Source organism: Rousettus aegyptiacus, unplaced genomic scaffold (genome assembly GCF_014176215.1).
Source record: "Rousettus aegyptiacus isolate mRouAeg1 unplaced genomic scaffold, mRouAeg1.p scaffold_m13_p_2, whole genome shotgun sequence".
NCBI classification, from domain to species: Eukaryota; Metazoa; Chordata; class Mammalia; order Chiroptera; family Pteropodidae; genus Rousettus; species Rousettus aegyptiacus.
Genome location: NW_023416295.1, coordinates 127,472,487 through 127,544,575, shown reverse-complemented (window position 1 = coordinate 127,544,575; position 72,089 = coordinate 127,472,487). Strand labels below are relative to the sequence as shown.

General features: G+C 41.3%; 2 long non-coding RNA genes and 1 pseudogene across 2 annotated transcripts; 1 reads left to right on the top strand and 2 right to left on the bottom strand.

Annotated features, from left to right (window-relative positions):
* Positions 1-17,550: 17,550 nt before the first annotated feature.
* LOC118613652 lies at positions 17,551-18,816 on the bottom strand. The gene is made up of 3 exons (XR_004955614.1): positions 18,631-18,816; positions 18,152-18,232; positions 17,551-17,668 (listed from the first exon to the last, which is right to left on the bottom strand). It is a non-coding gene; the product is annotated as an uncharacterized LOC118613652 (long non-coding RNA).
* Positions 18,817-26,946: 8,130 nt separating this feature from the next.
* LOC118614050 lies at positions 26,947-27,065 on the top strand (annotated as a pseudogene).
* A 1,552-nt stretch (positions 27,066-28,617) lies between these two features.
* Positions 28,618-37,745, bottom strand: LOC107521089. Its single transcript, XR_001599503.2, has 3 exons — positions 37,544-37,745; positions 31,007-31,311; positions 28,618-29,255 (listed from the first exon to the last, which is right to left on the bottom strand). It is a non-coding gene; the product is annotated as an uncharacterized LOC107521089 (long non-coding RNA).
* Positions 37,746-72,089: the final 34,344 nt, after the last annotated feature.

Here is a 72,089-nt window from a genome sequence, read left to right as displayed (position 1 = left end):
GGAGGCCTTGGGGGCAACAGAAAATTGACCACCCACTGATTTCAGGAGAGTATACAAAGAATAGTGGTGAGAACCGTTACTTCATTTTCTTAGTCTGAAAATGGTGATAGCAATTTTTTTTTTTGTCTTTTATAAAGATTAAATGAGTAAATATGTGTAAAGCATTTGGAAATCTATTTCCACATGTCCTTTTTGGAAATATATTTTGTATTTGCTACTGCCATATAGTAGGAGCTATAAAAATCAGTGGGCTGTGTGATACGGTCACTTTCGGAGGTCATAAATGGCCAAATATCTGCAAAGTGGGAGTTTGCTCTGACGCATGGCTGGTCTCCTCTTCACCATTCCTTCAGTGCACCTGTGGCTGATCACAGACCGTAAGCTAACCCTTTAAGCCCGAAGGGTGAAACAAAGAGAAGACTGCCCTGTGTTGGGGGCTCTTCCTTTTAGATGTCTCCTCCCCACAAGTGGAGCAGGTTGGAGGGAATATTTTCCAGCCTACCTCTCCATTCCTTGGTTACTCTCCTCTGGGGAAAAAGTAAATGATCTTATGGGCGAGAGCCTGACTGTGGCTTCTCCAGCCCTGTGAATCAGGTCGGGGAGAGAGTAGGGGACGGGGAGAGAGTAGAAGGCCCATTTGGCCTGAGGTCTCCTATCCAGCTTTAACGCAGAGCCCTGCTTTTTAGGTTTACAGCACATCTGTCTAGCCATTAGTAAGGTAGATAAATTGCTTTGACTTCCATTAGGTAATGAGTCTCATGTCATTTTCTATATTGGTCTGAACTGGAGGGTCAGATGGATGAGTCAGGGCTTTAAATCCCTAAGACACTTCCATTTTCCTAATCTAATCTTGTCAGGAGTCTCCCCCTTCAACTCCTTTCTGAACTCCATAATCTTCCCCCATCTCCCCTCTGTCATTTTTTTAAGTTTTTTGTTGTTGTTGTTGTTGTTGTTTTTGCATTGCCTCAAGCAGTAGCTTGAGAAAGACCCATAATAGAACTTTCCATGTAGGTTGGTGGAGTTTTGAGTGTGTCCTTATACAGGAGAGGAGAGGTGCAAAAGCTAGGGAAAGTGAACAGTTGGCAACTTTGTAGACCAGGAAGAAGCAAAGGAAGGAAGGAGATTATTTTATCTGTTTTTAGCTCTGAACACATTTCCAGATTTTTCTGGGCCAGGACAGCACCAGCTCTGCATTGCAGTAGGTCAGTCACTGTTGATCTTCCGAGCACATCTTTTTCTATGTCCGGGAGTAGGACAATAGAGGTCAGAGAGTCTTTACTCTCACACAGAACACTTCTGACACTTCTGGTCACCAAATGTGTGGGATTTTCCTTTCACCAAGCAATTCTGCAATACCATATGTGTGTCCTCCAATTTCACACAATTCTGACATTATCTACCTGGAGATAGTGTCAGATCCCACAGGTTAAGGGCTTGGTTCCACAAGACTTACTTACTTACTCCCCACTTCAGTGCCAATCGCTACTAGGTCCCCAGATTACTCATGACTTGTGATTTGTCGTCAAATCGGAGGTTCCCACGACCACTTTCTTGGGTTCTATTACTTTACTAGAGTGGCTCACAGAACTCAGGGAAACACTTAAGTTCACCAGTTTATTAAAAGATACAATAAAGGATACAGGTACATAGCCAGGTGAAGAGATAGCTAGGGTGAGGTGTAGGAGGGCTCCAAGAGCAGTAGGAGCTTCTGTCCCTGTGGTATGTGGATGCGTTTGCCAACCTGGAAGCTCTCTGAACCCCTTACTGTTCAGATTTTCTGTAGACTTCCTCACGTAGGCACAATCAGTTATTAATTCCATTTCTAGCCCCTCTCCTCTCTCTAGAGATGTGGGGGGTGGCACTGCAAATTCCATGCTTTTATTCATGACCCCCGTCCGGGAGCCATCCAGGAGCCCACCCAGAGTCTCCTCAATGGAACAAAAGATGCTCTTATCACTTAGGAAATTACAAGGGTTTTAGGAGCTCTTTGCCAGGACCTGGGGGCAGAGATCAATGCACACATTTTCTATTATCTCATAGCTCCCTTCCTGCCATCCCATCTGCCCTTGAATGCACAGATTTCCCTCCATTCATAAGAGAGAAGATTTTTATTTTCTCAAGTTCTTCTTCCCCCATTATGTCCCATATGATTTATAGGGGAGCCTGGCCGGGGTTGGGGGGAGATTGGCACATATTAGGTAGACGACTCTGGCACTTAATACACACTTGGTGGACATTTGTTGAGTGGGTAAATGGAGTCATCCATCCTGAGGTGAAGCTGAGGTCTTGGCAGATGAGGGCGTAGATGAAGAAAGATGGCACAGGATGGGACCCTGGGAGCACAGAGTGCGCAGTCAGAAAATGTGCTGGGAAAGGAAGTGGGAGCTTGGAGAACCAGAAGAGTACAGCATCACGGAAGGTCAGTGAGGATAAAGTTTCTAGAAGGAGCAGTTGTGTCCAATTTTATAGAGAGACTGAAGGCAGTCAGGACTGGGAAATAGTCATGGGGTTCGTTGTCAGGAACTTTTGGGAAAGCAGCTGCAGCAGGCTGGTGTGTGAAGAGGCAGACTGTAGGCGGATGAGTGCACGGGAGTGAGGAAGCATGGAGGCAACAGATATCACCGAGACATAGGGGCAGCTTGAGGAGGGCCAAGATTTGAACAGGTTTGTAAGCTGAGGAGGAGGAGGAGGAGGAGAGGTTTAAAATAAAAAGGGTAGGGTAACCAAGGAAGAATCCTGGCCCTTGTAGAGCGGGGGCCTCTGGCCTTCTTTTCCGGCCCAACATTCGCTCGGGACTTTAGCACTCCCCCGGGACTTTAGCATTCCCCTGGGCTCAGGCCATGCAAGGGTGTGCTGGGCCCAGGCTCCATCTCCAGAATAACTGGGTGTGAGTTTCCCTCTTTCGTGGTGCTTGTTACCATGAAGAATTTTATTTTCATTTGTTATCATTTAATTAAAATTGATCTCCCTCGAGAGAATGGAACTTCCACGATGGCTGGGACTATATTTGTTTTGCTTGTCATTGTTTTTCCAGTACCTAGAAAGGTGCTGGCACATAGTAGGGATCAGGAATATATTAGCAGTGTGAATGAATCAAAGAAGGGCAGGTGGTCCTTCAGGCTATAGATAAAGCTCCCTATCAGCTCAGGAATGAAGGCACTGGGCAGTTATAGAAGTCCGACTACATGCCAGGCACTGTCTTGAGTTTGTTTATATGGAATATTTTATTTAATTCATGATGGTTATGCTGTATATGTTATTTATGAAACCAACAAGGTGATGTTCACAGAGGTGAGGTTACTTGTACAATGTCAAACATCTGGGTGGGTTTGAACCCCAGTTAGTCTAACTTGGAGTGGGCTAGATGGAGCAGCGGGACGCCCAAAGAGGCACCAGAGGAGAGAGGAGGTGGGGGAACATGGCTTGTTGGGCATGGGGGCGTCCCACTTAGAGTAAGGTCCTACCTGTAGACCACAGAGAACTCCGGGCTATGTCAACCCACCCTCAGCCAGGGGAGGGAAGAGCTCGGGGGCTGACAGTCATTCTCCAATGGCTTACTGCTGTTTTCTCCTTAAGCCAGAAATGAAGTGAAGGAAGTGTGGCTTGGGCTGCCTCCCACCTCCCCCTCTTTCCTGATTTCCTGCTTAGCAGCAACCTGGCCTCCTGCAGCCCAAGGGCACTAGGAACTGGCAGGTACAGAGGAGAACATTCACAGGGAGTCCTCAGCCCTCCAGGCGTATTTCCTAATACCCCAAATAATCCACAAATTTAGGCCTCCATAATTTCCAGACTAGGCTATTTCAGTAGTTTCTCATGGCTTTTCTGGCCTCCTGTCTGTCTGCACTACAGTCCATCCTCTGTGACAATTAATGCTGCAAGAATCTCCTGAAGTTCATGCCTCATCTCTGCCCAAGTCTTTAATGACCATCTATTACCCATAGGATAAAGTCCAGACTCCTTGGCCATGTGTCCAAGGCCCTCCATCTTTCAGACCTCATCTCTCGCCTCTGTGAATTAATTATTCCCTGCTCACTGTAGAATTTTATCTGTGTTCACACTGTTCCTCTGTCAGAAGTGCGCTTCCCTTCCGTCTGCCTGCTGTGTTCCTACATCATGATCCACATCAGATGTTGCCTTCTCCCCGGAGTGAACACAACCTTTTCACCATCTCACCTCCCTTGGTTAGTCATCTCACCTCTGAGGTCCCACAACACGTTGTTCACATTTTAATCTTTTCTCAAGCATTCCACTACTACTTATTGAGTGCTTGTCATTTTGCAAGTTTCGGGGATATAATGGTGAGAAAAATTGCCTGGCCCTAGTCTTGTGGCCTTTATTGTTCAGTATTAATCACATTTTATTTTAATTCTCTTTTTAGATCTACTGCTTCTGCTGGTCAATTACCAGTTGAGGACAGAGTCATAGTTTATTTATCTCTGTATTCCAATTTATTTAGCACAGATCTTAACACTTGGTAAGATCTTAACAGTCTGGTAAATTAAATGTGTCAATTTGCCTGTTCAAAGCTGGCCCCAGGGGATATGCTTACCCTAAGTGGGGAGGGAGGGACATCTGAGAGGGCTTCTTCAACACTTAAGTGTTCCAACAAGAATGTACGGAGTGTCTATTATATATCAGGAATAATATGGGCACCGGAACTTCAACACGAACAGACCTGGTCCCTGCTCTCCCAGGTCATTCGATAAATGCAAGTCACCCAGTTAAACGTGAAGTTCTGATAAGTAGTGAATGAACTCGTTTTTTAGTATAAATATGTCTTAAATATGGGACACACTTATACTAGAAAGTTGCTTATTGTTTATCTGATATATACATTTAACTGGGTGTGGGTGTTCTGTGTTTAGTTTGCTAAATGCCCCAGGGCTCTCCAGACCAGCCTCCAGACTCTGCCATCTGTCTTTCTGAGAGCCTGGTCTCCACTTGTGTGCTCAGCTCCCCACCTGCGCAGTGGAAGGATGGACTGATGAGGTGTCAAATGTCACGTCTACCATTTCCTTCTGAGGAGAGAGATTATAGTAGTTCTTTGCCTACAAGTGCTAGACTTTAGGTCAGATGACCCTGTTACTCTGGCCATTTCTATTTGGTGAGGAAGTCTGGGTCTTATCCAGAGGCAACCGTCAACAGGCTGGATATAGGAAGACCAGTCAGTGGCTTCTGAGGAGGCCCGGGTGAGAGATCTGTCCATTTCTGGTGCTTTGCATTAGGTAGTCCTTAACCAAATCGATGAGATCCTTCTTGGCGAATTTTGCATATGAGAGTTTTTACAACTCACTGGGGTGTGAAAACAGTAGATGCAGAAGAGAAGAGGAAGAAGCAGAGAGAGGCCAGAGAGATACATCAGGTCAATGCTCGTACATATAATGTAGGGAGGAGGCAAGAGAACTAAACGTGAAATCAAGCTATATTCAGAGACTGCAATGCGCTGATCGGCCCTACAGCCAGATCACAAGGAAATCTACAGAGTGAAGGAAGATTTCTGCTGGGATTACTAACAAACCATTTACCCATACCATGAAGAGAAAACAGGAAAACAGAGTCTTTAAGTTGGACCCTACACAAAATAAACACAATCATTCATTCTCTATGGCTAAAACCATGGGGAACCTATAGATCAAAGGCTGGGAATTGCCAGCAGGTCTTTTTTGCTACATACTCTTATCTTTTTACACTGTATGCTTATACAATCAAAGGAAAATGGGTAAACGAAGTCTTTAAACTGTAATTCATAGGGACTAAGAATGACATATAAACTGAGCACTTGGGGCTTGTCTATGCTTTTTGCTTTTTGTCTGTGTTTCTTGTGTTTGCTTTTTTGCCTTTGCTTTTTGTCTTTGCTTTTCCTTGTCTTTGCTTTTACAGTCTTGATCGTCTTCTCTGTCCTTCCCTAATAAACTTTCTTTCGACTCTAACTCTGGCGTGTGCATGGATTCTTTTCTATGCTCAGTCAAGGACCCTTTCTTTTGGTGTAGGACCACGCAGGGGAATTTGCCTTGAGGAGCTCTGGGTCTGAAGTTATGGCAAGGTGACTATCACCAGAGCAGCTGGGGGAGCTCATAGCCCAGCCACAGTTGTTCCCTGCATGGCACTCCACGAGGCCGCCGAGATGCTTTCCTGATCTTTCTTCCTTTCCTCTGTCACTTGATGAAAACTGAGACTTACAAACTTGAAAAAGCCTATTTAATTCAAAAAAACATGAGCTTTTAGTCAGGACACCTGCATTTGAGTGTCAATTCTGCCATTACCTCTCTGTCATTACCTCATAGCCTTCTTTGGGGCCCATTTTCCTCTTCAGCAAGGAGTAGGTCTGGGATGGAGCCCAGGAATCTTCATTTTAAAACCACTGTCCAGAGCAGTTCTGATGTGGAGATGAGATGATGAAGATCATACACCTTTCAGCTGACAGAATGGGTTCTAAGAAAAATCTCAAACTTTTTTTCTGGTAAAGATTTTGGGAAGTGAGGCAAGAGAGTCTCTTGTTTCGAGTGTATGTGTGTGTGTGTTTACTGTGGTGTCTGCTGCCCTAGATGGTGGTTTTAAAATGCAGATTCCTAGGCTCCATCCCAGACCTACTGAATGGAGAAGAAGAGAGGTTCCCAGCTAATTCTGGTACACATTGAAGTTTCAGACTATTCACCCTCATGTTATTACCCTTCTTGAAATGACAATCTCCAAAAAAGTTCTTACCTCTGAGTCAGATCCCGAGACAGGAATTCTAGAGGTCCTTGGACATCCCTCTCTACCCTTGCTCTCCTTGCTATGACAGAGGCGAGAGATGAGGTCTGAAAGATGGAGGGCCTTGGACTCATGGCCAAGGAGTCTGGACTTTATCCTACAGGTAATAGATGGTCATTAAAGACTTGGGCAGAGACGTGGCATGAACTTCAGGAGATTCCTGCAGCATTAATTATCATGGAGGATGGACTGTAGTGGAGATGAAGACCAAAGAGAGTGGGGAAAATTGTGGAAATGTTGGTGAGAAGGAATGAGATGCTCCAAATCTATATTTTTTTTCTAATAAAACAAGCATTTATGCTATGTCCCTTTGGTCTTCATCTCCCATTCACCATGTCGATATTATCTAGAATTTTTGTTCTATAGTGGTATAGATTTAGTTCTATGGTATTCTTTTTTATTTTCTTTAGTCTTTTAGACAATTATTTAATGATTTTCATTTTTCATATTTCCTGATACATCTTCTTAGATTGAACTATTCAATACCTCTTTCGAAATTGTTTTCTAAGTGGAAGCTTTTGTGGTGAAACTTCCAAAGTGTGATTTTATTTACCGGTATCATTTAAATGATAACATTATGTTTAAGAAACATGAATGTTGAATTTTCATCAAATTCTTTGCAGAATTTTTGGAATATAAACATATAATTTTCCTTCATTGATCACTGGTATGTATAATTATATTCATACATTTCTTACTATTGAAACCATTCCTTTGCTCCTGGTATGGGCTCAACTTACTGCTAGATTCCATTCCTAATATCTCATTTAGGATTTTGCCTCAGTGTTTGCAAATAAGAGAGGTTGATATATATTTTTCTTTTTCTTTTTTAGTAGACATGGATTTTTAAATCAATATTCTGCTTGCTTTGTTTTTGTATTTGTGAGGTTTCCTCCTTTCCTCGTGCTTTTGAACAGTTTAAATCGAACTGGGTTCCTTCAAGGGATGGTAGAATTCACTTGCAAAGTCCTCTGGACCTGGTGCTTTTTTGTGTGATAGCTCTTGATATTTTCTATTTATTTTATAGTAATTTGTCTGTTTATGTAGTTTAGCTCTTTAGGGGTCAGTATTCTAGGATATTTTTCCAGATAATTATCCAGTTTACTTAGGTTTAATCACTTTATTTGCACATATTGAAGCAAAATAATTCTTTAATTATTCGAGTTTCCTTTTCATTTTTCGTATGTGTCTTAGTCCGGTTTTTCTCACCCCCAACCCCACCTCTTTGTTATTGTTGTTGCTGCTGTTAAGTTAGATAGCGGTTTACCTATTTTTTCCCCAAAATAACTAGCCCTTGGATTTTTTAAAGTTTAGGTTCCATAATTTTCTCTTTTCCATTTAATTAATTTCTGATTTTCCTCGTATGAATTTCTTTTTTCTGCTTTCATTAGATTTAGTTTGTTCTTTAATTTTTTGAGTTGGTTGTTTAACTTATTTTTACTTTTTCTTTCTTTTCTTACTTTCTTTTACTTTATCTTTGTTAATATTTAAGGCTTTGGAATTTCCCATGAACACTGTTTTAGTTGTATCTCAAATTTTGATATGTAGTACTTTTATTATTGTTACATTCTAGATATTCAGTAATTCTGGTTTTATTTTCCTCTTTAATTCAACAATTGTTTAAGAGGGTTATTAATTCCCACATGGATGTGATTTTTTTGAGGGGGTTATCTAGTTCTGATCTTAATAACTAGTTTTATTGTTTGTGATTGAAGAAAGTCCACTGGCATTATTTCTACATTTTAGAGTTTATTAAAGCATTGGTTAAGAGTACAGATTCTGGAGCCAGACTCCCTTGGTTCAAATCTTGGTTTCGACCTTATTTATGACTTCTCTGCATCTCAAATTTCATCATAGGGTTGCTATAAGGACTAAAAAAATTAAAATTTGTAAAGTGCTTAGAATAGTGCCTGGCAGATTTAAAAGTTTTATGGAAGTCATTATTTATACTGTGGATGGTTGTCATTATATAATTTTTGATGCTTTTTGTATCATTTTTTGCAGTGAAGGAATATTCTCTTTCCAAGAGTAATTAATTGACTTTATCTTACTGTTTAAGTTACTTAGATACATACTCTATAGCCATACTTTCCTGATCTACTTAATCCTAATGGACTGAGGTGAGTTAGATTCTCTTCAATGACTAGTCCTGTATTTCCTAAAGTTTTGGTGCTCTTTTATAAGGAGCAGAAATATTCATGTCTGTTAAATTTTTTATTTTGAACTGGAACCTTTATTTGTATACTCTTCCTTGTTTCATTCAATGTGTCCTAACACATTGATAAAATAAATGTTATTCGATATTAAGATTAACATTCTGCTTTTTAAAATTTGCCCATGTGCTTTTGCCCATTTTTTGACTTTTGATCTTTCTGAGTTATTTTTCTTTTCTATTGAATTTCATGTAATTCCTACAAACCAGGATGTTCTCATCTTAACTTTGATATAACCATTAAAATCAGTAAATTATCATTTGATTCATTATTGATATCTTATTACCATCTAAAACACGGGCCCCATTTAGATGTTGCCAGTTGTCCCAATAATGTCCTTTGTTTTTTAAAATTTTTTTTGTTTTTTTAATATCCCTATGACAAAAGGATCCAATCCAAGATTATGCATAGTATTTGGTTGTCACGGTTCCTCAGTCTTTCCTTGATTTGCAGGGCATTTCCACTTTTGAAGATGACAGGCCAGTTGTTTAAGAGGGTTATAAATTCCCTAATTTGGGTTCATCTGATTTTTCCTTGTGACTAGTTTCAGGTTCTTCATTTTTGTGAGAAATATCAAGAAGTGACACTGCATGCTTCAAATTAAATTCTATCAGGCAGTATATAATTTTGATTTGTCCCACTTTTGTGATGTTAACTTTGATGACTGATTAAAGTGATGTCTGCCAGTTTTCTCTGTTGTGGAGTTATTCTTTCCTCTTTGTAATTAATAGATAGTTTATGGGAAAGTACTTTGAGACTATGAAAATATCCTGTTCCTCATTAAACTTTTACCGATTAGTTGTAGCACTAATTGAAGTTTCTTAGCTGAATTATTTATTTCTGTGATGGTTGCTAAATAGGTTTTCTAGTTCACTCATTCTTTCTACATTTGTTAGCTGCCATTCTGCTGTAAGGAATACATTTTTCACTTCCCTATTTATTTATTCATTTACTTTCATCATTATGGACTTATGACTTCCTATTGAGTCAATAAATTATAATCCTGCTACTATAATTATAATAATTATTATTATCATAATAATCTTTTGTAACATTTTTCTTTTACAATGAACTTGATTAGTCTGAGACAATTTTACAGAGATGGGATTAAATGAGCCTTCTGTCAGTTTTTTTTTAAATGTCTCCCTCATTCTTCAAGTATGTTTTTACTTTCTGGCGCAACCAAATATTCCAGGCTCGTCTTGTACTTTCGTTGCCCTAGTTCTTATATCAGCCATAGGCCCTCTGTTCCCTGAAGGGCATTTGAAATGAAGATAAAGGCTCTAGGTATACTCACTGTTCTTGGGATGTTGCTGCTTCCAGGCCCTTCCATTGGTCAAAGCTAGGGAATATATGTTCGCATGTCTGTATGTAGGTATGTATGTGTGTTCACAGAAATAAATAATACATTTAGATGTATTTCTACATCTGTTAATATATATTGAAAACCATAGGTTCTCACTGTTAACTCCAGTTCCAGTCCACACAGAAGTGCAGCTCAGTCACCTTGCATCGCGTGGATCCCCTCCTTACCCTGCTTGCGCTTTGACACCCCACGCCAGACCACTACTTCCTCCCACTGTAACCCTGGGCTGACACCCTTTTCATTTCTCATTAGTTCCAATACCCTGCTCCAGCTTTCCAGCAGTGCCCCACCCTCTGCCGGTGTGGAGGCTTACCTTGCTAGCTCTACCTACTGGCTTTTGCACTGAATTATTCAGAGAGAAAGGTAGGAATGCCAGCAAACAGTAAGGCAGACAATATGAATTAGTTAATTCATTACCGATATATCTTTTAATCCATTGTTTAGAGTTTAGTTTTGCCATCCAGTCTGAGAATACTGTGCATTTAATACATGAATTTATGTATTTTTATTTATTTTTATTGATGCGGGACAGGGCAAATTACCCCTGCACTGAGAGAGAAAGGATTCTTGACTGAGCACAAAAAAGAATTCAAGGACACGCCAGAGTTAGAGTCAAAAGGAAAGTTTATCAGAGAAGGGCTAACGCTCCACAGACAGAGCTCAGAGACAAACAGTGAAAGAGCCTCAGAGGGATAGAGACAATAGAAGGACGGAGAAAAGACCAAGACAGAAAAAGCAAAGACAAGAAACAAGGACAAAAAGCGTAGACAAAAAGCCCCTGAGTGTTTTGGGGATTCGGTTTATACATCAGTCTTAGTTTCTCTGAATTATAGTTTAAAGACTTTGTTTACCCATTTTCCTTTGATAGTATAGGCATACAGTGTGAAAGGTAAGAATATGCATGTAGTATGAAAGGCCTGCTGGCAATTCCCAGCCTTTGGTTTATAGGTTCCCCATGGTTTTAACCACAAAGAATGAGTGATTATGTTTATTTTGTGTAGGGCCCAACTTAAAGACTCTGTTTTTCTGTTTTCCCTTCATAGTACCGGTAAATGGTTTGTTAGTAATCCCAGCAGAAATCTTCCTTTGTTCTGTAGATTTCCTCATGGTCTGTCTATAGGGCTGAGCAGCACATTGCAGTCTCTGAATATAGTTTGATTTGACTTTTAGTTCTCTTGCCTCCTCCTTACATTAATATGAAAAGTGCGTTTGATACTAGGTTGATCTTCTTAATGCTATCTTTCCATTTTAACAATTTTTTATTATTTATGTTTTGCTATATGATCTGTGTTTCTTTTTTCTTTTTTTCTGTGTACTTCTTCTGATAATATAAAAGATGTATGGTTTTTTTATAGTCCTATCAGTTATTGTTATAATCATAACTTCAAAAGATGTACTCAATTCTTTATTATTTAGTGTTGATTTCCTCTACTAGCAATGATTAAAATAGTATAATTCTACCTTCTCCTTTCTCCCCTACTCTTTGCCATCTGATTTTCATGGATTATAGTATTAAGGCCTCTAGTTATTTCCTTTATTACCTTTATTGTAATACCTTACAAGTAATACCTTTATTACTTGACTTAGCAGGTGAAAATAGTTTTTGATACTTTGACTATAAAAATTGTGTAAGTCAGCCTGCTTATATTAACTCCCCCCCTCTCTTCTATCCCTATCATTAGCATTTTGATCTTTGGTTACATTTTCATAGTTTATAATTTACCTTCTCCTTTGCAGCCATAACTCCTCAGCAATTTTAGCTTTTGTCTTGCAGTAAAATGATTTAGCACTCACAACTAATCCTTTTACCTCATTTTCTCCATTTATCGCTGGGCTGGCTAGAGTTTATCAACTAATAGTTTTTTTGAAAAGAGTTCATAGGAATGAAGTTTCTTGAATTCTTGCATGCTGGAAATATTTATCTTTTGCCTTTAGCCTTGTAAAATAGTTTGGGTAAATATGAAATGTTTAGATCTCATTTTTCTTCTCCCAGAGTACTTTGTAAAGATTTTTCCACTGTCTTTTGGTGCTGAAGTCTGAAGTCAGCCTACATTTTTTTTTCTTGGTAGGTGTGCTGATAGTTTTGCTTGAAAATCCAGTGATTCTTTCTTTTTAAAAAAATTGTTTTAAATTAAAGTTGACATACAATATTATGTTAGTTTCAGGTGTACAACATAGTTATTAGAAATTTATGTACTTACAAAGTAATCACGGCAAGTCTAGGAACTATCATTGTGCATAGTTATTACAATATCATTGGCTATATTCTTTACATTACATTACATTCCCATGACTTATTGTACGACAGGAAGTTTGACTGTTTAATCATCTTACCTTTTCTAATGATTCTTTCTTTATCTTTGGTGATAAGAAACTTTATTAAGCCAGTTTTCAGCATTGATTTTTGAACCAGTTTTTTCTCCCAATCTATAGATTCAAGTTTTTATTATTAATTTTAGTTTTTAATTGTGGTCAAATATGCATAACATAGAATTTACTATCTAAACTATTTTTAAATGTGCAGTTCATTAGTGTTAAGTGCAATCACGTTGTAGCACAACCAATTGCCAGAACTTCATCATCTTGCAAAACCGAAAGTCTATACCAATTAAACTATAACTTTCTGTTTCTCCTTACCCCAAGCCAGGTTCAAATTTTCTTTTATTTTTAGGAAACGCAGTCTTCATTTCTGTTTTTCTTTTCTAGATGTTCGATTTTCTTCTTTAGGAGCAGTCGTTATACGGATGGTGGATCTAGTTATGAACAAGGTGTTCTTGATTTTGTTCCTTTGTGTATATTGTGTACCTTAGAGAAGTTGTGCTTTGCTAGCTCTGCCCATGATCTGTCATTGTGAGGCACTGTGCCAGCATACTCCCTCGATTTGTTCCAGTTTCACTGGACTGGCCAGAAATTCTTTACAGAAAGTGTTATTTGGGATTGTAGGTGCTTTTTCCATTTTTATCTAAAATGGAATTTACATATTCATATTTATTTTCATTGATGTAAATCAATTTAATTGGTTTCAGAGATAAGAAGTTGGTAGATGCATCTTTACTCCTCCTCCTTACTTTTGGAATTGTGTTATTGGGTGTTTTTCCCCATTAATTTGTATATAATTTATTTAGATTATCACTCATATCTGAACATCAAACTTCCATAACCCCAGAAAGCAGGAAAAGAACTGCAAACCCAGAAATAAGCCTATTTTTTAATTGAACTATTTTTTTGTCATTTCGCAAAATTTGGGGTGAGAAGGGAGGTCAAAAGCTGTATTTGGCCTTCCATCTGGACACAGATGTGTTTGTATGTGTCTTGAGTGGTTTGTTCCAGAGACCTCTCTCTGCCCCTCCCCCACTTCACCACCGCCCATCCCTCCAAACCAAAGTAACATGTTAGAGTGGACGAACCACAAGGGGGAGCTGTTTGCCCCCCCCCTTTTTTTTTTCTTGTTAGCCTGTCTAGGGTCTTTGGATTGCTGCCATTGTCTGTAGGGCCTGAAAGATTTTACCTGGGCTGAGGTTTCCTTTGAAACAGGATCTGGGGAAGCTATTTCCCCTTTGTAGGCTTTGTCATGATGACTATGCCTCCATAAGCACTGATGTTTGGGTATGAGATGGTTGACGTTTTCTCTCTTTGAGGAGGGAGAACCTGGGATGTGTTGGGGTGTTAGAAGGCAGATATCAAGGAAGTCTGTGTGGGTACCATCGGTGGGGAGGATGAGAGAAATGTGGTGTGTAGGTATAGGCCTGAGTGGATGGTGCCTACATGAATCTCCATCTTTCAATACACAGACCATTTGTTAAATGTCTGTTACCCATTGAATATTAGGGATACTGAGATGGATCTCACCTGGACTTGTTCCTAAAGAGTTACCTACCTGGTAAAGAGGTAGCACACATATAAAAAAATACATCCTGAGAATAGAGAGGATGGAGACATTAATTTCATAGGTTGAGAATGAAGAGGTGGGTGAGAGTGGTGAATTCATTCAACATTCAATTAATTTTTACTGAGTGCCTACTATGTTCCAGACAATGTTTTAGGAACTGTAGATACACCAGTGAAGAAAGAAGAAATCGCTGCCCTCATGGTGCTTACATTCTAGTGAAGAAAACCGATAAATAAGTAAATTATATATTATATTAGACAGTGAGAAATGCTACAGGGTAAGTTCTAGAGATCTGCTATACAACATAATGGCTATAGGTAACAATATGGTGTTGTGCACTTAATATTGTTAAGAGGGTAGATGCTAAGATGCTAAGAGTTCTATACACACATGCAGAGCAAGGGGATACAATAAATCTTTTGGAGGTGCTGAATATGTTAATTACTTTGTGGTGTTGATATCATGGGTATACATATGTGTCCAAGTTCACCAAAATGTATACATTAAATGTCTCCAATTTTTTACATATTGCATACACCTCAAAAAAGCTGGAAAAAAAAAAAGAAATACTAAGGACAAAAATAAAGTAGAGAATATATGGGGGAGTTGTGATTTTAGACAGGTTGGCCGGAAAAGGCTTCTCTCAGAAAGTGGCATTTGAATAAAGATCTGAAGGAAGGAAGGGAGTGAGCCATGTAGATTATATAGCAAATGTTAATATATATCTTTTGCAATTATTTAAACCTTGAATAAAAATTTTAGGTGCCAACTTTAAGATATGTAAAGGGGTACTCAGTTAAAAACATTTATTTTAAAAAGGAATTCTCAAACACTGCTGGTGGGATTGCAAATTGCTACAGCCACCATGGAAAACAGTATAAAGGCTCCTCAAAAACCTGAGAATTGATCTATCATATGATCCAGCAATCCCTCTATTGGGTGTTTACCCCAAAGACTTGAAAACCCATATCTGAAAAGATATCTGCACACTGATGTTCATAGCAGCATTATTTACAGTGGCCAGGACATGGAAGCAATTGAAGTATCCTATGATGGATGATTGGATAAAGAAGCTGTGGTCCATATGTACAATGGAATATTACTCAGCCATAAGAAGAGATGAAATACTGTCATTTGCAACAACATGGATGGACCTTGAGATAATCATGATAAGCGAAATAAGCCAGACAGAAAAAGTTGAAAACCACGTGATATCATTTACTTATACGTGGAATATAAACCTAAAAGCAACAAATGAACAGGACAAACAGAAATTCATGGACATGGATAATAGACTACTTATTACCAGAAGGTAGTGGGGAGGGGGAAGGAGGAAGTAGATGGGATCAAATAGATGATGACAGAAAAAAATCTAACTATAGGTGGTGAACACACAATGCAATATATATATTGCCTTACTGTTGAACTGCACACCTGAAGCTTACTGTATTTCATTAACCAATGTCACTATAATAACTATAAATAAAAAAAAAAAGAAAAATTCTTTTAGCACAAACTATCAGAAAGAGAAATTGAGAAAATAATCCCATTTACAATAGCATCAAAAAGAATAAAATACTTGGGAATAAATTAAACCAAAGAGGTAAAATATCTATGCAGTGAAAACTCTGAGACATATATCAATATAATGGAATATTATTGAACCTTGAGGAAAAAGGAAATATTGCTATTTGCAACAACATGGATAGACCTTGAGGGCATTATGCTAAATGAAATAAGTCTGAGAGAGAAAGACAAATACCATGATTTCGCTTATATGTGGAGTCTAAAAAAACCCCTGAACTCAGGGAAACAGAGAGAGTAGATTAGTGGTTGCCAGGGCCTGGGAGGTGGGGAAAATGGGTGATGGTGGTCAAAAAACGTGAACTTCCAGTTATAAGATGAAGTCAGTAGCCTGATGAGAGAACGAATGTGGGGATGGCGGTGTGTATTAGTTTCCTAAGGCTGCTGTAACAAACTACCATAAACTGGATGACTTAAAACGACATAATTTATTGTCTTACAGTTCTGGAGGCTAGAAGTTTGAATTCAAGGTGTTAACACGCCATGCTCCCTCTGAAACCTGTCGGGAAGAACCTTCTCTGCCTCTTCTAGTTTCTGGTATCTGCTGTCAGTCCTTCGCATTCCTTGTCTTATAGAGGAATCACTCCAGTCATGTTTCCATTGCCACATGGCCATCTATCCTTATGTGTCTTTACATCATCTTCCCTTATTGTGTCTCTGTGTCTAAATTTCTCTCTTCTTATAAGGACAATGGTCATACTGGATTAGGGGCCCTTCCCACTGTAGCGTCACCTTAACTATTTACATCTGCAATGACCCAGTTTCCAAATAAGCTCACTTTCTTTGGTACCAGGGTTAGGACTTAAACTGATCTTTTTGGGAGGACACAATTCAACCCATAAAATGGTGGCAATCTATTTAAGTGTGAAGTGCCTTGTTTACCTGGTGTTTATTATAATTGCTGCTCGGAGGGGACCCATTCCCGAAGGTCTCCCTTTGTTTCCTTGGCAGCGTTCTCAGAAATGGATGATGTTGTGGCAGTGGTAGGAGGAGTGAGTAAGAAGATGTATTTCCTCATTCAAGACAGGATCTAGCTTGAATGTTCTCCAATCCCAAGATAGAAGAGGAGGGAATCAGAAAGGGTAGGTGGAAAGACAGTTTAGAACCAATGACTCTGAGTGTTAGAGAGTAGACACACCACTCTCTCTGGGCTTGGAGAGAGGTGATGGTTCTCTTCCTCTATAGGCATGAGTGTTCCTCCTCTCTTCACATGTGTGCTAAGTGTGGTCCTAGACTGTGGTGGAGGAAAATATGGGATGTAGAATAATTACATGGATAATTGTAATGGATTCAATTGGCCTTTTTTAGTCAAGTGCCAGCTATTGCAGTGGCTCATTATTTTACTGACCTGATCTAATTTGCCATTCACTTTGGCTCAGTGTGGAAATTATGAATGGAAGGCAGGGGAGAAGCATTTTTAATAATGGCAGAAAAGAATGGTTTTTATTGCAAGGGCTCAAGCTTTGACTATTTTCAGGATGATAAATCCTGGCTCTTTGAAGGTTGATTTAATTTTCGGAAATGCTCAAATATCACTAGGAGCTCTGTGAAAAAAATATGGAGGCAGATCAGAACTAGAGTGGCATTTGGACTAGAAGGAGGCCCAGCACATGGTGACAGTGGCTCAGTGTGACTAGAGGCAGTGTCTTTAAAGCAGTCTGTAACTGGCTCAGGGCCTGGGCTTTTCTCCCTCTCTTCTCCAGGGCCCACCCTACAGAGCACAGGCACACAGCAAGTTGAATGCTTTCAGTTTAATCACTCTGGGCCACAAACATGTTTGAGGTGTTAAGCCTAAAGGTGAATTTTTTTCAGCGTCTCAAAACCTAAAATCCTTCTTCAGTTTTCCTAAAGCGCTGGCTCCCTCTAGAAGAAAGCAGAAATGAAAATGAGGCTTGAATGGCCCAGGCACCATCAACTTTTTCTGTCCTCCTCAATTCTATCTTATGCTTTCCAACCTCCGTGGCCCCTGGGTGCCTGACACAGAAGTCAGAGGGAGGGAAGTTAGATTCACCAGAGGCTGAAGGACCTGCCTCTCTCCCTACCTGGGTAGGGGAGAGAGGAAGAGAAAGAAGTAGACTCTGCAGTGGGAAGGCTGGGGATAGGACTTGGGGTGGGGGTGGTGTGGGGTGGTGCATCTCATATCAGACAACCATGTAGTTTGAATGTAGATGAGAAATTGGAGCTATTTGAAGGCACAAAATGAGGAAAGCTTCAACGGGGAGGGGTTTTAGGCAGGTCCAAGTCTTCTATGTAGGGTGGAATTGGAGCACATCCTTGCCCACCTTCTACCCGTGAATGGTGGGTGGTTAGTATGCTTGCTTCCATAAAGCCTTGGGATGCACTTACTTTCAATGAATTCTTTTCCTTTCTTTTCTGCATCTTCAAAGACCTTTTCTGCTGCTGAGAGACCTTTATCTATTATGGATTCTAGTTTGGGAGCAGAAGAATCACATCAGCAGAAAAGCCACAGCATTTAAAGAGACCACCCCTGCCACCTTCCCCTCTTTCTCCCACCTCCCTCCCTGCCCCACCCAACCTCATATGACCTCAGTACAAATTCCTAAATCACGAAGTTTTGCTGACGGGCACAGCTTCTCTCTCATGGGAAGGTAGGTGAGCCAGAAAAGAAACCATGTACGGTGCAGGTGGCAAAATCTACTATTGCAGAGACTCTGTGGGTGCAGTATGTACCCCATTTACGCCTTCGTATTTAGGGGAATGAATGTCTGCTTTTTTGGGGCTTGTCTCTGCCAGTGGAGGTGTCATGTAGACCTGCTGCCAGAGACTTCCCTAGGTTGTTATCTTGTATAGAGATAGAGACTTACTCAGAGGTGAGCTGGGTTGGTCTGGCTGAGCTGCTGCGGATGACTCTTGGGGTGAAGTCGCGGGCTCTTGAAGTTCAGATACAAACACACAAATTTGTTGATTTTAGCAAACTCAAAGTATTTTTTCCTTAGGAATGGGTAGTGGGGCCTCAGATACCTGATAAGTGCTAGGTGCCAAGATACAGAAGTGATATGGCTTAAACCTTCTCACTTAAGGGAGATCGGATTTCTACACAGTGTGTGACCATCATGGACTGAATATTTGTATCCCCACAAAATATATGTCAAATCCTAACTTTCAATGGGATAGTATTAGGAGGTGGGGTCTTTAGGAAGTAATTAGGGCATGAGGTAGAGCCCTTGTGAATTGGATTAGTGCCTTTATAGACAGGGACCCCAGAAAGACCCCTTCCTGTCTTTCTGCCATGCAAGGATACAATGAAAAGTTGGCAGTCTACAACCTGGAAGAGGGTCCTTACCAGAACCCAACCATCCTGGCATCCTGACCTCAGACTCGTACCTTCCAAAACTGTTAGAAATATGTTTCTGCTGTTTAAGCCAGTCTATGGTTATTTGTGGTAGCAGCCCGAATGGACTAAGACAGCACCTCTTGGAAGACGGACAGGATTGAGCACTTCTCATGGGCTGGGATGGGATTGGGGCTGAAATGTGGGGGGATCCGGGATTACAGCAGAGAGAAGCTTGGTCTTGAAGGCAGGATTTTGGTAGTGAGAATGTTCTAAAGGCTTCCTTGGGGTCAGGAAGAACTCAGGGGAAGGCATGTATGGGACGGATGTATGGAATGGGAAAAAGCTCAATTTATTGGATGTAGGTGGTACATAAAGGAGAGCCAGGGGAAAAAGGGTTGGACATAGGGTCTGAAGCCAGATAGCAGGCACCTTGCTAGGGAACTGGGAGTTATGAGAAGTGTTTGTGAGTGAAGGTATTAATACTGTGTGGGACATTTCCCTTATTATTTAATCTCATCTTTTTCTCTCTTTTATTCACAACAAGACCTTCCCTCATTCTTCCCACCGACCTTCCCTGCCCAGGTTCTCTCATTTTGTCCTCGCCCTTGCCCCACTCCAACTCATGCTCTTCCAATCAGCACCAAGAGCAGGACCCAGATCTCCTGCCCCTGGATTCCTCTCCCAGCTTCTACTGACACCCCAGCTGTTCAACCTTTCCCTGAGGGCAGGGACCAGTGGAGAAGAAGGACTCACCATTTACAGGCTCCTGGACAGGACTTGTCTCTGTGGGGAGAGATGACAGTGAGGACAAAACCTGATCTGTAGTGAGCCTCCCTCCCTCCCATCCCCAGTCCTGAGCTCTCAGGGACATCTGTGGACACAGGGGATGCATTTCTCTGCTGGTTGAACACGTCCTTTTACCACACCAGGACATTCCTTCTGATGTTTAACTCCCCCTGCAGCTTTTTGAAGCAGGTTCTCCTCAGAAAAGTGTAACATTCCTGTGAAAACTGCCCTCCTCCTGACTTGCCTCTGGCCTGTGAGAGTGCCGGAAGACTGAGCCAGGGAGCTGGTCATGGTCTATGGTGGTGGAGGGGGACAGTGCAGGGGCCACTGGACCACAACTGAATGATTCATGGGCTGGATCCCAGCCTTCATTCCCCTTATTTTTCCAACACAACATCTATGCCAAGCTCTCTGCTAAGTGAAGGGGGTTCGATGATGAGGAAGGTGGACAAGACCCTGCTCGGACAGAGCTTACGTTCTATTACATAATTCTTTAGTTACCAGTGTGACGGTGCTAGAAGGACAAGGGCAGCACAGTGAGACAAGGACAAATGGGGACCAGTTTATCCTACATAATTTTTTTTCACTTACAGTTGATATTCAACATTATTTTGTATTTGTTACAGATGTATAGCATAGTGGTTAGATATTGATTTTTTCGAGGAAGGCTTTTTTGAGGAATTCATACCTGAATTGGGATTTGACAGATGAGATAGCACTGGTCAGGTGACAGTCAGCGCTGGCTGGGGAAAGGAACAAACAGGCTGGGAGAGGAAAAGCATTCTAAGCAGAGGGAAGAGAAGAAAGAAGGTTCCAGCGCTTGAGGAACAGCAGGGTAGTCTTGGCCTGAATAGTGAGTGCTCTTGTGCAATTGGAAAAGCATCTGGAGAGACAGCTGTGAGCAGGGTGAGGTGCCTGGCAAGTGGAACATGGACTAGGCTTCAGCGCTCACCATCTCCTGCCTGACATCCTTGTGCAGGGAACAAATTGCCAAGCTATATATGGTGGCCCAGAGGTCCTGAAAGAGGGCCAGTGTGGCTGGAACAAGTGGATAAAGGAGGGTGTGTGAAGAGATGAGCCAGGAGAGCAGGCAGGGCCCTAGCAGCGCGATAGAGAGGCCACTGTGGAGAATTGGGTGCAGGAGTGACTTGCAGTGGCAGGAGGATCCAAGACAGCACTGGGAGAGAAAGAGAAAAATGAAGACAGGGGCTAAGGCCGCCTTGGACTGTGGGGGCTCTGGTGGGCGCAGGGGGTGGGACATACTCACGGGCAGAGATGAGGACCCCAGCCAGAGCTATCAGAAGGAGGACAGCCATGAATCTCATGATTGAGGATGAGAAGTAAGTATAACTGCAGAATCCTCAGGGTGTCCAGAATACAGTACTGGGATGGCTGGGCCCTTTTAAAGATACCAAGGGCCAATGGGAATCAAGTTTGGAGGGGTGTGACTTCCAGGTCTTCCTCCCTTTCTTCCCGATTGTCACATGTTAAGTCAACATGGGCTAGCTGGGACTGGTTGATACTTGGCATCCTTGCTTGGAGAGCCTTTCCCTGCTAACTTCCAGCCATCTCTTTGCTCTCTCCTTCCTTCTCCACCCTACCCACCCTCTGTGTTCACATCTCTGAGATCTCAGGGACTGGAAGAGGAGCAGGTTGGGTTTGGGGGATTCTGGAATGCGTCTGTTGAGGGTATGGGCAGGACTCTTAGTCCTGGCATCTCTCCAGAAGGAGGTTGGGGGCTTCGAATATCACATTGCCTAACTCTTGCCTCAAACTCCATAGGATTCAGTAGAGGGGCTTGAAGATTTCTGCATGCTAAGTGAGTCCCATTACCCAGGGAGGCCACACTTAGGGCATTTGGGGACTCATTTCATGGCTCCTTTCTCCTCTTGAGGGGATGGCTTTGAAGGCACATGTGCCTTCTCAGGAGTTGTCCCCTATTGTTGAAGTTATCTTCTCTCTAGAAGGAACTGCCCCAACCCCACATAGGCCTCTCTCAATTTCTGTCTTCAGGCCCAACCAATGGGACCCCACACTCCCGAAAGGATCTCCTGGTTAAAAGAAGATGGTAGTCCACTGAAGTTGAAACTTGGTTCTCCCTTCAAGTAGGAAGCTGATCTATAGTGTTAACAATCCAGAAAAACAGGTTATTCCCTTTAATTTGGGATTTCTGCCTTCTCTGAGCTGGGACTCAAGAGGCCTGGATTTTGAGTTCTGGCTTTGACATATACATAAGAGAATGTACTGTCGAATACTGAAAAATTTTAGCATTTTCGTTTATCATCTAGGAGTTATGGTTCCTAACCTGTCTAAGGACAGTGGTAGAGATTAAGTGAGATGACACATGGTAAAGCGTTCTATGGAGATATGTGGGAATCTTGAACTTTGCAGAGGTTTCATCTTTCTGGGTAGATTTGATTTTTTTCAAGCTGGTGCTAAATGCTAAATTGAATGGGGCTGAGGAGAAACAGGGGCCAATTGAGGGGTTGATGGGTGGAGAATAGGATGCTAGATACCAATTCGTGAGTCTCCATTTGCTGGATGTTTCTTTCCACCAAGCCCCAGGTGGTCGTGCAGGCTTCTCTGCTTCATAGCTGCTCTGAAGATTGGTGTGGAAAAGGGGATATCAGGGAATTTTTGACACAAGGAAATTTTGGGTGCCTGGGTTCAGAGCATTAATATCTTCAGGAAATAAAGGGGAAAAAATGAATGGGGTGGGACATTGCAGGCGCGAGGAGTGAGTCTTTCCAGGCCATTTCACCCATCTTTAACCCCTAGGTAAGGTGACCATTACATTCAGGCAGCTGATTTGCTGCAGATATGGGCTGTGAGACCTAGGTTAAAGCAATGGCTCCCCACCAGCTCTCTGTGTGATCTGATATTTGAGATTTATCTGGCATCTAATGGTGACCAGTGAAGAAGAGGAATATATTGAATTAACACAGGGACGGGACCTGGCAACTGACTTCCACCTGAGGGTCTGGGCCTGGGAGCCTTGAAGGTGATGGTGGCCTTAACTGGATACAGGGCAGGGTGGAAGGGCTGAGGGACAGGAGAAAGTTTTAACTGCATGAGTGGCTTGTGGGGTGTGTGTATGTGTGTGTGTCCACGTGTACGTTATAGGAGGAGAAGTTTGAGCTCTAGATCCCAATCAGTCTCTATGAGTGCATTAAAAAAGCCAACAGAAGCAAACTGATATTTGCACAAATTTTTTTTCTAAGAGGAAATTAGAACTTTGGCATAAGCCTTTGAGCTGTCATGGAGCAAGGTCTTTCCAAATGTCACTGCCCATTCTTTTTCCTCTTTCAATCCTCTCGTTGGCCTCAGAGATTAAAGAGACAGGTATCAACATAGATGGGGGTGAAGTTAAAGATAGGGACAATTGTTTTATAGAACATTTTCATGACTTTATAACAGGGCCCAGGTCCAATGTTACTCCAAATTATAGGGTCTGGGAAAGAACTGGATACATATATAAAAGAAAAGAGACACACTCCATGTACCTGGGTGAGGGGCTGTCCTCTTTGTTGTCTTGTCTTCTAGGGTATCTGATCCACATGATGACTGTCTGTTAGTTTGCCCATCTGTGTCTTTCCTCATGTACAGGTCATTCTCTGTCCACCCTACTTCCCTCCCCTCCCTGCTTCAGATCTGTTCTCTGACCATCTGTACCCTGGTCTGGAAGGATGACCTTTGTGGGCTACGCCATCGGGTTCCTTGCCCTCTAACTTCTGGTTGAATTTGGCCCATGGGAGACACTGGTGGACATCAGAGGATGGGAAGAAAGATTGGTTAAGGCACTTGTTCCCCCTGCTCCCTCCCTGCTTTGGCATGTATGGTAGGTAGACTTGTAACAAGGCTCCCAACGATCCCCACTATCTGGTACTCAAGTCTTGAGAAATTTCCTCTGTCTAAGCTCTGGACCTAGTAATCTGTTTATAACAAATAGAAAATGGCAAAAGTGATGAGATGTCTGTCACTTCCCAGACTAGGTTATAAAGATTCTGACTTTTGTCTTGCTTATTCTCTTTCACTCCTTTTCTCCGGATCTTCTCAGCTTCCCAGTGAAGTGAGCTGCCATGGTGTGAGCTGCCCTAAGGAGAGGCCCACTTGGCAAGGAACTGAAGGCATCCCTATCCTGCAGTCAAGGAGGAATGGAGGCCGTCAGTTCATCAGTATATGAGGAACTGAGTCCTGCCAACAATCATGGGATTGAACTTGGACATGGACCCTTCTGCAGTTGAGCCCCGGGGTGATTGCAACCTCGATGATCCCTTCATTGCAGGCTTGTCAGAGACTCTGAGTGGAGGATTGTGACTGAACTCTTGGCCCCACAGCAACTGTGAGATAAGAAATGTTGTTATTAAAAAAAAAAGAGAAATGATGCTATTTGAAGCTATTAGGTTTTGGAATAATTTGTTATGCAACCAAAGATAGTTAATATTGCATGGCGTGACAATGGCTGTTTTCCTCTATGACTATAGCTCGTATTTGGTGGCTTTCGTTTCATAGCTCCATCTCCTAAGTGGTCTCAGGGAACACCATTTTGTCTCCCTGCCACTTCAGTTTTATCAGGTGATGGCTTCCTGATAATGTTAGTCCTTACTTGCACCTCTGTAAATATGTTTTCTTTTCATTAAAGAGTCTCTTTAAAAATCCCTTCTGAGTGTGCTCTTTTCTTTTTTCTTTTTTTAAATTTATGGCTAATCTGAATTTATTTATTTATAATTTTAAAATTAAATTTATTGGGTGACATTGATTAATAAAATTATACAGGTTTCAAGTGTACACTTCAATAATACGTCGTCTGCATATTGTGTTGTGTGTTCATTGCCCAAAGTCAAATCTTCTTCCATCACCATATATTTGACTGGCATTACCATTATCTGCCTTCCCCTCTCCCTATTGCTCTCTTGCCCATGAGTTTCTGTTTGTTTGTTGCTTTCAGTTTTATATCCCATCTATGACTGAAATCATATGATTCTCAACTTTTTCTGTCTGACTTATTTCACTTAGCATGATAATCTCAAGGTCCATCCATGATGTTGCAAATGGCAGTATTTCATCTTTTCTTATAGCTGAGTAATAGTCCATTGTATGTGTGTACCACATCTTCTTTATTCAATCATCTATGGAAGGACACTTCAGTTGTTTCCATGTCTTGGCCACCATGAACAATGTTGCTATAAATATTGGGGTGCATTTATCTTTGTGGATAAATGTTTTCAAGTTTTTTGGGTAGATACCCAGGGAGAGATTGCTGGGTCATGTGGTAATTCTATTCTTAATTTTTTGAGGGACCATAATACTGTTTGCCATAGCGGCTCTACCAATCTATATTCCCACCAGCAGTATGTATAAGGGTTTCTTTTTTCCTATAATCTCTCCAACACTTGTTATTACTTGTCTTGTTGATGATAGCCATTCTAACAGATATGAGATGGTATCTCATTGTGGTTTTAATTTGCATTTTTCTAATATCTAGGGGGTTATGCATCTTTTCGTATGTCTGTTGGCCATTTGTATGTCTTCTTGGGAGAAAAGTCTTTTCATGTCCTCTGCCCATTTTTAAATTGGTTTGTTTGTTTTTTTGGTGTTGAGTTGTATGAGTTCTTTGTGTAGTTTAGACATTACCCCTTATCAGAGGCATTGTTTGTAAATATCTTTGCCCATTCTGTTGGTTGCTTCTGTTTTGTGGATGGTTTCTTTTGCTGTGCAGAAGCTTTTTAGTTTGCTATAGTTCCATTCATTTATTTTTGCTTTTACTCCCTTTGTCTTTGAGGTCAAATTCATAAAATCCTCTCTAAGAACAAGGTCCATGAGTTTAGTAGCTATGTTTTCTACGCGACTTATTGTTTCAAGTCTTATATTTAGGTCTTTGATCCATTTTGAGTTAATTTTGGTGTATGGTGACAAATAGCAGTCTAGTTTCATTCTTTTGCATGTGGCGTTCCAATTTTTCCAGCATCATTTATTGAAGAGGATTTATTTTCTCCATTGTATGTTTTTGGCTCTTTTGTCAAAAGTTATTTGCTCATATGTATAGAAGTTTATATCTGGGCTCTCAATTCTGTCCCATTGGTCTGTGTGTCTGTTTTTTTGTCAATACCATGCTGTTTTGATTATTGTCACTTTGTAGTATAATTTGAAGCCAGGCAGTGTGATACTTTCAGACTTGTTCTTTTTTCTCAGGATTGCTTTGGCTATTTGAGGTCTTTTGTGATTCAATACGAATCCGATTTTTTGTTGTTGTTGTTCTATTTTGTAAAAAATGCCATTGGGATTTTGATGGGGATTGCATTAAATTTGTATATTGCTTTGGGTAATACGGCCATTTTAACTTTGTTGATTCCTCCAATCCATAAACATGAATTATCTTTCCATTTCTTTGTGTCTTCCTCAATTTCTTTTAATAATGTCTTACAGTTTCGGTGTATAGCTCCTTTACATACTTCATTAAGTTTCTTCCTAGGTATTTTATTCTTCTTGTTGAAATCACAAAAGAAATTATTTTTTTTCATTTCTTTTTCTGAAATTTCATTGTTAGTGTATAGGAATGCTATGGATTTTTATATGTTGATTTTTTATCCTGCAACTTTACTATATTTGTTTATTATTTCTAAGAGTTTTTTGGTGAAGTCTTTTGGCTTTTCCATATAGAGAATCATGTCATCTGCAAAAAGTAACAATTTGACTTCTTTATTCCCACTTTGGATGCCTTTTATTTCTTTCTCTTGTTTTCTACCAGGACTCCAACTGAAACGCCCCATCCCATCTGACCTGTGCTGAATGTCTTTCCCTTGCTCCTCTTCTGTATGTTAAACCCTGTCCTGGGGTAGAAAAGGGTAGCAGAGACTCCAAAAGGAGGAAGGGACACAGACTCCTAGGGGTAGATAGGGCCATCTTACCCTTACTGCTATGATTCACATGGCTGATCTCTGCTAAGCTTTTGTGGGCTTACCCAAGCTCTGCCACACTCCTCTGATACCTTTAATCATTCACCTTGGCCAATGGACAGGTGTGAAGAGGAAACAATGAAGTAGAATTTAAAAAAAAGACTGTCTATGGCCATGTTATCCTGAACAAACCTGATCCTGTCTGATCTCAGAAGGTAAGCAGGGCCGGGCCTGGTTAGTACTTGGATGGGAGGCTACCTAGAAAGACCAAGTGCTGTAGGCATAAAAAAAAAAAAAAAAAAAAAAGGGATCGTAAGCTGACTAGGTCCTTGCAATCTGTGAGGTCAACCAAGGGTTGCCTTGCCTAAAAAATAAATTAAAAAAAAAAAAAAAAGACTTCGATTCTACTTTAACAAAAATACAGCAGGTAATATGTACCAAGCACTGTTCTCAGAGCTTTATACATTTTAATATCATTTAATCCTCATAACAACCTTATGAGATAGGTACTGTTAATATTCCCACTTTACAGCTGAGGAAACTAAGGCAAAGGCAAGTTAAAGAACTGGTCCCTGATCACACAGCTGGTAAGTGGCAGAGCTGGTTTCCAACATGGGCTTCCTGGTTCCAGACTGTGTGTTATCAACCACAATTCTTCAAATATTAAATTTCATTTTGCAATAAATATTAGATCTTTGTAACATTAAGTTTCTCTAGCCTTAACTAATTGGTTGCTGTACTATCAGGACTCTCTAAATAAAACATAACCAATAGTGTGTGTGTGTGTGTGTGTGTGTGTGTGTGTGTGTGTGTGTGTTTATTTATTTATTTCAAGAAATTTGTTCATATGATTTTGAAGTCTGGCTAGTCCAAAATTGGTAGTTCCAGTCTGAAGGCTATCAGGCTGAATACTCAGGAAAGAGTTGATGCTGTAGTTCAAGATGAAAGGCCATCTGTTGGCATAAAACCCTCTTGCTTCAGAGAGGTTAGTCTTTTGTTCTAGTCAGTCCTTCAGTTGATTAGATGCAACCCACTCACATTATGGTGGGCAATCTGCTTTACTCAAAGTCCACTGATTTAAATGTTAATCTCATCCAAAAATACCCTTACAGAAATATCCAGAATAATGTTTGACCACACGTCTGGGATCTGTGGCCGAGACAAGTTGATACATAAAATAAACCATCACAGTACCCTTTGAGATTTTAATTTGGAAGATTTAGTGGACAACAGGTAGGGCCTAGAGGACTTTGGAAAGCTTTTTGTAGACCTTAACATAAAAAACTCTTATTTTCTTTTCTAGGTTTCACAGGTGAAGTGGTGAGTTCTGGGGAGCCACAGAGAAATGCCTCAAAAAACAAAGAGCCAGGCTTCCTCCTGCCTGTGGTCCAAGCAATTCTCATGGATCCCATGTGGTCTAGCTACTTCACTTGGCAATGTATAGATTGGGACTTGGAGTCAAAGGCCAAGGTTAGGGGTCGCAAATTTCAATGTGTACAAGGGTCAGGCAGGTAACAGAAATGAGCCAGCAGGCCAAGTATAAGGCCAACAACAATGCAAGTACAATGACAAATGATAAATGTCCCTTTACCTCAGGGTTAGGGAGTCAGGAGGAAACGGTGGACCAGGAGTAAATTGGAGTGTGTTTGTCCCACCTGTAGGGGTTAGCTGCCCCTTCCTCAAGCTGATGATTGTCACACATTCTTGTTCTTCAAGAAAATTAGAAATCTGGATTTCCATGTGAAATCTCTCGATTTTCTTTTTCATTATTTTTCATACATTTTATGTAATATTTTTACATTTTATTTTGAAATAACTACAGGAATCCACAAAAACAGTCCAAAAATCTTCACATGCTCTTTGCAGGTCCACTGGAGACAAGAGTCCCCACATGTTAATGTTTACTCATGCTTACTTTATCATTCTCTATATTTATCTCTGTCTCTTTCTCTGTTTTTCCTTAACTTTTTGAGAATTAGAGCTGAATTATTAGTAGACATGACAGAAGATCCATTCAGAAATGGTTGCTCAGTTCTTGATTGTCTCCATGATGGCAAATCCTAGTCCTTGTGAGTTAATGTTATTTCTGGAAACAATAGTTTGTTGACTAGTCAAGACTTGGTAGATTTTTCTTTTACTGCACTGTATAATCATCCTTTCTCATTTTGGATGACATATTGAGGAGATTCCACAGTTTTTATAAGTTCTTTTTGGTTATTAAGAGTTCATTCAGTTTAAAATTTTACCTCCTTTTCTCTCTTTAGGAGACATGAAAGCGGGAAGATCTGGTTCTGGATCTCAGGTGAGGTGGGACAGGCAGGTAGAGATTCTAAGGTAACTAACTGGTCACTGTCAATGGAGAGAAAAGTCCTTATCTCCTTCTGGCCTGGTCTGCATTCATCTGCTCTTCTGGGGACCACCACTGATGTATGGTGTACTGGTCTCCTGTTCCATCGCAGCTCTCCCACCCTTGCTGTGGAACCCACCAAAATGACAGTTATCTTAGGCCCTGCTAGTGGCCCTCAACTTAACCTCCCACCAGGTGCTACTGCCTCTCATCTGGCCTGGAGACCCTGTGTGGCCTCTTGGCCTTTGACCCCTCTTCTAAATGCATTCATGGGAGCAATGGGAAATTCTAAGTTCTTTTTCTTGCCTTGCGAAGGCTTCAGGAGACTGAGGCTGGTGCATTTTCTTGTAACATGGATTACCATAAAAACTCCTGCTTTATTTGTAAGAGAACCTCCCCACATCTTTCCCCAGCCTAGGCACCACAGGGACCCCTGGGTGGAGTGGCTTTGCTGAGGGAACCAACTGCTCTCTCATGGGAAGGTTGGTAGGCCTGCACATGCAGCAAATTTTACTACCCCAGAAACCTTGTATATAAGAGAAGGAATGTAGCTCCCTTGCCCCTCCCCAGCACACACACACACACTCTTAGGAGTCTGGGTTTATCTGGGTACTGTAACTGTTTCCCTGTGCATTTATGCCTGGGAGTGAGGCCTGCTGCAGGTTGGCATGGGAGATCTTGTTTTTTGTTTTTGTTTTTGTTTTTAATTAAAATAATTAAAGTATAGTTGATATATGATATTATATTAGTTTCAGGTGTACAACATAGTGATTAGAAATTTATTCACTTTATGAAGTGGTCATCACAATAAGTCTAGTGACCTTCTGTCACTACACAAAATTATTACAATATTACTGACTGTATTCCCTATGCTGCATTTAACATCTCTGTGACTTATTGATTATATAAGTTTGTACCTCTAGATTCCCTTCACCTTTTTGCCCTTTCCCCTGCCACCCTCCTACTGCTTTATGCATCCTAATTTAAGGCAAAGTTGACAAAGAGACTTTCTCAGAGGGATAGAACTGTGCTTCCTTGATGGCTTTGTGTCATTCTGGCTAATGCTGGAAATTCTGCGTTTGTCTTTTTGGCAATAACAGCTCCCTCCTCGCATTACCCCAATCGAGGCCTCGCTTTAGGGGACACACCCTCTCCCCCAGCTCTTTTACATTTTTAGCATCTTTCAAGTCTTTTCCTGTTGCCTCAAAGGTGTTTCCTGTTTCTACAGGGCCTTTTCCTAGAGTGGATTATGATTCAGGGGGAGGAAAAGTCATGTTAGCAGAACGATCACATCACTTTAACGAGAACCAGGATCTTCCCTTGCCCACATCCTTCAGTTTTCATCCCCTAACCTCACCCCCTCCTCTCTAAGTGTGGAGAGATCTTGCTGAGGGACTAGTTTCTTCCTCAATGGAATGTGGTCGGCCAAGGCAGAAACTATGCTCACCCAGCAAAATCATATAAGAGAAACGTGTGTGGGCGCAAGTGTGGGAGGCCTGGGGCTTGGATGGAAAGGACAAACTTGCATCACAGAATCATGGAAACCTTGAGGCCTTCTTAGCATGTAACTAGAGTGAGTATGAGGTGAGGCTTCAGAGAGTGGCTGGGACTTGACGCATATTAGGCCTGGACTGGCGAGGGGTTGGAAAGGTATCCGGAGCCAAAGTTGGGACATAGGAGGTAATTCTATGTGAAGCCTTATGTGAAGGATGTAAGCAGTGGAATCTGGGAAACATAGATTTGAAAAGTAGCCTGGATCTAGGTCACAGGTGGCTAAGAAGTGGGAGTTATGTGGTGGGAAATGGGAAACCACATGAAAGAGTTTTGAATTGAAAGTGTTGGTGAGGGTGGGACATGATGAAAACTTCTGAACTCACCTCATGTCATTTTCCTCCTGCTCTTCATGGCAAACTTTCCTATCTTTCCCATTTACCCTGCTCCACTTCCAGACAGACACTTCCTTTCTCCCCTCAGCTCTGTCCTGTTCCAGCACAAAATTCTCTCTTTCAGAAAGTCTCTGATCTCTGTGGCTCCTAAAGGTAGGTATCACAGTCCTCCTTTCTCTGGACACTGCTTCTGCTTCTCTTCCTTCCTTCCTCCATCATTAGTCCTTCCACCCAGAGCTGGGGCCGGAGGGAGAGAAGGTTCACTGATCCTGGAGCAGAGGCAGCTTCTGGGTCATCTGCAAAAGAGGGAACAGTGGCCATGTCAAGTAGGGTGCAGGAGATGAGCCAGATCTAACTGGGGCTGTCTGGAGTTCCTTGACTTCTAATCTCAGGCGTACCTGTATGGACACACAGGAGAGAAATCTCTGCTACACAGGGTCCACCAGAAATACTTTTTTGATATTTTAACCAAATCACTCTCTGTTATTCTCCCCAGACTTAGGCTACTCATAACATCCCTTTGAATGTGAAATCATTCTCTAACTCTCCTCCATACTGTGCTAGATGTCTGAGTTACATAGTTAAAATGGAAAAGGTATGACGTGGTTGCAGATATGAGGACCTCAGCCCTTTCCTTTATTCTTTTGACAGCATGAGTGAAGTACATATTATGCAGCAAACATTGTTTTAGAAGTTGAGGATACCATTTGGAGGAGGGTAAACAGTCTGCCCTGGGATGTATTTGGAGGAATTATCATAATTACACAAACAATGTACATTAATGACTTTTGTGATGGTTCTAAGAAGGCAAACTGCAGGAGGCAATAAAATGGAAAGCAGGGACCTAAAGTATTCCTGGGCTTCAGTAAGGCTGCTCTGAGGAAATCCATTGACAGGAGAGGTAAAGGGGAAAGCATTTGAAGACTGGATAGGAGGAGGTTGGCTGTGGGTGGGTAAAAGAATGGGCAAACAGTTGTGTAACAGTCTATGCAGTTTGGAAATGGCTTGGCTTGTTGGAGGGAAAAGGACAGCCAGGGTGGCTGGAGCAGAATGGACAAACCAGATATGCAACTGTAGAGCCAGAGGGTGCCTGAGGGTACCTGGCTTCCCTGCCCAGGAGGCACAGGCCCTTGTGTAGAGAACCTTGCAGGAAGCAGAAGTGGGCTGCGGAAACAGACTTGAGAGAACTGCCTCTGCTGAGGAGGAGGAGGAAGGGGTATGCAGGCAGGTGGCTGTAAAGATGGGTGCAGGGGGAGGGCTCTCCTCACAGGCACAGACAAGGGTCCCAGCCAGAGCTGCCAAGAGAGGAGAGCTGTGAAGCTCATGCTTCCGTGTACTGGAGTAGGTAAGCCACAGAATCCTTAGAGATTCCGGGATCTGGCGTGTCGGCACTGTCTCCCTGGGCCTCTTTGAATGATGACAGAGACCAATGGAAACCAGTCTTCCAGCGGTGTGTTCTCTTCTCCATCTCTTCTTCCACTTCGGAGCCACTTGTTATCTCAACGAAATCTGGCTGGGGCTAGCTGGTTCCCACCTTCCCTGCAGGTTGGTCCTGGACAGCAGCTCTGGAGCTGGCACTGTCTTAACTGGCATGCAGGCATCCTTTGCCTCTCTTCTTCTACCTGTCACCTAGGTCGCCATCTCTAGTGGCATCTGAGGTTCTGGGATAGACCATGAGAGGTTTCTGGGGAGGGATCTGTTAGGAGAACTGTGCCCAGAATTCTCTCCCTCCATCTAAAAGCAGGTGTGTGACCCAGAGGGCCAGACTCAGCCCCCTCAGGACAGAGTGGAGTGGCCTGAGGTTTCCCTAGAGTGGGCCAAGCCCATCCCAGGAGGCTGCCTTCAGGGCACCAGGAGAACCCTCCTCACTAAGGCCTGGAGATTCTGGCACCTTCTCTGGGGGTCTCCACACTGCAACCAGTGTTTCTTAGCCTCTGCAGGCCCTGACTAAGGAGTTTTCAGTCCTAGCTAATGATCCTCAACTCCAGAAAATTCTCCTGGTAAATTAGCCAGAGGACATACTCAGTTCTGATTTGCCCTTTAGATGGGGAAGGGTGGCCAGTAACGTGGGTAATCCACATTAATGGAAAACTCAGAGAGGCTTCTTCTCTGCCTCAGAATCACTTCTTGTAGCCTCCTGTTTGCTTCGAGATGACAGAATTGTACTTGCGTCTCAATTTTTTAACTTATTAACTGTGGGACCTTGGGAAAGGCAATTCACCTGCCCCACCTCAACTATTTTTCATCTAATGATTGGAAATTAATAGTCCTTATCCTACAGGTTTATTGAGAAATACGTATGTCCAGATTGGTCATCATTCTCCTCCATCCATTCCCAGGCCCAAGTTGGGGAGCCGAGGATAACATGAAACTTTGGTTTCTGGTCCTGACAAAACCTGTCTATTCCCTGAGGCATCTTCTCTGTGTGGAGCTGATCCTGCCCTTGCCCATTTCCTGGGGCTGTGGTGAAAACACTTTAAGATTCATTTCCCAAAGTGCTTTCTCTGTGCCAGGCACTGTGTGGGTCTACACAGACACAGACGAGTAGGTTGTGGTGTTGTCTTGAGGGACGCACAATGGGCAAGGGCCCTGGACAGATGAATAGACAATTGGCATGCAGTGCCTGTAGGAGGAGACATCACATCTTGGAAGAAAAAGTATGCCCCTCCTAGTCCACAGGGCGAGGGGTGGAGCTCTGCCTGGTCATTTAGTAGCTGGGTGATTTGGGCCGTGCCACGTAATCTCTCTGACTCTGTCTTGCCATGTACAGTATAATCTAGGGCACTCGTGAAGTTCAGTGGGAAAAGCTTGGATGGGTAGGTTGGGTGGGGCTCCTCCTTGATCTCTGGCTGTGTCCCTCTCACCTCCTCAGGAACCCATTCTGTCCAGACTTCTGGTTGTTTAATTGTGAGCCTCTCTTAGCTTCCACCTTTCAACACAGAGGCATCTAAAAATAAACAATGTTTTATTTTACAAGGACATGGGGTCTATCAAGTCTCCCTCTTGAGATGTGGTCCTTTTGTCATTTCCTCAGCTCTGGGCCTGGCCATTTCTTATCTCTACTAAAGGAACAGCTTTAGATGATTAGATGTTAGATGATTTTGCTTCTGATAGTGTCAGCTTCCATCTACCCTATGTCCAAGTGATTTACTTCTAATACACAAATTTTATAGCAGATCCCACTTTCATGAGCAGGCTCCTCTCTGTCCCTTCCATTTCAACCCCTCCTCACTTCCTCGTCTGGATTCTCCCTCAGTCAAGTCAAATATCTTTCCATTTCTTGCACGGATTTTGTTTTTTCCTTGCCTCTGCCTTTTTATTTATTTTCCTCCATGTATTGTCTTTAATGCCTTCCTGGCAATTCAGGCTACGGAGACTTCCTTGAGTCTGTGCCGGAGTCAGCCGGCTAAAGTCGATCAGTACTTGAAAGAGGGGGGTGAAGCCTAAGGGAAAAAAGAGAAGACAGAAAAGATCTTTCCTGGAGGGCATACAGTCAGAGCTGCAGCTACAATAAACCCAGAGTACGTGTCAACTGTTACATGCATATACCTTAGTTTTCCAAACTCTGGAATGTGTGTAATATCCCATTTGCCATAACTGGTTAGGCTTCAAGCCTCGTGGGTTGACGCCATAATGGGATACAGTTTGATGCTCTGGGCATGTAGAACACTGTCTAACAATTTGACGAGCTGCCTCTCTGGGAATATTGAACTGCCTTTTCAAACTTTGACTATTTTGATGATGCAATGCATGTGACTGTTGGGCAAGCTCCAACTGAGTGAGACTGATTACCTGAGTAGCTCGATCAGCAAGAGCATTTCCCTCTGATAAAGGTCCTGGGAGTCCTGAATGTGCTCGAATGTGACCCACATAACATGGATGGACTCATGCATGCAAACATCTTTGCACTTGAGAAAAAAGTTCCTGTACTTGATTATTTGCAGTGTCAATGTAAGCTACTGTTTCTAATACCTGTAAAGCTCTAGCAATGTAATGACTGTCTGTGTATAGGTTAAAAGAACAACGAGCCATAAGTGTAAATATGGCAGCCATATTTTTATAGGATTTTCCAAGAGACAAATTGCAACAATTTGTCTCTTGGAAAATGATTATCTGTAACTCCGGGGTAGTGGGCAAAGGCAATAGCCCACGCATCATCATTGTGAAATAACCAGTCTATTTGTTGTTTAGTAAAAGAAACACCAATTAAAGAAGGCTCTGCTCCAAAATATTTGCGAGATTCTTCTTGAGCCAGTTGTACTAAGCAAGCAACAGATTCAAAATAAGGAGTTAACACCCTAGCTGGTGATACAGGCAAATGCAACCAAAGCAGAGGACCGTTCTGCCACAACACCACAGTGGGCGTGTGTGCAGTAGCTAGGACATAAGCAGCTCATCCCTGGGAGTAGTCTACATAATTTACCTGTTGTTGCTCTATGGCCTGTTCTACCTTCTGCAAGGCGAGCCGACCATTTTCTGTTAATTCTCTTTTAGATGTAGGAGCAGGGTCCCCCTTGAGAATGTCAAACAGAGGTTTTAATTCACCTGTGGAAATTTTTAAGTGTGGTCTAAGCCAATTAATATCACTCAAGAGTTTCTGAAAATCTTTCAAAGTTAATAACTGGTCCTTTCTCAACTGAATTTTCTGAGGCAATATAGTCTTTGGGTATAATCTATGTCCTAAATAAGAATAAGGAGGCTCTGTCTGCACCTTTTCTGGAGCAATAACTAATCCTTGTTTCTTAAGAGCTTTTTGAAGGTGAGCATAAGCTGCTAGAAGTAGTCCTTCCTCTTTTTCTGCCAAAAGAATGTCATCCATATAATGGATGATGTACACCTGTGGATATGCTTGCCTGGTTTTGCTCACTGCTTGAGCTACAAATTTTTAACACAGAGTAGGCTTTAATCGTTTTTCCCTGCAAATGCTGCGGCCATGGCCAGACATTGCGTATATGCCGGCCCAATATCAGAACACAACCGGATATAGTCTGCCATATCTCCTTTCTTTCTGTATGGCCTGAGAGCAGCCTGACATGCAGAATTGGCGTTTTCATAAGCCAGTTTTTTACTAAAAGCATACCTGCCTCTGCATCCCCTATCAGTCTTCGAGCTGTTTCCATAAGCCGTGCCACAAATTCCTGAAATGGCTCATCAGGTCCCCGCCTTATCGTAGATAAATCTTCAGTTTGCCTTCCAGTAGCGGGCAATTTATACCAAGTCCTTTTCGCAGCAGCACTTATTTGTGCACATGCTCCCCACTCATATCTCAATTGCTGATCATTTGCAAAATATTGGCCTTCTCCCGCTAACATCTCAAACGTTACTTGTAACTCTTACTGGGGGATTCTGATTTCTATTTATCTCTGCTGTTTTTTCACATTGATCATAATACTCTGATTTCCATAATAAAAAATCCCCAGGGGTGAGACAAGCTCAAGCTAAATTCTTCCAATCAGCAGGATTTAGGGCTTCTAAAGATAATGTTTCTAGGATAGCCTGAGTGTAAGGGTCAGTAGGACCATACTGAGCACATGCCAATTTCAACTCTTTTATAGATTTAAAAGGGATAGGATTATGCCCCCTTATGAGAACCTGTTGACCCTGCGCATCTTGAGCCTGTTGTTCTGTTACAGGACACGTCAAATGAAACCCCTGTATATCATCACCTCTTTGTATTGCCTGATATAACGTACTTTGTAAAGGTGAAAAAAGTTTAGGCCCCCGAGACTGCTTAACAACAGCAATGACTGGCTGTGGCTCCTCAAACGGAGGCAGAGGATCTATCCTATAGGGGTCTCTGCTAGGTATTTTAAGTGTTTTTTCCTGATTCCCCAGTTGCAGAGTTAACTGTTGTACTGCACCTTGTAACCCCTAAACAACTTTTTCTAGATCTTTAGTTTTATTATCAGAGCCAACCGCCGCCACGAGGGGAATACAACCTCCTTCATTATAATATTGCACGGCTTCTTCCTCTAGTTGTTCTGCATCCCCCGGATCCAATGATTCCTTTCTGTGTCTGGAAAATAAAAACTCAAAGAAACTCAGGGTGTGTCAGCGGCGCGGAAGGCTTAGTTTCATTTTCCTTCCCGGCTGCCTGCCTGTCTTCATTTGCTTTTTCCCTCTCATGCCTAGCATCTAGACTATCTCTAATTAAAGTCCACAAGCTAAAAGTATCTACAGGCGCTTTGCCAGGTCCGTGGACATCATAATAATCTTACAGTTTTTCTCCTACCTTTTTCCATGTCTCTAAATTCACTGTTCCCTCCTCAGGGAACCAGGGACAAACTTTTTCTATAAATTCTAAAAAATTACACAATTGTTGATGCCCTACCTTAGCTCCTCTAGCCTGGAGCATATTCTTAAGCATATGTACAAAAAGCTGCCGGCTATTTCCATTTCCCATTTTTCTTTTATTAAGTCGGCTTTTCTCTTATTTCTTTGTATTTACAAACACAGCAACCCTTATTTTTCTGAGCTCTCACTTCACGCGGTGTCTTTCTTACTCCCGGACTGTTCCACCTCACTCACCTCTGCCGTTTACTCGGCTTTATACTCAGGGGTCCCGCTTTTTCCTGCGGTGGCGGTCTTCACCTCAACGTTCCGTCAACGTTCTGTCCCAAGCTTCCAGGTCCCTGTTCGGGCGCCACTTGCCGGAGCCAGCTGGCTAAAGTCGATCAGTACCTGAAAGAGGGGGATGAAGCCTAAGGGAAAAAAGAGAAGACAGAAAAGATCTTTCAGGGACGGCATACAGTCAGAGCTGCAGCCGGAGTTTATTTAGCATAGCCTATTTATGTGATTATTGAATACCATAATCAATCACTACGTTACCATAGCAAAGCACACCATACATATCTATAACAATACTTGTCAATTACATATGATCATACATAGCCCTGTTTCTAAGGTTGTAAAACATTCTGTTACCTTAAAAGGTGAGTTTACGAGGCTCACCAAGGTAACTCAACTTCCTATTTCCTAGAACCATTGTTTAAGCAAACTCAGTAGCCATGTTATGGCTTCTAGCTACGTGACTTCTTCAGTGCCTCATAATGGCTTCCATCATGTCCCAAAATGGCTCCTGACAAGTCTGGAAAGAAAGCTTGCATGTTCTTGAAGGCATGGAGGGCCTTCAGGGGTTCCGTGGTGAAGCGGGCTGGCAATGGGCCTCGAATTCCTATGTAGTTCATGGTGGGACTCCCCAGGAAGGGAACTGAGGACAGGTTAAGACACGGGGGATACTTGGCTTTGGAGATATTGGTGCTGCTCTCTTTAATTGATGGCTAGCTTCCAGGAAGCCTTCAGCAGAGTCAGGTAATCCTAAAGTAGTTGAAGTGGGAAAAAAGTGGCAAAGAGTTGGGAGTCCAGAGGTGAGTTAATTTGCATATAAAGGCAGGAATAGAGACCATGGATAGGAGAAAGGGGGAGACTTCAGAGGAAGGTAGGTTGGGGCGCCAGTCCTGCAGATAGCAGCCACTGGCATCAGAGGTAAGTGTGACCAGGTTTCTGCCCTCATGAAGCTCACAGTCCAGGCCTGGTAATAAAGTTAAAGTAAAAAGTTGATATGAATATGGCCTGTAGGGGAAGTACCTGGAAGAGCTAAAAATGATGGTCTAAAGTAGTACAGAGATGTGGTGGGGAGAAGAGGGGAAATCTTAGATGAAACGCTCAGGTGGTGTGGTCAGGAGAATGAGGGAGAAGAAGTGCTGTATTCCTGAAGATCTGAAACCAAGAGAGTGGGGTGGGAGGCGGGTCAGAGATGGACGGGGTTTGAGCTGGGTGACGGCTCCTGTTGTAGAAGAGCAGAGGATGTGCGTGTGTGTGTGCGTGTGTGTGTGTGTGTGTGTGTGTGTGTGTGTGTGTGTGAGAGAGAGAGAGAGAGAGAGAGAGAGAGAGAGAGAGAGAGAGAGAGTGGGAAGATGCTGTCTTCTCAATCCAAAAGTCATCTTGGACAGATTATTACACAACTGACAGGAACAGTTCTTGCTATTTACATAAGTCTTTTCCAGGAAGAAATGAGCCCTCAGGTGCTGGAATCGCACTGCCAAGGAGCAGCCTGTGCATCACACCTGATTCTCTCCCCTTTCTGGGCCATAGGAATTAAAGGGACAGGTACTCCCAGGTGTGGTGGTGAGGGGTCAGAGGTTTCTATGGTAAAGACACTTTTAATTTACTTAACATGACATGCTTTTCATGGCTTTAAAACTGCTCTGTAATGACTGTTACCAAGCTTGAGCTGTTACCTGATATGGAGAGGGAGAGAGGCTTGGGATAAGAGCAGGGTTGGAATGAAGCCCACTTCAGTCCTCTGGGTTATTTGAGGGGGAGCTTGTCCCCGGATGCCTGGTTGAACATCCTGGTGATTGTCAAGGGGCTGATCTGACCTTCCCCCTGTCCTTCATGTTCTTTCTCATTCTTCTCTACCTGAGCGAGGCAAGGTGGAAGATGTGGAATACAGAGGGAGGAAGTGACCCTTCCTTAAGAGGATGGGCGTGATGCTTCTTACATCTAACACATGGACAGATGGTGCCTTTACCTGGTCATCTTGCACTGATCACGTTGAGTGACTTCACTGGTCTTCCTGTCAAGCACCAGTGGGCACTGCAGTAATCAGTTGTTTCTAGGAGCTGGTAGAGGCCCGGTCACCTTGGTCAAGTGCACTAAGTATGACCAGAAGGTAAACCAGCTGAATTTTATATATGCCTTCCAAGAAAATGTCTTCAGAATCAATGTTCCAGGCTTTGAATAATCTCAAACTGACACATCATGTAACTCTGAACTAATTAATATTTGGAAATGGTCAACTATCATTAAGAACCAAGGGTGAGGAATAAGGTGAAGAGAAGTTTGAGCTGAAAAGTCAATTTTGTTATTTCATCATAAGGCTCCCTTTCTTGTCTAGCTCCTGAACTGGTTCTGAAAGTCAGTTCAAAAGGGGAGACAATGTTGGAGCATTGGAAGTACATTTGGGATGAGTAAGGCTTCCCAAGGTGATTAGTTTGAAGAACATGGTGCTCATTTAGATGGAGAAGTACTGATTTATTTGAGACAAATATGTTCTCCTCTCTTTATTACTATCAAGTTGGGACTTGGCCTTAGCAAGGTCTTTGGAACACTTAATACATGCTAAATTCCTTCATTCTGATGGACTAGAGAGCTGAGGAGTCATTAGATATCAGAAAGTTGCAGGGGATGGAATTAATTTAGGGAGACTTCCTGGACAAAGAGGCCTGTGGTGAGATGGACATGAGGACCTTCAAAGCTGGGGACTCCTTAGTGTAAAGCTTGGACACAGAATTGGGGCATGTGAATTAAGTGGAATTGACTTTGGGAACTCTTAAAATAAGGGGGTAACAGATGAGGCAGGCGATTGGTAGAAAGCTAAGGTAAATTGCTATAATGGAGTTTTAAACAACAGGAAAGGCAAATCACCTTGGTTGCCTGCCATTTCCTGATTTTGGATAATTGGAGCCAGTTCAAAAATATCAAAGGGGCCTGAGTAGGTCTTGGTCCACCTCTACCTCCAGCCTTACCTCCTTAATTCTTCCCCACCATTCTCTTTCCCCTGACACCACCCTTATCCATTTACCTAACTTTATTCTTCATCTGTTGTCAATAAATGTTTATTGAGTGCCTCCTATGTGCCAGGGATTGTTGTGGGCACCGATTAGTTTGAGTTGTTTAGTTTTCTTTATCTCCCACCACCCTGGAGAATCTCATCTTTCTCTACTGAGAATGCAAATATGACACTATCATTTTGACCAAGTGTGCACATCACATACCTCAGTCAGAGAAAAATCTAGTATCTGGTGATAACCCACAACAAACCACGACTCTGTCCCTTTACCCCAACCCTTCATTCTTGAGTTGTTGACTCCATAGTGCAGAGAAACTTATCTTTGACTTTGGCTGCCGATGATGTAATGACCTTTGCTGGTATGATAATCATGGGACAAACTACTCTTTTTCTACCAATGAATAAAGAACAGACCAGTTGCTACTTTGCTCTTTTTCTTTACTGTCTGTGTGTCTTATTCAGATTGCTCAGTTCTTCTAAAAGAATTCCTTGCAGACACTGGAAATAAAAATACTTTGTTTCAAATGTTAAAATTTGCCTCTGAGTTTTCTAGTTTTCTTTTGACATCACCCAAAGATCTTTTCTTTTGAGATCCAAAGCTCATTGAAACACTCTCTTAAGCCCCAAACCATCTATACCTGGATAAATCACGCCATTATTTTGGAGGGCAGAAAGTCTATCGCCAGTTATTTTTTTCATAAATTATTCTGTAATAAGAATGATATAATTCTGCTCGCATGTATGAGCAGAGCCTGGAAAGGAGAAGCAGGGTCCTCTTGAAGGCTGGGGTAATTCTCTAGGCAGTGGTTGACCCTCAGGGCCCTGCGGGTTCTGACACCGAGTCTCAGTGTCTGGCATACTCTCTGCCTCTCCTCCATCCCACCCCTAGCCCACCACCCAGTCCCCAACTTCTTGGTTAACTGCCACACAGAACTGGCTAGCTGATCCGAGATCTCATGAATTTATAGGTGGCCATATCACTGCTAACTTTTTGGGTGGTGGTGTGGAAGAGCGTTCTCCAGAGTGAACACAGTTTTCTAGGGTTTTCTAGGGACCAGGGAGGGTCAGAACCCAGGCCAGGCATTTGCAGATTTCTGCCAGTTATTTCGGAGCCCCAGCAGCAGTCTTGTGAGGCAGGAGTAAGATAGGAGCAGCCCTGTGAGCCTTGGCAGTGAGCGCTCCTGGTAGGGTCAGGAATCTGTTAGCTGAACAGTTTGAATCCTAGTTTTTTGTTTTTAAATTCCCTGTTTAGTCTCCTTAAATAAAATCATGCTGAACATTTCAGACTATTGCTGGACTAAATGAATTAAACAAAGGGTATTTTTCCATGCATGAGCCAGGGAGGATTTCAGGGGCCCAAATGGGGTGGGATGGCAGTGACGTTCTCCAGAACAAGTCATGGAGACAGATTCTGGCTGCCTGGCCTGGCTCTCTCCTCTCTTTCCTCCAGCATAAAACTCTTATGTAGTGTTTCTGAGTTTAGAGTTAAGAAAAGAAGACAGCTCCTATATTCAGGGCTCATTTAAAGGCTGAGTTTTCAAAGAAGATCAGGGGTGTGGGAAACAGCAAGAAAACTAGGCTTGTTTGAGCAGAGCATGTGCGAACATATTTTGGGTCTGGATGAGGGCTGCTCTAGGGCCCAAGCCTGGGTTTCCATACCATTAAGTAGAGTCACCTAGTACTCCCTCCCTTCCCTTTGTCTTAGAACGTTTTTCATTCTTGCCATAGCTAAATGCTTACAAGCTGTGCATTTCTGACATCCACCGGAAGCAACTTGCCACACGTTCGGTTCACCTTTGGCCTGTGATGGTCGTTCTCTGGGAATGTTTCCACTGAGTGGCTGGGAGAACGTGGATCGTTTTCACAAAATTGTAACTGGCCTGCTAGGTCTTCCCGGAAAGCCACCACCCCTCCCTTGGCCTGTGTGCCCTCCTGTGTAAAACAAGTGGGCATCATTAGATTCTTCTCGGGTTCCTGCCTGTTTGCTCTGTCCCAGGGTGTGGGCTGGCCCCTCCCCAGGTCTCCCGGGGCTCTCTGGCCGATGTAAGCCTGCCTGAGATTCAGGGCTGGAGCCCTGCCTGGGTGGAAAGTTCCCTTTCCAGAGAAGATTCTGAATCCATGCTCTGGACGGACAGTGTTCATCCCATTCCCTGCCGGTCTCCTCCCAGCCTCAGGACACTTCTGTCTGAGAGAAACACTGTGTTAAGAACAGTTTTCTATAAGCTTTGTGAATTTCCTGCTTCTCCCAGATCTCAAGATTCACTCTCAGGCTGTGGAGGCAGCCCTCTGTGTGACCCAGGATCAAAGTGTTGGGGTGGGGGGCACCCCCCCAGTGCCATTGGGAGCTCTGTCTTGACAGGCATGGCAAATCCAGGACAGCAGAGGACGCTGAGGGAGTGACCTGATGGTCCCCACTGCCCTCCTTTTGCTCCAGAAGTCATCTCAGACTACCCTGTCTTTGTTTATTTCCCCCATTTTATTTTTATTTATTAATTATAAGTATAATCAATTAATTAATTAATGGTGACATTGGTTAATGAAATCCAATGTTTCAGATGTACGCTTTAACAGTAAGGCATATATATAGTTACACTTCTTTCTGTCACCACATATTTGACCCCTTTTACCCTGGCTACCTCTCCCTCCCCTCTAGTAATCACTAGTCTATGGTCCACGTCCACGAGTCTCTGTTTGTTTGTCCTATTTATTTGTTGCTTTTAGGTTTATATTCCACATATAAGTGATATCAAATAGTTTTTAACTTTTTCTGTCTGGCTTATTTCACTTAGCATGATTATCTCGAGGTCCATCCATGTTGTCACAAATGGCAGTATTTCATCTCTTCTTATGGCTGAGTAATATTCCATTGTATATATGGACCACAGCTTCTTTATCCAGTCATCCATCATAGGATACTTCAGTTGCTTCCATGTCCTGGCCACTGTGAATAATGCCGCTATGAACATCAGTGTGTAGATATCTTTTTGGATATATGTTTTCAAGTCTTTGGGGTAAATACCCAATAAAGGGATTGCTGGATCATATGGTAGATCAATTCTTAGTTTTTTGAGGAGTCTTCATACTGTTTTCCATAGTGGTTGTGTCAATTTGCAGTCCCACCAGCAGTGTATGAGGGTTCCTTTTTCTTTGCATCCTCTCCAACATTTGTTGTTACTTCTCCTGTTGATTATAGCTGTTCTAACAGGTGTGAGAGCCACCCCTGTCTTTAAACCAGACTCTTCCTCATCCATCCCAGTCCAGCCCCTGCCTATTTTATTTTTATCATTCCACAGTGCATATACTTGCTGTGTGTTTGTCAAGTGAATGAATAATGGAAAGAAACAGAAATCTCTTCTTGGTTCCTACCGTCCATGGACAAAGAGATGCCTTGACCCCAGCTTGTCATCTGTGCTTTTCTAGCCTTGTTGGCATACTGAAGTGGTCTTACTCTAAGGCCTATTGCTTCCAACTGGCTGGAGACCATGGAAGCAGGCAGTATTGAGTACTGACCAGCCCTCTGGTTATGTGCACGTTCTATTCTTTATTTGAATAAATCCTGGAGAGCTATATCCCTGAGATGGAGACCCACAGGCAGAGGGTCTGTGAGCCTCAGACCAGGACAGTGCACTGGAAGGAAGGTGGGGATGCCCCGCTCCTGTATCTGATGGGAGAATAACCAAGAAACCGAGATCCTAGAGACATGGAGTAGTGAGGCAGTATGGCCTCCTCCTCTCTAGGCAGTTCTGGGGCTCAGCATTAGGGTGAGACCTAACGTGAAGGAGGGTGGGGTAATGGCCTGAGTCTGCAGTCTGGTCCCTTGGAAGAAGAAGCCAGGCTCTAGGAAATAAAAGGGTCTACATTTCCTAATAAGGAATGCATCCAAGCAACATGCATGTCATGTTGTTAGAGGCACTGATACATCGATTATTTAAATTCATGCCCTCCTATCTTATCATTGTCACTTCCTCGATCAAGGCTGCTGTAACTTTGTACTATAACAATAACCTCTTAGTGGTATCCTTGTCTCCAATCTTTCTGTCTCCTGTGGGTTTGTCAGAAAGAGCTTTTGCAAAAGCATATCGAGTTATGTCAGTTTTCACTTTTAAAATCCATGTCAGCCTACTATATGCAGGATGAATTCTAAACTCTTAGTATGGCATTAAGGCTTAAAAAAATTAGCCCTTTTTTGGAGGATTCTGAGAAAATGGGGCAGCTGTAGCATAGATTTAGAATTTTTCCAAACTTCCACTTAAAGACAGAATGATGAGAGAGCAAAACCCCAAACTCATGGACCATCTTTACAACAGAACTAGGTGACAGGTATCCTCACAAATCCCAAAATACAAGGGGATGAGGGCAGGTCACCGACTGATGCAAGATTGTTATTGGTGACTTGAGGGGAGAGAGCAGAGGGAGTGATGGGAAACCTTGCAAACTTAAGAGCAGGAACCCGCTCCCCCCAACCCCAAGCAACTAACAGGTATTTCCTGAAAGACATTGCAGACCAACTTGAGAATAGCAGCTGAAAACAAGAAGGGTTTTTGTGACTCGGTTTAGGAGGTGGGTGCCAGGGGCCTTCTCACTCCATTAGCAGGTGGATGCCAGGGGCCTGTAGTAAGTCTAAAGGGATGGGCTGGAGCGGTTGAGCCTCTTGAAACTACCAATGCAAAACTATCAGGGGTCCTTTCCAGGGAGGAGAAACTTCTGGGAATGGAATAAAAATTTAGCAAGATAAGGACAAGAGAGAAAAAGAATAGGGAAGAAATAGTAAAGCTGGGGTAGCAAACATCTGGGAAATCTCACAAAGTAAGCCACCATATATATTTTTTAACCCTATGTGAAAACAATATAAGAGGGAGCTCTGTAAGGTTAGAAAAGTCACCCTGAACCATATTTCCTTCTAAAAATTCAGTATCGCTAATTTCATGTAAAAACCAAAAAGTATTGAGGTCAAATATAGTTTTTTTTTTAATGTAAAAAAGAAAAAAAGTGCAATATCCCTACACACAAATAAAACACGCCAAGGAAACATACCCACAGAGTAGATCAAATCTTATAATCTTTTATTTCATAATGAGCTAAAAAGCATTAAGAAAATGATGCAAGACATAAGAGAACAATATAAATCAGAATTATAAACTCAAAAACAAGGTGACCAAGCTCAGGAAAGAATGAGAAATAAAAGAAAAAAAATCACTTCAGAACAAACTTAATGAAGGGGAATACATGAGTGAATTCACAAAGTTGATAATGCCTCAGGTAAACAAAAATGCCACCTTTACGATTCATTAGCTGGGTGACCTAGAAGGAACAAAATTAAAAATAAAAAGAAATTAAGAGATAGGATTCATGAGGAAGTGACAGTTATTGAAGAGAGGCAAAAGAAAGCCACATACACATAATAAAAGTTTCTAAAGAAAAAAAACCGAAGAGGGAACAGAACAAACTAAAAATCATACTTTGAGAAAACTTTTCTGAAATCAGAAGATTTGAAGCTACAAATGGAAAGAACATGCCTTCTACTTGAGAATCTCGGCCTAGAGTGAACAACAAGACAAAGTGTAATAAAGTTGTTAGACTGCAAAGTAACATAAAAGCCTTTGAGCTGTAGGCAAAAGCTGTAAGTGATTTAAAAGGAAAAGAAAATAAGATTATTATCAATTTTTTTTTGATGACAGCAATGCTTTGTGCAAGGAAAAAAATAAAGTAATATATTTAAAACTCCAAAGAAAGAAAATGTGAGCCAAGGATTTTCTATCTAGCAAGACTGACTTTAAAAGGTAAAAGGTACACACTGTTATCAATGTGCCCTTCCTGAGGAATCTACTACAGAGTGAGCTTCAGATAATCAAAATAACCAGTGGAATATCTATGAGGAATGGTGGCAAACACTAAAAATTTAGTTACATGTAGAACTAAAACTAAATGAGAGTTAAAAAGGAGGGTACAGCATAAAATAGTTATATACTCAGTCAATTGAGGTATGGAGTTACAAGAATGAAGAGATTGCATAAGAAATTTTTAAAAACTTTGGAATACTGGAGGTGGTACCATTATTTTCAGACTTTTGTTGTACAATGCAGGATAATGTAAATGAGTAATTATGAGGCTGTTCCATCATCCTGTGTATTTAAGAACTAAGATTTTTCTACCCCCAGGAAAAAATAACTTGCTGGGATTTTTATTGGGGTAAGACTGAATCTGTAAATCAGTTTGGAGATAATAGACATCTTTACAATATCGAATTTTTCCATCCATGAATGTGATCTACCCCTTCATTTACTACTAGCTGTTAATTAATACTATAATATTAACAACCAGGTTTTGTAGCTCTTGTGTAGAAAATTTTCTTTAGATTTATTCCTGCAATTTTGACTTTTTGATGCTATTGTAAATGTTTTTAAAATTACATTTCCTAACTGTTCAGGCCTTGTATATGGAAACACAATTGATTTTTATAAATTGACTTCATATCTAATGACCATACTAAAAATACCTAAGTCTGGTTGCAAGTTCTTTGACGTTTTCTACACACAATCATGTTGTAATTAATTGTGTCGTGTGGGAATAATAACAGTTTCATTTCTCTCTTTCCAATTCTTGCATTTTTTTTCTTGCTGTTTTGTAATGGCTAGGACCTCTAGTACAATATAAGCAGACATGGTAAAAGCAGGTATTTTTGTTTTATTCTTGATCTCAGGTGGAAAATTTTCAATAATTTACCATCTAAATCATAGATGATATAGGTATTTTTAAAAAGATACTCATCAGATTGAGAAAGTTCTTCTTTATTTCTAGTTTGCTAAAATTTTTATCATGAATGGATATGAAATTTTATCAGATGCTTTTTTGCATCTATAAGATGGTCATGTAATTTATTTGTTCTGTTAATAGGATGAATTCATTAATTTAAAAAATTTTCCAGCTTTATTGGGGTATGACTGACAAACAGAAATATATATTTAAGGTGTACAATGTAATGTTTTGATATATGTATACATTGTGAAATGATCACCATGATCAAGCTAATTAACATAGCCATCTCTTCACATAGTACAACTGTTTTTTTGTGATGAGGACACTTCAGATTCACTTCGTTAGCATATTTTAAGTATCTGTTGCACATTTTATCTCCAGAATTTATTCATTTTGCATAACAGAAACTTTATACTCTTTCACCAACATCTCCTGGCAACTACTATTTTACCCTGTGCTTCTATGAGTTTGACTATTTTAGATTCCTATGTAAGTGAGATCATGGAGTAATTGTCTTTCTGCGTCTCTTATTGGTCATGTTTGGCAAGTAATAAAGGAAATAAATTCATTATCTTTAAAACTGGTAAATAAAGAGAAAGAATCAAGCATTTATTCTTCCAGTATGGACTGTACCACTGGGTAACCGAATAGTAGATGAGGGAAGTGTCTCTTAATAAATGTATTCCAACTAATAAAGTAAAAATGTTAGACTATCACCACTCTGCAACTCCCAATGAACTAACAGATTTAGACACTAGACATAAATAACTGTTAACATCACACACAAAAAAGAGAGAAACAGAGGTTATCTGCCTCTTAGTGAAAGAACATAATACCACTTACGCAGTCTTACCGAAAAGCTCAAACATCAGTCTATCCCAGGCTCTAGATTCAGCTGTTGGTTTGCTGAAAACACATTGAATCATGAATATGGAATCAACAAATATCTACACTTTCAGAAATTATACAGGTCGAATGCCTATCTACAGGTCAAAGGTTATTTTCAGTAAATACATTGAAAGGAAAAGAAAGAAATGGAGTGGGAACCTTTAGATAAATGGGACTTAAAAAGCATTAAAAATTTTTGAAAAGGAATTTTAGATTATGGTAGACAGAGATGCACACTTGGGTGAAAAAAACCATAAACAAACATAAGGAAAATATTATTATCAACATCAAGAAAGTGGCCACTTTTAGTGGGAGGAAGTCAACTGTTATTGGGCTGGGACTCTTGGATAGGCTTCCACAGTTGCAGGAAAAGCTCTATATATGGGTAGTGGGGTACATGGATGTTTGAAAAATAACCCAGTAAGCAGACATTTCTTTTGAGTGGTTTTCTGTATCTGTATTTTATTTTACAATAAAAAGTTTAAAATAAGTTTAGTCCTTTTCTGGAAAGCTCTCCTTTCCATATTCCAGTCTCTATGCACACCTTTGATTTCTCCATCCTGAGCAATAATGCCTCCGAAAGGTCAGCACTCTTTCCTCCTCCTTTGCCTAGAATAACCCTCCCGGTCACCCAGCTAATGAAATGTAAACTTGGCCCTAAACCCCTCGCTGGCTGAGTCTTAGTCCTGGCTCCTTCTACTATAGTGCACTGTTCTTCTTTCATAATCCAAATTGTTCCTCTTTCATAATCCAGATTGGTTCAGAAATTGGCCATGGTTTAGCTGTTATGACTTCTTTGGCAATGTCTCCTGGGCTGGAGGGGGTCTTACATTACTTGCTTAATTCTTGGAGATCCCTATTTTCTTTTAGGTCGTCTGGCTTTGGAACTTAGGACTGTGTTCTCTCTCCCAATTTCCTTATGAGTTTATGGTCTTTGGCACTGCTTTCCTTCCTCTTGGCAACCTGTGAAGTTCTGATCTTCTTAGTCTTAACGTCAGGCAAGGACACACCATACATAATTTGGCCTTTTTTTTTGTCCTTAACCCACTCAGCAGTGGGTTGGCTCATGAATCCAAGTGAAGGTCAGTACTTGGCTTTAAGTTCTTGCATTACTGAGGCAGCCAGTGTAGCGAATGATGAGGAGCTGGCACAGCAGTAGTGCCAGGCTCAGGCACAAGGTCATGGTTCTTTCTGTTGACCTCATGCCCTGTGCTTGTTCCCAAAACTCAACACGAGGCTAGAGTCCCTGGTTAAAGAGCTTTTTTGATTATAGCCACATATTGGGCTAGAACCAACTTCCTTCATATCCCACCCTAGGACTTGTGTAGTGAATTCCCTTTTGGGGACCCCTGGTATCCTTTTTTTTTTTATCAACAGACCTCATGGGGATAACCTCAGTCAACAAGAGAGGAGTATAGTACTATTTAATCCTGGGAGGAAGGAGTCAGTGTCTTGATCCTTTTCCTCTTAGAAACCTTGTTGAATGCTGTGCATATTTACCCACTTTCACCTCAGGGATCTGCTCTAGCTATTAAGGGTCTTAAATAAATTAGCTTTGTCCAGTCACATATCAAAGTTCTAATGATACCATTTCCTCAGGAGAGTGGAAACCTGCCCATCTGGCAACTGTACAACTAAAATAACTATTTAGTGGTTCCTACCATATAAAGACAATCTGCTCAGACATAGAAAAATCTGCTTAGACATAGTAAAAGCTGGTGAAATCTTAAGTTCTATGTTACTAAGCATCCCATTACATAAGTAATAATCAATTGAATATTTGTATTAACTAAGGCACATAACTTGATTGATGTAAGATAATTATGGTTGACACATTGTATATAGTTTAAAATAAAAGAAGAGATATTTTTCATCTTTTTCTTATGTATTCTTTTTTTAGTGGAAACTGTTGAAAATTCTTTTTTTAAAAATTTATTTTAATTAGTTTCAAGTGTACACTACATTGGTTAGACATCTATACAGTTTGTAAAATGATCCCTCCAATTGCTCTCTCTCTCCCCTATCCTTCCACCTAGCCAACATATTAATGCTAATTGCATTCCTTATGCCATACTCCCCATCCCTGTGACCATGCATCAATACTAATTTGTACTTCTTTAACCCTTCACCCCATTCTTCTAGTCCCAAACCCCTTCCCCTCCGTCCATCACCAAATTGTCCACAATATTTGTGAGTCTGTTTTTGATTGGTTTGTTCTTTTTATTCCTTAGATTCCACATATAAGTGAAATCATATCGTGTTTATCTTTTTCTGTTTGACTTAAACACCTTCTAAGTCCATCAAAGCAATATCTTTTTCCATACCCTTCCTTTTAGTCTGTGTGTGTCTTTTAATCTGAAGTGAATCCTTTATAGGCAACATGCAGGGGTCTAATTTTCCTTTACATTCATCCACTCTATCTTTTAGTTGGAGCACTTAATTCTTTTCCATCTGAGGTACTTATTGATAGGAATGTAGTTGTTACCATTCTTTATTCCTGTTTTTGATATATGTTTTCCTTCTTAAAGAAGTCCCTCCAACATTTTCTGTAATACTGGCTTAGTGGTGATAAATTCCTTTAGCTTGTTTTTGTCTGGGAAGCTCTTTACCTGTCCTTCAACTCTAAATGATAGCTTTGCTGGATAAATTATTCTTGATAAATTATTCTGGTTCTTCATCCTGTTGAATATTTTTTTTTTTTTGCCAAGTCCTTCTGCCCTGCATAGTTTCTTTTGATAAATCAGCTGCCAGTCTTATAGGTTTTCCCTTATAAGTAACTATCTGTTTTTCTCTTGTTGCTTTTAATATTCTTTCTTTGTATTTAAACTTTGGCATTTTGGTGTGGGCCTCTTTGGGTCCCTGGTTTTTGGACTCCTCTGAGCTTCCTGGGGTTTTATGTCCATTTCTTTCACTAGGTTAGGAAAGTTTTCCATCATTATTTCTTCAAACAGCTGTTTAACATATTGATTTTCTTCAGTTATGCCGATCAGATATTTTGGCCCTTAATAGTTTCCCATATGCTCCTTTAATTATTTTTACAATCTTGGCATCTTATCTCTTGTCATTCTAATTGTGTGTCCTTGGCTTTCCCATCTTCTAGATAGGGCATTTTATCCTTTTCTTTATTCTCTTTGTTTATTCTTTTGTTTATTCCATTTAATATGCTTCTCGTCTCAGATAATGTGTTCTTCATTTCAGACTGGTTCCCTTTTATAATTTCCATTTCAATTTTTATGTTTTTTTTCTCTCTGTTGAAGTTCTCACTGAATTTACTTCCTAAAAGTTCATTGAGCATCTTTATAACCAGTGTTTTAAACTCTGCATCTGTTAGATTACTTGACTCCCTTATATCTGGATCTCTGTTCTATTTTCTCATATAGTTTCTGTTTCTTTGTCTTCCCATTTTGGCTGCCTTTCTGTGTCTGTTTCTATGTACTAAGGAAATCTCCTAAGTCTCCCAGTCTTATTAGTGTGGATTTGTGAAGTAGGTGTCCAGTAGCACAGTCCCGAGAGGGGTTCAGCTGCAGGCCAAACTTAGCCCAAGCCTCTGCCCCTCAAGGGCCACCTGTTAAGATTCAGTACGCAATCCACAGATGCTGTGCTTATAGTTGCCTCAAAAGGCCACACCAGAAACCGAGGCCAGCTGCCTCAAGTGTGAATCTAGGTGCTGCTCAGGATGTGGCTTGGGTGGTGCCCAAGTGGGGTAGGCAAGGTTTTAGGGAATCCTCTGGGCAGAGCATCCTCTGTTATCCAGTCTGATGACATCTTGGCTCTGGTGGCTCTGTGTCCATGCACTGAGAGGGGAAAGGCTCAAAAGGGAACAATGGATACCGCCGGCAGTTCTGTACAGAGCGAGTCTCGCCTTGGCCCTTGTTAAGACAATGCCTTTCTGTAAGTTTCTGGTGCCCCCTGCACTCAGTCAAATGGGCATTGATGCTCAGAGCAAGCAGGTCTGTCACTGCGAAACACTTGCAGACAGGGCCCCTTTAAGAGGAGTCTACTGCTGCCGCAGCCTCTGTCTCACTCAGCTGCTGGAGACTGTGCAGCCCCGCTTCCTCCCCCCATCCTACTTTCTGCTGTTGCAGGGTGCTTTCTTGGATTTCTTCCTAGTTTTATGGTTTGTTCATCAAAATACCAGGCGATTTTTCACTGCTACTGCTCCTTGTTTCTGTCACAACTTTGATTTGGTTGCCAGAGGGAGGAACAGAGCTTCTATCGTGTATGCCATTTTTTTTTCTCTTTCTATGTATTCTTATTAGTTACATATATAGTTATTATTAGAATTGTTGAAAGACTGCGAAAAGTTAATAGCTATATATTGCCACTTTCATGAACCACTAGGGATTTGGGTCATCCGGCTAGGAAAACATCGTTCTGTGTAACATAGACCTAGAATATACTCCATCTCAGCGCTTCCCAAAAGGGTCTCTGCTGGGCCTGAAGGCATGCATGTTCTGCTGCGAATGCTTGTTCATAGCTACCATGGAGTCTGCTGGGGCTTTCATACTTGATACTCAAGGCAGTGTGTGTGTGTGTGTGTGTGTGTGTGTGTGTGTGTGTGTGCATGTGCGTGCATATCCCCACCCACCAGAAGGCTCACTGAGAAGGGCATTACCCATGTGGCCAAGGTAGCAGGGGTTGTAAGAGATGCACTTGAGACCAAGAGGCACATAGTTGAAGACTCTCTTTCTTCCTCCTGTCTTTCTTTCACAAATAGTGTAAAATTGTTGAGCTTCTGCTATATGCCAGACATTGTCTTGGTCTTGGGCATTCAGAGAAAAAAAGAATTCATTTCTTGACCTCACAAGTCATGGTCCAGTGGTGGAGACAGACAAGAAAACCCATGATCATAGTCCTACTTGAGTGACTGGTGGTAAGCTATTCAGATCACGTAGGTCTGAATCCTGGCTCTACCATCTACTAGCTGGGTAATCTTAGAAAATATATTAATTTTTTGTGCTTATAGGTACAATATTGATCATAGTAATATCTTCTTCTAAAGGTTTATTTCTAAAAGTGCAATAAAATAATGTATGTAAAACACCAAAGTATCAGGCACATAGTAAGTACTCAATAAATATTAGATATTATATTGTATGCTAAAGTATGATTAGGGTCCTATAGGTGTGTTAAACTTTGGGAGGTCAGGGACGTGTTTATGGGGAGATAATGCTTGGTAATACTTGAAATTTATTTGTCCATGGCAAAGTCATCTAACCTTTAACATCTCAGTCTCTTCCTTTATAACATATAAGAAACACACCCACTTCATCGGTGTTGTTGTGCTACTTAAATGAGATAATGGGTGTAATATCTGACCAGAGCAGGTTCTCAGTACATGTCAACTTTTTCCTTTCCTCCTCCTCTCCCTTCTCCTTCTTCTTTCAGGAAGAGAATTCTGGATTTTATGGTGATGGGAACTGTGGACATGGGGGTGGTTTTCTTGAGGACAGAGGTTTTCAGCCACTGTGGCTTCAGGTGGCAATGGCTCAGGAATTATGGTGCATAAACTATGGTACCTCTGACCAATCTAGAAAACTCTGAAACTGTAGTGAATTTCCTCATTCTTAGCTTTACTTGTATTTGTTCATTCAATAAAATCTATAAAATAAAGGATTTTGGTGGTAGCAAAGAAAAGGGTGGTTGGGGAGATGGGACCCCATTCCTCAGCCAGACTTGGGGGAAGATCTCCCAAAGAGCAGGGTGGAGATGGCGCCTAAAGGAGGAGCCTCTATGGCCCAGAAGAGCCTGCATGTCAGGAGTGGACCAGAAGGAGGCCTATCATGTGGGTTGCCCACGTTCCCTGCCTCCCTAGTCTCCAGGGTGGCATTCTGTTGGAGGAGACGCCTGGCCCTAGAGACCTAGGTGACTTAGAAGAAACATCTGTTACTCCCCACCCACGTCTCTACCACTGTCCACCCTCCCAGCCCAGTGCTGCTCTGACCTTGGCCACAGTGAACCACAGGGCTGTGGGAATGCCAAGGTAAATACCAGGTTAGTGCTGGCCTTGAGGCCTGGATGACACCTGGCAAAGAGCAAAGCAAGTGCACTAAGGCAATCAAGGGTGGATCAATGGATATTTCTGGGGCGAGGATGGTGGTGGTGGTTGAGACACAGAGGGAGGAAAGTAATGGCAGAGAGGGGTCCTTGTGTCATCTGGATGGTGTCCCTCTTGGTCAAGGAGGAAGTCCCTGGGAAGGAGTCTCCCAGGCTTCTCTCAGGGAGATTTGGAAATGAATGTGTGTGATCATAATAGGAAATGTTTGAATGAACCAGGAGATGAAACATAAACAGAGTTTGGGGAGGGGGTGAGTGTCAGGAAGTATGGATGGGCAGAAACATGCAAAGAGTCCAAGACACATGCAGAGAGAGATGAGAAGAGAGGCAAATGGATAAAGTGAGTGAGAGAGACATGGGCTGATGGAAACATATGTGAGGCCCAGAGGTAGAGATTCATATAGAGAGGAAGAGGCAGTAAAAGGGAGATCCTGAGAAACCCCCGCTACTTCAGGTTTGGCTTCATGATGGAACATTGTGATTTGTCTTAAGGGGTTCAGCAGACACAGGTTTCCCAAGGTCTCTGGGAATTAGGACACACCCGGAGGGTGGAAGAGATCCCATTCAAAGCTCTAGTGTCTGGAAGAGAGAAGACAGGGTTGAGGATGGGTGAATCATTGCCCTGAAGGTGAGGTCCTGCTTCCCAGTCCCCAGGAGGACAGTGCTGGCTGGAGTGAAATGTGGGTTTAAGGCAATATGCTTCCCTGTTTTAGTGACAGGGAAATATAGACCCTGGTGGTTGAAGCGGGAGATGATAGCACCTCCCTGGGAGTGATGGCGGTGCTTAAAAAGTTGTCGCGTGGTTTTCTCCTTTCCTCTAGGGGTTCTTAGGGACAGCTGACAACAATCAGTGCTCACTGTGTATGTAATATATACCTGTGTCCATGTGTACTTTCCCTGCCTGTGCCACTTGTACCTGAGTCTGTGTGTAGCACAATTAGCAGTCTTCCTCACATTCCTGGGAGAGACAGACTGATGAGACACCAATAGGAAAAGAGCCTATTCCATAGGACTCGGGGTGAAGGACTACAGCCTGAGGTCCCAATTCTTTGTCCAGGCTTATATTTCAGGATAGTTAGTGCGGAGTTTTGCTAGGACATCAGCTAGTAAGTCAGGAAGGCAGGAAAGTCAGGCAAGACAGAATTCTGGGCACCCCGGCCGTGCCTAGGGCACCCTGCTCACAGTCTTTCCACTTGAAGTACTGACCTATTTTTTTGACTTAAAAAAAAAAAAATCTGTATGGATGATCTATTCCACCCTCTAATCTCAGAGATCCTTGACCCATGGAACTCAGGTCTATTTTTTTTTTCTCTATTTCAGTGAATACCAGCAAGATAGACAATTAGCTACTGCTTCTCTTCCTTTGGAAGCAGAGTCTGTGTTTTTGGAAGCACAAAGTCATCTGACAAGAGGTGAACAAATTTTCAGACCTCACTTAAACCAATCCATCTGGGGTTCTGATTAGGACTTGGGATTCCTTTTGTGTTTAAATTGTTATAACCCACTGACTTCTGGGTTCGTCAGTTCATCAAAATCTTCGGCAGTTGGTTCAAAATCTCCATCTGCATTCCTCTGAGGTCATTTCATTTGGTGTCCAATTATTGGTATATAACATTTTATGATACTTTCTCCTTCTCCCTTTACCTTTGCTCTCATCCCACTCCTCAGTCTCAGAAAATATTGTTCCGAAACCCTTGATTTTACTCCCATATTCTTCTGCAAAATCTTGAACTTATTCCTCTCATAGTGGTTTCCCCTTGGCCCACGATCATTATTTTATTTCTTTCTTATAGAGAAATCGCTTTTAATTCTGTGTGCTCTTCTACCTGCTGTCACTTTTTAACTTTTTACTCAAACTTCTACACACTTTTATTCTCTTGCTCATCTCTCCATTTACTCCTACATTTGTTTATCTGGATTCTGCTCTAATGCTCCTTCAGAAAAACAATCCTTTACTCCTTCTTTGGTATTTCTTTTATAAATTTAATTTTGCTGACTAGTTTCCTTTTCACACATAAAAGTAGTCACTATTTTTCATATACATGTTAATTTAAAACATCAGAATTTATACGGAGATAAACAAAATGAAGAGAACAAATCTATCGTTAAATTTGGCTTCCAAAATATTATTGAGCTGGCTGGGTGTTATCCAAGATATCATTCAGGCAGTTCAACAAATAGGGAATTCAGGTAGGGAATTCAGGAGAGAATTTTGGGTTGACACTAAAGCGATGACAAAATATCAACATTAGTTTGTATCAGGTACTGTGCTAGGAGTGTTGCAATTATTTTCTTACCTAATCCTGTTAATACAGGTGTTAACAGGATTAACTAAAGCAAGAGCTGCTGCATCAGTTGTCCAGGTTAATAGGTGTCAAAGACAGCATTGAATCCGGGTCACCTATTTCCGGAGTTCACACTCTAACCTCTCTACTGTTCTTCCTCTCTCAATCGCTCTCAATCTCAACATCTCTTATTCCTCATTTGGATATGGGGCTGTTTTGGTTTATTTGTCTTAAAAGATGCACGTTATTTAATGCATGTTCTTTTAGCTCCTGCCCAACTATAAAGGGATTCAGTCATAGTCTTAATATTTGATTTGTTCTCTCTGCTTTGGACCTTGTGGCTTAAGTTTTTCTCCTTATGGGTTTTCAAAAGCAAAAATTACAATCTCAATCATATGTCATCCAAGCAAGAGAATAATTCTTGGTCTTGATTGCAAAGATACTTTAAACCTCAGGAATTCCCTGTGTATCCAGTGAGGGCCATGCCGTAGTTGGTGTTTAGTAGACCATCTGGCTTCCCTGACATTGCAGGGGTCAACATGAGAAGGACATCTGACCTCTGAAGTTTAGCCAAGAAGAGGAAAATTAGAGGCTGGTGTTTTTTTGGTGAGGCGATAGAGGGGTCAATGGGAAATGAAGAAGTGAGGACAGTGATTAGAGACACTTTCAAGATGTTTGGCCTGGGTGGTGACAGATCTGTGTGTTCAGGGGTTTGGGTTGAGGAAGGATTTTCTGCAAAACGAGAGAGGCTTGACTATATTTCAATGCTGATAGAAAAGAGCCTGCAAATAAACATTGTTAATGTTTTCTTGCTTACAGATCCAGATATATTTCAAAATATATTTCATATATATACATATTATGATAATTTTAGAAAAAAAAGAGAATAAGAAAAATTACTTGGAATGTTACCATCCAGATCTGTTGTTAAACTTCTCAGTTTTTTTTTCTGGGAATATGAGCACATCTATATGTCAGGGCTTTATCTCCTTTAGTTCTCTTACCAGTACCTCAAGGACTATTTCTGTTTCCTCCCTCCCCTATTTATACTGAAGCAAATACGAAGATTTAAATCTCCTTTTCAATTCAAGACATAAAAGTACAGATGCACACTTGTTAGGGTTTCCTCTCCCAGGGAACAAACCAGCCAGGGCTGGAGGAGAGAAGGAGGGGTTGGAGTCGAGTTGGAGAAGATGAGGGATCAGAGTCCTTGGCTGACATGTCAAGGACCTTTCATGTTCAGGACCTTGGAAGTAGCCTGTCACAACCCAGTGCTGAGCCAGTCTTTGCATATGGACCCTCTCATGCCCTGACCCTGTAGACAGCTGTCCTCTAACAACCTTGGACTCTCAAAGCCTCCTGAGCAGAAGGTGGTATACGTACATAAGATGAGGCTGAGCCCAAAGAGAAATCCTTACTTCTGGGCTAAGGGTAACTGTGCAGAGCTGTTGAGAGTTTTCCTTTGTGCTGGAGTGGCTTGGAATCACTGCCCCTATCATATGGTGTATTGAATGAGCCAGACTTAGTAGGAGGAAAGAAGAGAAACTTACTATTTTCCTCACCACCATCTTTGAAAACCTGCTCTGTGAAACCATTCTTCCCACCTCCGGATGAAATTGCGAACAGTTTTTATACTATTTCAAACACTGTCAGTCAATAAAAAGTCCAGTTGAATATAATATTAAACCTCTAAACTTTCATCTATTTCAAATCTTTTCCTTAAAGACTATTGTGGCTGAGAAGCATGTATGTAGGGGAGGCATGGGCAAATTTTAATTTCTCTTTTACCACCTGGTCCTTTACTCCTTCCCTATCCATGAGCCTGCATCTGACTCTTCTAGAGTTGGAATAGAGTGGAGGAGAGATACGGGAGAAAGGGGTTTCACTGGAGGGCACAGTTGTAATCAGGTGTTGGTACCCCTGGATGTAGCTGATCCTGTGTATGATTTCTTCTTACAGTCTTCCTCCCTGCATCACTGAAGGTCTCTCACCTGCAGTACCTTTGGCTTGGTTGCCAATGCTCCTTTCTGTGTCCCTGACCATGTCTCATTGCTGTCACTTTGTGGGGTGTCCTCCGGGTAGAGTCTATTTCAAGGTGACCCAGTAAGGCTTCCTCCCAAGGGGAAGGCTGATGGGAAACTTATGCAACATTTGATATATCCGCTTCTGCATACATTGGCTGTAACTAATACAGCCCTTTTTATTCCATTGTGCAGAGAGGTATGATGGGGACAGCTTCCTCTTCTTGGAGTTTTCAGGAGAAAGGCCAATATCAGTTCCCATTTCTTCACATCCAGAGGACATGTGACATGCTCCCTAAATGTTCTCTTGATGTCCCTCTCATTTAGCTTAATGTGAAGTGAGAAAGTGTACTCTTCCTCTCTGGCATGCTGACACTCCTCTCCAAATGAATCTGCAACACCTGGCCTCTAAATGCTCCATGAATTCTCCAGTTTCTCTCACAGACTCTGGAGATGGGTGGAGTGTGATGGCAGAATCCCTTGGACTATTTATGACCTGCATAGGTGTTATAGCACCTTGCCTTAGAAGTGAAGGTCTTTGGTATCTATTATTTAGTTTTCCTTCTTGGGGATTTTTGCCAACATACAGACAAAAAGTTCTCATTCAAACATTCAGTTGCATACATAGAACACAAATACATTCAAAAGAATTTTGTCATGTTATATAATATACTACTTTTTTCAATAGATGTTATATTGTAATATTTTTCAATGATAATAAGCATACATCCATATGTTTATCTTTATAGAGTGTATTTTTCATTTTAATTATTTAAAAATTCAAAGGCAATGTATACTTTCGTAAAAATTCAGATGATATGGACAAGTGAAAGTTCCTTTTTACTCTATTAAAATTCTCTCTCTTTTCGAAGCCATTTTAATTTTCTATGTATCCTTTCAAATCTTTTCCCACCAGTTTACAAACGTATATACATATATAGACCTAAACATTAAAAACAGGGTTATATTTTTTATCTATAGTTCAGTGTGAGTAGATGGGCAACTATGTTTATTTCTGGGATCCACTGGTTGAACATTTCTTTCATAAGGATATGAGCCTTATTCTCTACTCTCAGATTTATCAGTAGGAAAGATGATATCTTAATCATTCTTTGCCATATTTTTTTAAAAAGTTAATTTTTTATTTCAAAATACTTTTGTACTTCACGAACTTATACAAATAACTTCTGTACACCTTTCACCCAGATTGCCCAAGTAATAATTTACCACATTCATCTTATCACTCTCTCACTATTTTCAGCTATTTGAGAAATGAGGCCCAATTACCCCTAATTAAATAGTGTGTATTTCCTAAAAATAAGGACATTCTTCTAAACAGCCATAGTATGCCCATCAAAATCAGAAAATTAACACCGATACAATACTACCATATAATCCACATTCAAATAATGTCCATTGTTCCAAGCATATCTCTTGTAGCAAAACAAACAAACAACAAAACAATATCAACAAAAAATTTTTTTCTTTTATGCTTTGACTTCTTTCCAGGATTGAATCTAGGGCCATGTGTGATATTTGGTCATCAAATCTCTTTAGCCTCCTTCAATTTTGAAAAGTTCACTGCTGTATCTCCAGGGCTTTCATAAATATTTGCTGAACGAATTAGTACTAAATACTTTTCTGGTTAAAAAGCTAAAAGAAAAAAAGTACCTGGGACCAAGTGATAGAGAAACTCATGCAGAAACAAAAGCAGGAGAAGGCTCCTGCCGAAATGAGAGTTGCTCTTCCCTCAGAAACCCTGTAGAGCCTTGAAGCTAGGAATCAATAAGCTTGAGGAGAAACTGACCAAGGGGATAATCTTTTAAGGTAAATAAATGACTATTCTGGAATATCCAGGTTAGTGATTCCTCTCTCACCCCTCTTGTTTACATTTTGTCTTAGAGTGAAGGAAGAGAGGAGTGGGCCAGGACCTGCAGGAACTCCAGGCCTTCAGAGGAGAAAACAAAGGAGAGATTATTCTTTAAGAGGAGACACCAGCTTGACTGCTGGCTCCACTTCCATTAACCCGTATATACCTTAATGGGGAACACTTCTGTCAGCATTCTCATCCTATTTGCCCCTTTAGGCCTTCCAGGAGAAGAAAGAAGTTATCATGGAAACAGAAATATAGAGAGTGGTAGAAACTTATGCCAGAAAAATATAGAATTACAAAGTGCCATGAGAGAAAGTCTTAAATGTACCTCATTTAAAACAAAAAGAATTACCAAATAGTTGAAGAAAATGAACAGTTTGAAACAAAAAAAAAGAACCAAGGTTAATATACAGGATTACTGATTCACCTTGAAACAACTTTTTTTAAATTTTATACAACAATTATAATCACTTAGAAAACATTGAGGGGATATTAAATTCACAGAACTAGGGTATGTTTCCATGAAGAGCCAATAACTAAACAAGAAAGATTTATGGTTTTAAAAGATAAAAAAAAAAACAAAAGCAATAATAGGAGGGCTGAGTAACTGAAAGTACATGGTTAAAGAATAAACCAGTAATTTGGAAATTAAGATTTATTTTTCTTGATAACGTTAAACAAAAAGACAATAGACATTATGGGACTAAAGTTAAGAGATATAGAGGATTAGAGGATATGTCCAAGAGAACAAATATTCATTTAAGAGTAATTTAAGAGAAGAAAACAGAAGATAGATAAAACATCAAATAATAGAAGGAAATTTCCCTGAGGGTAATATGTACTCAGGACTTTAGATCCCAAGTGCCCACTGAGGGCTCGATGGGAGTACTGTAGGAGGACGGCCACATCTAAACACAATCTAAACACACCTAGGTGAAATTTCTGAATTTTGAAGGCAAAGAAAAATCTTACTACTTTATGATGAAAAAAGTCACTCCCAAGGGAAAGCAAATCAGATTCGCACCAGGTGTCTTTCCTGCTGCACAGAAAGCTAACGGACAATGGATCAGACAGTAGTACTTGCCATGTTTTGAAGCTAGAGTTCTGAAGCTAGTTAAATATTGTGAGGGCAAAATTAAGAGCTATGAAAGCATATCACTTCTTTTTGGGAAAAATTGGTCTACAAAAGATAAAATTTCAAAGAAAGAGAACAGGATGTAAAAAGAAAGAGTGGTAAGCAGAGAACCAGTGTATCATTAAATTTAAAAGATTCTTATCACTCTGTTCAATACAATTATTAAGAAATGATTCTTAAAATAGAAGTATAGTCTCTATTACGTTGACAACTATTTTGTTATATATTATATAGATATTTTAATAACATAACAAGTATAAAATAATATATTACTATATTATATATTAACAACAGAAATTAACAATGTCTAAAATAAAATTATAAATATTTTATTAAAATTTTGGGAGACAGAACGGGAAAGATGGATGAATTATGCATAAAATTATATACGATGCAGGCCTCATCCTTTGGGAGGGAAAGTCATGGATATTAATTGTTGATACTGATCCAAGAATAGATTTAAATAGGTTTGTTAAAAATTTAAATATATTTACTAGTAGAATGGTTATAGTTTGTAGATTGTGACAGCGTGTTATTTGCCTGCTCAACATCCATTGTGGCTTTCTTCCTTAGTAATGGAATTCTGATTTCATTTAGGAAGGTAATGTGTCTAGTTAAAAGACAACATTTCCTAGCTGCTCTGGCAGTAAGTAGTGGCTGCATTACTAAATGAAAATAGAAGTGCTGTGTGAAATATTAGGAAAGGCTTCTTCAAAAGAGCTGACTCAGCCAACACATGCCCATTGTGCCCTTTCTCCCTTCTTTCTTCCTGCTGCTTGGAAATCGGACATGATGACTAAAGCCCTAGTAGATGCATTATGACCTCTGGAAATGGGAGTTATGTTCTAAGAATGGTGGAGCAATAAGAGAAAAGGGAGCTGGATTCCTGAGGCCAGTGGAGCCTCCAGACCAGTCCTAAACTCACTTTCTCTAGACTTCTTGGTCAAAAAATAAGAAGAAGAAGGAAAAAAAGCATCATGTCGTTAAGCTGTTTACTTTGGAGTTTCTACTCCATACAGGTGAACTGAATTCTAACTGATTTATAGATCTGCCAAACTGGTTAGAGGGAAAAGAGGAAACACAACAGAAGATTCAATCAATCCAGCAAAGGTTAAGAAGATAAGAAATAAAGACCAAATAAGAAAAATAAATAAATGGCAAGGTTAGAAAGTGAACCAAAGTTTTAGGTTTCTTTTGTAAGAGACACACAGAAATGACACATAAAAGTTGAAAATAAAAGAATGATTAAAGAAATGTTAGGTAGATGGGATGGCAATATTAATATTTGGAAAAATAGAATTCAAGGCCTAAATAATTAAAGGAAATGTAAAGTGCTATTTTCAATAGTATAGATTAAAAAAGGTGAAATTTGCCAAGAAGATATAATAGTTACAAACTTTTATGCACTGAACTTACATTAAAAGAAAGCAAAAACTCTTATAAATATGAGGACTATCTGACAAAACCACAGTCTCTGTAGGAGACATCAATCTATAAGTCTTGGAAAGTGGCAATTTCTGTGGACTAAATATAATGTTGTATATAGAGATTTTGAGTAACACAATGGATGAGCTTGCTTTAAATGTTGTACCCAAAGAAAAGAGAATGAACGTTCTTTTCAACATTCACAGGGCTTTTCAAAATCGATTAAATACTATGTACCAAAAAAAAAAAAAACCCAAAAAAAACAAAATCCAAAAATCTGAATTAATTCTCCAAAGAATAAAGTATAAGGGTCTCATTTTCAGAAATTAAAAATAAAATGGAACTAATAATAATGTACTAAACACTAACCACTGGGGAAAAGGAACAATCTTCTTAAAAACTTTGAGGTTTTTAAGAAAACTGAACCTTAAATTATGATTGTTTGCAAATGGTGTTACGTGAACACTACACATCTTTACCTGGATTGCAGCCAATGCAGTTCTTAGAGGACCCCTGGTGTTTAGGGTATTTATGAGGAAAGAATATGTAGCAAAAATAAATTCAAGTTAGTAGCTAGAAAATAACCAAACAAATACCCTGAAAAAAAGGAGAAGAGGGGATTCATAGACATAAAAACAGAAATTATTTGACTAAATTTAGAAAGAAACAATTTCAACAGAGAAAACACAATTCTCCCCAAGCATCCCCCTTTCCCTCTGAAGTGTAAAACACTCACATTCCCACAGCTGTGCTCCTCAGGTTGGGCAGTGGAGTGGGCACACATGTCGATCACCCTGAACTCTGCTGCAGTGTCCACATGCACCCCTAACAATCACTAACAGCCACGGACCTCGGAGGAGGAGTCCGGGGTAATTTGTGCCCCTCACTGTTTCATCTACTGAGCACTCAGTCACTTTCCCTTCCTTCATGGAAAACTGACTTCTTTCTGGATGATGGTCTCTCCTTTGGTCTCAAGATTTTGGACAACTTCAGGGGTCATGAACAGCAGTCTGGATTCCCAGGTCCTCATCATGACTTTTGTCTCAACTTCTGTGGCCAGTCTACGGACCTGGTCATTACTCAGAATGACTCCACTTCTGAAAACACCTACTCTCTGACCACAATCTCCCATCCTTCCAACTTTCTCATTTTGATACTTTTTTTTATATTTATTTTTCAAACTTCATTTCCTTGACCTTTTAATTTTCTCTTTATACACACACACACACACACACACACACACACACACACGCCTATCTCAGTCTTCCCTTTCAGATTAAATTACATGGCCCATCACTTAGATAACTCTTCTGCCTATATATGCTAGATCCTGGCCATATTTTTACAAAGACTGGCAAAATTCTAACCCTTGCAGAACCCAGTTATCTACCTCCTCTGGTCCTATTTCAGGCTTATTGAGCACATCTAGAAAAGGAAAGATATAAAAGTATAAAGATGATACATTTAAACTTCTGGTTTGTAACCTTAACTAGGGCCTCAACTCTGTCCAAGGAAATCGGCAATGCTTCCTGCTTAGTGCTGTCTTCCATTGTCCAAAGAAGCAATAGCAGACCTTCTAGCTCATAATGCCACACCCATCATGCCATACCCTGTTTCACTCACAGTAGATAACCTCATCAACTTCACTGAGAAAATAGAAGGGTTTTGACATTCATTTCCTTTATTTCCTGGTAATATCTACAATCTTACATGTACTCACATCTACCTTTTTTCCCTGTTTTTTTTTTTTTTTTTTTTTTTTTTTTTTTTTTTTTTTTATGGCTACTATGTGAGAGTTTTTCCTTCTCTTGTCTAAGACTTAACCTTTCATCTAGGTTCTGAATCTCACGTTGGCCTTTTTAGAAATCTTGTCCTGTTGATTGCCCCCACTTTCTCCTGCACTTTGATTTTTCTGGCACTTATAATAACAGCAATTAAACATGGCTTACAAGGACCTTCACCGTCTGGCCTCTTCCTACCACCTCATCAGCTTTTTCCTCTTCTACTTCTCACCTCTCAGTCTATGTCCTGCCACGTGGGTTTCCTTTCAGGTCCTTCGGCATGCCATGTCTCACTTAAACCTGGAATTTTGCCACGCTGATTCTTATAGCTTGAATGTTACTTTCCTTTTCACCTCCAATCCCCATATTTGAGTAATACTTTTTACACCTTTCATTTATAGCAGTTTCTCTGGGAAATCTCCTATCATTGAAGCTTCGATTAGGCATAGTTCTAATAGACTTCACCTGTACTCTGAGAGAACCTATCTTAGCACTTACTATTTTTAAGATGTTAATTTTTCTAAGAGATTTATTTTTCTGACTTCCTCCACTCTTGTTTTCTCCAATGAGACCAAGATATCTTATTCAATATTGAATTTCTGGCATCTGGAACATGTCTGGCATATAAGAACCACTATATACATGTACATCGTTGGACTGATTCAATCATTTGACTGAATTTTTGGTCTCAAAGCACAATGCAAAACTTTAGAAAGCTTAACTGGACCATATGGTAAATGCATTTCGTGTGGTTTAGAGTCCTGAATGGTGCCATTTAAGCCCAAATTTAAATCTCAGAATTTGCTACTCAGGAGAGATGAAATCCATAATTGTCAGTGTTAAAGAAAAATGAGCCAGAGAAAAGTTTTTGCTGTACATAGTTATATTTATCCTGCTCTGCCTTCTACCCCAACTAGAAAACATGGTCTATTGAGGGTCTGCAATCTGATCTGGTCTCTTTCTCCACTCTCTCTTTTTGAAAAAGAATAAAAAGGGATCTCGAACTTCTTTTCCTAGAGACTAATATGGTGATATACTTCAGCGAAGAAGCTTAATCAATAAAACTGAAAAATAATATTTGAAGTCTGTTAATACAATTCCACTTGGGCATCTTACCCAGTTTGGATATATTCTTAACAAATACTTCTTATTTGAATAGTGTTTTTTTAAGTTGAGATATTTGATATTACTGTGGAATTTTCCATTTTCTATGGTGGAAGGGACAGTATAAAATACTTAAAGCGGGCATTGAGTAGGGAGGCTATATATCTTGCTTTCCCTGGGGCAGTCCAGGCAAAGCCTGTTTTTTCCAGTATTCAGTCTAGGTTAACATGTGACTTGGATTTTTCACATTTTAACAAAGTATTAATGTTTTTTTTTTATTAATGGCTACATTATAATAAACAGATAGTTTGATAAACCTTCTCTTTGTGTTTCTGCTGTGGTCTCATCTAGTAGTAACCAACTAACAGATGGTTAAATCTGAAAGACAGCTAGCGATAACCTTTTATTCTCCCTGAAGGCTTTTCTGGTGTTTTCTAAATCTTCTCTATCTTTTCAAGTCTGGGTCCCAAATTTTGCCCGTGGGCTTCCATGGCACCCTGTGGAGTGTGGTTTGTCTGAGGTTCCCTAGGACAGGTCCTGTGATATGTGTCAGAAAGGAGTCACCATGTCTGACTTGGTGAAGAGCAGCCCTCCCCCCAGTGAATAGCTGCATCTTGGAGAGGCTGGTTACAGGGAGGAAGGTCAGGTAGTTCTATAGGAGAGGAGTGCACTCCATATGAGGTAGAAATAGAGTGATCAGGAATTGAAGGGTCTGGAAGTCAGTTGGCTCTTTGATCAAGAGTGTTTAGGAGAGATTCCTGGTAGGGAGGGCTAGAGTGAGGTGCAAGGTGGGAGTTGGGACAGGATAAGCTGATGTGGGCCCCACTTATCCATCAGATAAACTTTCTGTTAGTCACTGGTTATAGAGAGATGAATATGGCAGATTCTCATCTTCGAGGGATTTACAGTTAGGTTTGGGATTAAATCTGAAATAAAGAATTTGAGATTTATCTGGCTTCTAATGGGGAATATTCTAGAAGATATAGAATGAAGGTTCGATGTACCTCAGGGTCAGTGGGTGGAGAAAAGGAGTTCTATGAGACAAACAGTGCAGTGTCCACGAAAACAGGAATTGGCAGCTGAGTGAACATGGGAGTACAGCAGAGGGAGAGATGATGCATGTCTGGGAGTTTCCATGTAAGTGAGTAAGAGGGTAGCTTGGCCTTGACAAGAATGAGGAGCCTGAGATGGAGGATGAGAGTACAGGTGCGGTGTGCACGCATGCGGGAGTGCATGTATGTGTCTGGGGAATGTGTAGGCAGAGGAGGATGCTTTCATTCCTCTCGATAGATGACTGAACTTGCAACGGGGGCATGCCCTGCTGTTTGCACCAGTCTTTGCTCAGATGGAAACTGGTCAGGGTTCCTGACTCCAAGGCCCAGGAATTGGAGGGAACCAACACAGGAATGAAGGCGAACAGCAGAGATGTGTGTGATCAAGACTTTTTCATTAGTTTAAAAAAAGTGACCCAAGTTTAATGTTAGTCCCTAATGGGGTCAGAATGCGAAAGCATAGGATGGGAGAGGTAGGGATAACTTTAGAAAGGGCTCCCCCCGGCCCTGAGATGTTAAAAAAACATACCCATTTGTGCCTGGGTGGTTTGAGAATCCATCCTCCATGGACGTCCCGTGGAAGGTCCTAATGATTGTATGTCTGACTATCCTCGTGTCCAGCATATTCTTTCTCTAGCCCTCATACCTGTGGGCAGAGCCTTGTCCTAGAGACTGGAGAGTGCAGAGTTCAGTGGGAAAGAATGACCCAGATCCCTCTAGAAACTCCAATCATGATTGGGAGATGCCTTACATATCTAAGACACAAGTACAAACTGTCTTTACATGAGTCATCTCACACTGATCACTTTGACTGTACTGGCTTTTCAGTGGGGCACCCATTGGCACGGCAGTAACAAGTTGTTTTCCTGAGCAGATGCAAACTGCCCAGTCACCTTGGTCAAGTGCACCTGGTATAACCAGAAGAGGAAGAAGTTGCTTTACTAAAAAAACACCTTAGAATAAATGTCCCAGGCTTTGACTTATCCCAGTACGACACATCACAAACCTATGAATGCTCTGTTGATGTTTGGAAACAATCAAATATAATTAAGAAACAGTGGTGAGGAATATGAGGGGAGAGATTTAAGTTGAAAACAGGGCTCAGCTACTCCAATATAAGGCTTTCCAGTTTTCATGGGCTGCAAAAGAGGTTCTCAAAGTCTTAAAAGAGAGTTTCCATAAATATTTTTGGAGCAATGGATACTCTTTTGGAATAAGTGCTTTGCCTCTCAGGGTGACTAGTTTGGAGAAGATAATGGCCACCTAGATGTAAAAGTTCTGATTTATTTGTGACAAAGCTATTCTTCTCATCTTGTCATCACACATCTTGGACTTGACCTTAGCAAGCCTACTGATATCTTTAGTGAAGGCTAAGTTCTTTTGTATCAAAGGCTGAGATACCATTAAATCATGAGAAATTGTGGAGGAGGCAATAAATTTCAATGGAAGCTCCTGAAGGAAGAAATCTGAGAGCCAGTGTTAGAAAGGAGGGGAGATGAAACTTAGGGTTACCAAACTAAAGATTGCTTATTGTGAGCCTTGGAGGTAGAAGGGGAGAGGAGAGGTAAAACCAGCACAAGTCAGCTTAGTGAAATTGATTTGGGGAACCCCTGTAAATGAACAGTGACATGAGTGTAAATGGGGAGAGTTGTTTGGAGTCTGGATGGTTTTAACAAGAGGCTGTGATAATGTGGAGTCCTAAATGAGAGGAGGGGTTACCTGTTTGACTCTCTGCCTTTATTTACTTTAGGCAGTTAGAGCTGGTTCTAAAGTACTAATGGGGCCTGAATCAGATCTGGGTCCTCGCCAATCCCCAGTCTTCCTGATTTACCCCTTTACTCCCTGGAGGCGCCGGGGAGGCAAGCCCAGATGCATGAATTGCCAATTCACTCATGGGCAAATAGGATCTTTATGTTCCTGTTAGTTCATGTGTGAGCAAGAGTTGGGGGAAAAGGAGCTGCCTAGTGGAGTATGAAGGACACGAGGGTTCCTGTTCTCTGCTGAGATTCCAGGAAGCTGAGGAGGCTGTTGTGTCCTGAGATGTCCTAAATGGCCACAATCTCTGGTTCCCTATGATTTCTCTTGGGTAGAATTCCATTCTCTCCCTGTCTTCCTGTTCTGAGTTGGCAACAAGGAAGGGGCCAGCTGGTTACACGGAGGGACTAGTTTCCTTAAAAATTCAAGAGATTCCTGGAAGGGAAGGGGCTTAGGTGGATATCCTTCCATTTGGATCTCTTAGGGAGGAGAGAAACAACTATACCCTACTTTGTGTATAGCGGAGCTGGGGTGGAAGAATAATTCTTTATTCTGGTTTTATCTTTTGTTGTAAGCATGCAACTTTGCTCTCTGGTTATATGCTATGGTTATGTATTTATAAATTCATCTACCTCGAGGCTGGGAGCCTCCCTGTTCTCCATCCTCTTTAATACTTCCTTTTATTGTTATTTATTATTTATTATTATTATTATTATTTTAGGCAAGGCAATCCTTGGTTGACCTCACAGATTGCAAGGACCTTGTCAGCTTACAATCCCTCATTTTTTGTTTTTTACACCTTCAGCACCTGCTATTCCTAGGTGGTCTCCCATCCAAGTACTAATCAGGCTCAACCCTGCTTAGCATCTGAGATCAGACGGGATAGGGCTCGTTTGAGGTGGCATGGCCTAATACTTCCTTTTTAATGCATGAAAAATAACATATGGGAGAAATCCAGCTCATTCCCCAAAATATCAGGGTCCTCGAGTCTCATAATCATCTCTCCCTATGATTTCCTTTTCCTGCAGATTTGCTACTTTCTTTGGTATCTTGTTCTCTGTAGTTTCCCAGTGACTTTGAATCTCCCTGAACATAAGACTGAGTCCTCTTCTCTGAATCCCCTCAAGCACCACCAACATGAAGTTGTTGGTGAAACAGGGTTTGGCTGAGAGTTTGGGTCGACGTCACAGGAAGACAAACAACTTTATACAGACTATTAATCACCCACAATGTATATTCATTGCCTACGGCTGACACTGAATTTGTCACTATCTGACCTTCTCTTCAGGTCTCTCATCTTCCCGCAACGCTTCTCTTCCTGGACTGCCACAGTCCCCTGGCTATTATCTCTCTCTCTTCAGGCTTCCCCCTTATTATTTTCACTTTTTTCCCCCCTCACTCACCCATTCCAAAAATAAGTATTTGTTGAGTGATCACCATGTGCTGGGCACCATGTTGCAGGTGGATTAGTTTAGTTCTTGGTTCTTATTGCATAGAAAATCTCATGTTTTCAACAAAAGGCCTTTCAGAGGTTCTGAGGAGATATTTTAAAGCAACAAAACAAACAAAAAACTGTCTGGTCTTAGATGAAAGTTATCACTCTTCCATAAGACAGGAGGTCTACAGTTAATTATTTTTGTCAGAGTTTTCTTATTCTCTGGAGTCTATAATCAGGATAAAGCTACTAGGGCATGTGTATGCATGTGCATGCATGTGTAAGGGCAGGGGAGAACATGGAGGATGGGGGAACGAAAGGGTGGGGTGATTGCCTGGCCAGTGATGGACAATATATGTTCACAGCAAGGTTCTGACGCTGAGCCTCAGGTTCTGGCCCTCTCTTTCTCCCAGGCTCCCTGTGAGCCTCCCCCGCTGATCAACTGCCTCGCAGGGACCAGTACTGATGGCTAGCTGACCCTATGTGGGAAGGGAGGGGGTCTTTTGACAGTTGGGAGGTAGTAGGCTGTGTCATCACCAAGCTCCTGCGTGGAGAGTGAGAGTTCCCAGCAGGGAGTGCAGCAGAATCGGGGAGATTCTGGCTCGTCCTATTGGGGCAGATTGGGAGCAGCCATTCAGGGAGGCAGGAGACAGAGTGGGATGGCCTGTGAGCTTCGGCTGTGAGCTCACCACAGGAAGCCGGGACTTTTTATGAAGCAGCACAGGGCAGGTTCTAGGGTCACAGTAGCTGGATTTGAATCTCGGTTCTGCCCCCTTTTTGCTGATTGATCTTGAAGAGATCCTGGGCTCTTGTGTCTGAGAGATGGTTGTTGCAGGGTTCTTATTTTCTAGTCATGATTGCAGTGCAATAAAATAATTGGAGATTAATCTATCCTGTGATGTAAGAGAGAAGGTCAGAAGGGGGAGATTAAGAGTCTGATATGGTCCTAAGACAGCAGGGGTGGAGAAGCGAGGGTGCACTAGGCAAACACTGCAGTGTCAGTAAGGACGGGACTTGGCATCTGATGGGACATGGGGAGACAGTGAACAGGAGAGGTACTGCTAGCCCAATGGTTTCAGTGCAAAAACATATGAGGGAGGTGGGGTGTTTGTGTGTGTTTCGTGTCTGAGGACATATGCACATGTTATATGTTTGTGTGTGTTATATATCTGAGTATATGTGTGGTATGGTGTCTCTCTGTGTGGTATCTGTTTTGCCTGTGAGTTTATGTGCAAGTTGTATATTTAATTTAATTTAATCTTAACTTTCCAGGGCCAGTTTTAGGGGCAGAAGTGCCTCAAGGAGCAAGACTGGTGTAATGGGAGCCTGAAGGAGGGATGTAACTAGCCCCATGGATCAGTGGAGCATGCAGAGAGGGTCAGGGACTGAATCAGGAGATGTTGTCTCCCAGACTCTCCTGAGTGACATTTCGGGCTTAGGGCTTGGAGCCATGGGGGTCATCTGTTGAGGGGAGGTAGACACAGGCGACTTGGAGAAAGCTTCTCCTAAGAGGTCCGTGACTCCACCACCACCCTCTTCCCTCCCAAGCCTGCCTTCACTGTGACCTTGTGCGAGTGTCGTGAAAGGCAGTGGCAGTGCCAAAGTAAATACTAAGCTGGTGCCAGCACAAAACCCTGGGAAACACTTGCAAAGAGCAAAGTAAACGACCTCAGGCAGCAAGTGGTAGATTAGTGGATTTGGACACAGGTGAAGCGTAGAGGGAGAAAGGGAACTGAAGGCAGATTTTTTTTTGCCAAAGTGATCTGAACCATGTCTGGGTTACTGAGGATGGTCTCTCTGAATTTCCAGGATGAGGCCCTGGGGTAGAACATTCAGGTTTCTGGGTGAAAATTTTGAAATTGACAGTAATGCTTATAGCAAGAAATGTTTGACTGAATTGGGAGAGAGGCAGGGGCAGGGTTTGGCATGGGTG